At 44.8% G+C, this 71172-nt stretch overlaps 3 protein-coding genes and 1 long non-coding RNA gene across 11 annotated transcripts; 2 read left to right on the top strand and 2 right to left on the bottom strand.

Annotated features, from left to right (window-relative positions):
* The first annotated feature begins 4385 nt into the window (after positions 1–4385).
* On the top strand, positions 4386–10103 carry LOC119302234. Of its 5 annotated transcripts, none has more exons than XM_037579270.1 (7): positions 4386–4689; positions 5224–6696; positions 6798–7049; positions 7660–7740; positions 8670–8811; positions 8886–9316; positions 9918–10103. In XM_037579270.1, exons 2-7 carry the CDS (start codon positions 5461–5463, stop codon positions 9972–9974), a joined length of 2199 nt encoding a protein of 732 aa, XP_037435167.1. In that variant the 5' UTR covers positions 4386–4689; positions 5224–5460; the 3' UTR covers positions 9975–10103. The 5 variants fall into 5 exon arrangements, with proteins under 5 accessions (XP_037435167.1, XP_037435164.1, XP_037435165.1 ...); XM_037579267.1 differs by having other exon boundaries at positions 4386–4672; positions 5134–6696; XM_037579268.1 differs by having other exon boundaries at positions 4386–4672.
* Positions 10104–10251: 148 nt separating this feature from the next.
* Positions 10252–16582, bottom strand: LOC119302235 (acyltransferase-like protein At3g26840, chloroplastic). 4 transcript variants are annotated; one of them, XM_037579275.1, is made up of 14 exons: positions 16121–16582; positions 13547–13598; positions 13412–13467; positions 13125–13283; positions 12910–13014; positions 12749–12834; positions 12543–12664; positions 12268–12376; positions 11908–12038; positions 11460–11829; positions 11262–11375; positions 11102–11187; positions 10884–10993; positions 10252–10705 (listed from the first exon to the last, which is right to left on the bottom strand). In XM_037579275.1, the coding sequence occupies exons 1-14, from the start codon at positions 16425–16427 to the stop codon at positions 10515–10517; spliced, it is 1998 nt and encodes a 665-aa protein (XP_037435172.1). In that variant the 5' UTR covers positions 16428–16582; the 3' UTR covers positions 10252–10514. The 4 variants fall into 4 exon arrangements, with proteins under 4 accessions (XP_037435172.1, XP_037435171.1, XP_037435170.1 ...); XM_037579274.1 differs by having other exon boundaries at positions 11262–11829; XM_037579273.1 differs by having other exon boundaries at positions 12543–12834.
* Positions 16583–17096: 514 nt separating this feature from the next.
* LOC119302237 (acyltransferase-like protein At1g54570, chloroplastic) lies at positions 17097–23695 on the bottom strand. Its single transcript, XM_037579276.1, has 14 exons — positions 23221–23695; positions 22238–22289; positions 22099–22154; positions 19987–20145; positions 19775–19879; positions 19587–19672; positions 19377–19498; positions 19088–19196; positions 18756–18886; positions 18308–18677; positions 18109–18222; positions 17935–18023; positions 17723–17832; positions 17097–17558 (listed from the first exon to the last, which is right to left on the bottom strand). Exons 1-14 carry the CDS (start codon positions 23570–23572, stop codon positions 17368–17370), a joined length of 2046 nt encoding a protein of 681 aa, XP_037435173.1. The 5' UTR covers positions 23573–23695; the 3' UTR covers positions 17097–17367.
* A 38536-nt stretch (positions 23696–62231) lies between these two features.
* On the top strand, positions 62232–63117 carry LOC119297615. The gene is made up of 2 exons (XR_005145688.1): positions 62232–62586; positions 62668–63117. It is a non-coding gene; the product is annotated as an uncharacterized LOC119297615 (long non-coding RNA).
* The last annotated feature ends 8055 nt before the right edge of the window (positions 63118–71172 follow it).

Genomic DNA, 71172 nt, shown 5'->3' on the forward strand with positions numbered 1-71172 from the left:
CGGCACAAGTTTGCGCTCGAAATGGATCGGCCCGGACACAAAACGGACCAGATGGGTCCGGGCCGTCGCGCGCTGGGCTGCCCTGTTTGTTCGTTTTTTTTAAGGGTGCTTCACCTTTTTTTTAGACAATCCTTTTGTTTTTGTGAGCGGAGGAGCATGGCCTTGTTGGGCCTGGTAGAACTGGGCCCGTTTCGAACCCAAACCCAAGCCCAGGTCTCGTGGAGCGGGTCAACGGCCGCCACATAAACCCCTGCTTCTCCCCTGTCTCTCTCCCGACACTCTCCGCTCTCCTCTTCCCCTTGCCCCCCTCGTCTTCCGCCGGAACTAGGGTTTTAGCGGTCCTCGCCCGTCCGGCCGTCGCCCTCCGGAGCCATCAGCCATGGACGCCTCGGCCGAGCTGCAGCGGTTCATCGAGGTGAGAGCTCCCTCGGCGCAGCTTCCCCTCAATCGATTTCAAAATTTCTCGAGCCCCGCCCGAAGCACGCGCCGTCCCGGCCGCCGCTGGCCTTCGGATTTCCGAGCCCCGCGCGCTCCACTTCGCGGCGCACCTGCCCTGCCCTAGGCGTGGCCGCGGGCGGGGGGTCGCCCTTGCTCGTGCTCGTTCCAGGCGTCGCGTGGTAGTACATTTTCGTTTTCCATGAAGCGGGCCGGTTTCGGCTGTTGCGCGGATCCGTCTGTTGGTACAGGCTATGCTCGCTGGGTGCTAGAGGATGGGGGATTCTGGGGGTTTCATAGCGCTGATTGTGTGGGTGACTGGAACGGTTGAGTGGTCGCACGGTCCACACTGCCTGTTCTTACATGTTAGTGCCTGCTAACCTTGGTTTCAGAGGGCTTCATGTCTGCGTTTCCGTTGTGCGACTGGTGGTAGCAGCTCTGAGTGATTCCGTTCTTCAGCTTTAGCTGCCACCTTCTGTCTCTGTTGCGCAACCGGCGTAGCCTTGAGGATTCCCTTCATCGACTTAAGCTAGCAGGCTATTTTCCTTGCAAGCACTTGCCTTGTGATTCAGTTGCTGGCATTTCTTATTTCAAACCTGTGAGCGGCTACGGTTGTGATGTATAGCAGTTTCTAGATACCCATGCAAGCCTATGAGTTTTGGCCCAGCCGATGTTCTAGGTTCTCCAATTATAACTTTACTAAAGTAATAAATCTCGTTCTGTAGTTTTAGCTTGCAGGTAGTATTGGCCCTGGCCCATACCAACATAACGTGTAACGATTATTTAGTGGCATCTTTACGAGATGCAGTTAATGTTATCAATTCCTTTTTCTACTAGGTTTCACGGTTCAACAGATGCACATAAGTGTTGAACCACCTGCAGGATGGGTTCTACTATGATATATATGTAAACATGGGTGTGAGCGTCATCCTTCAGAATGCCATAATATTGTGCTCTGTTTGCAAGTGTCTGTCGGGTTAGTTTGGGCCTTTTGGTGTGGGGGGGAATGGATAGTCAGTTACGCACAAAGTTTGCTGTATGTATTTGTAGACAAAGTAGAGCCGTTATCATCGGTATCTTATGTTCTGGTGTCAGATTCGTACTATACTATCTTTCTTGAAAACTGAAAGGCATAACCTGCGTTTACCTTTTGCTACTTATTTGTTACCAGGGTGGCTCATATTTGAGTGTCGCCCCTGACCATTACCCATCTGTTACCAGGGTGATTCATTAGTTGACGCGGGCAACTTATCCATTACCCGATGGTGTGCCCCAACTTCCAAGTCTTAACCCAAATTCTGTATTTGTATACTCAGCAAGAGAAGGAGAAGATGATGGTGAGCGAGATGATCGGCAAGGTGACGAGCGAGTGCTGGGACAAGTGCATCACAGGCGCTCCCGGGAGCAAGTTGAGCTCCGGCGAGACGAGCTGCCTGAGCAACTGCGCGCAGAGGTTCATCGACATGAGCGAGATGATCGCCAAACGTTTTGGCGCGCACTAGAACAGGGCCACCACATGCAAGCGTGCAGTTGCTTCCTGGCCTTTTGAGTCATGTGTCTTTCGACGTGAGCGGATTTTGGTGTGGCGGTGAGAGATGCATATCAGTGGGGTTTTAACTGAATGAACACCGAAGTATGCCTGTCGTTGTCGCCATCCTTGTAATTCTCGCACTCTGGGTTGAACTTTTGACCGTGCTTCCAGGGGCAAGCAAGAAGTTTGGCCTGTTTGAACGCCAAGGATGGTGTGGTGTTTCCATTTCGTTTTGGTCCTCTGGCTATTTCGGTCCGTCTGCCCAACCTATTTATTTATTCAGAGAAGATTTGCTGGAGACCTGACCTGTTCATCTGATTTCTGGGCCAACATTTGTTGTTGGTCCGCAACAACCGCGCAATCATTCGTCGCGAATTCTGGGATCCATTGCATCTCCCGATTGATTGACCTCTCATGGCGGGTACGGATGGCTGGCTTGTGTTGTGAAGTTGGAGTAGTACGAAAGTCTCTTGGAGAGACGTAGGATATTTCAGAGGGTACTTACTATATGCGCACAAGCAATCACAAGTCTTCTTTAGCTTGGCTGTGAGTTAAGGGGTACATGTACGATCTCGATTCACATACCAACAACCAACCAGCCAGCCAGATTTGGCACCTTTTTATAAAGATAAAGAAAAAGAGAAAGGTGGTGTGGACCGACGATCTCGATCACGAGCAGCAGCGGGCAGGAAGCAAGGACGACGCTGGACCAGCAGCGGTGCGGTGCAGGACAGCAAACAGGAGTGTCGCCCACCACCAAAATGTAGGTGCTGGGAATGAATGAAATGGCACTCGTGGAAAAGTAAATCCCGCAGGCAGGGACAAGGAACGACGAGCTCATCTCCTCTACATTTTTCTTTCTTGTTATTAAAAAAAGACCTATATTACTCCAGTGATGAGTGTTCAACATGTTTAGCGCGTAATTAATACCATATCAAATATCAACGTCGGTGCTAATCACATACAATAATTAATGTTTAACTGATATTCTAGCACAACTACCTAATATAAACATGCAACTAAAATGTAATTAATATCCTAAGTGCAATTAATTTCCTCCCTAATATTAACATGCATTATGCGTAGGCATTTACTAGTTGATGCAAGTGTCACATAAGGAAATAAATTTACGGCGAGTGTCAAATAGATTATTTTTCGGGGCCAAATAAGAAAATCTCTCTAATTGTTTCTTTCTAGAGAAAACTCTCAAGCCGAGCTCGAGAAAAGGCTCGGGTCTAGCTCAACTCTGGATTGACAAAACCATCAACCGACGATGATTACAATGAACGATGCCTTACAAACAACAGAAAAATAAAAGGACAATAGAGATGCAACCCCATACGACGATACAAGGTGAAGAATAAAAACTACTGACTAAGAAATTGGAAGCACAAGCTACATAATCGAAGTCCCGACCATAGTGCATTCGGACTAGAGAGAGAGAGTGAGAGAGAGAGAGGGGTGAATCGCGGGGAAAATTAAGCCGCCAGATAACTGTCCAGTCACCGCTCGCACCCACTTGACGAGACAGCATCACAGAGCCATCCGCCTCCACCATCGAAGAAGGCCACTATCTTCGGACCGTAGACCAGAGGGCACCGCACTGTTAGCTAGGTGGAGGAGCTCCCCTAAGAGCACAAATGGACACACCACGATTTGCCGATAACACGCAACATCAAGCACAACCACCTTACCACAAAAGTGAACCCAAGAAGAATCGCCCATGCCCATAGTAAAAAGCACACAATGGGCGTAAACAATAGAGCGAGGTTGCCATGGAAGGCACCACAGAGCCATGCAGGAACCACGGAGCCACGCAGGAACTCACCAAGACCTTCGGCTCTCAACACCACCGACACATCGCAATCTCCACCCACATAGTTGAGCAATCCTTTCAAAAAGTAAAATATCTTTTCTAACCAAACCATATATTTTGAGCAGTTGAGCGACTTCTTCCACCATAACTACCTACATTGTCATCGATAGCACTCGTTGGCCCACCCCCAATTCCTTGCCTACACACTCCCTCCCCGCCACATGCTGGCCCCACAACACTATGGGGGGCGGGGGGATGGGGAGGGTAGGGCATGGACCCTGCAGGACTAACATATGCCTAATCTCGTAACAATGTTCGGAGAGCAAATCACAATGCCACATCCGACAATTCAGAATTAAGAACCGCCAAAGCGGGAAAACATCGAGCATTACTAATAACCTTTTCGCTCGTAATTTGATTTGGTGTTGCTACACTACTTTTTCCCCCTCTACAAATAGGATGTTGAAAAATAATGGTTTCCATACAGTTGAAATTGGAAAAGAAATATTATTTTCAATTTGGCGCAAACCGCAAAAAAAAAAGGTGAAAAGGAATGGGCCGCAGGGAGAAAATCCTCGGACGGTAGGAATCTATTTAAGCCATGGCGGAGATGGGAGAGAGAAGAACCCAATGCCCAAGCTAGCACATCACGAGGCGGACGCGGAGGCCGAGAGCAACCGCACAAGATAGCCCGGGGCCGGAGAAGGGGATCGCCCGGGCGAATGGCCCAATCCCTTCCTCGGTAAATCCGCTAGCAAGATCATCATCCTGCCTAAATTCCCCGTGCTTCCGATCGAATCGCCCCGGTTGCCGCAGGAAACCCAATCTGGTTTCCCCCTTTTCCTGAACCAAAGAAATCCCTTGATCGCTGCTCCGCGGCTGCTTTTCCGGTCAGTTTCTTGATCTGGTTCGTTCATGGGCTGATTGCCTGTCGCCCTGGATTTCTGCGGCACCCTTTTCTGCTTTGTATGTATGGATGGATTTTTGGTCCGTATGGTGGGGGATCTTGGATGCGTTCATGTGTGATTCTAGTTCTTGCGCTCTGGTCATCGATGTGGTGATCGCTTTCAGATCGTTCCTAGTTTCCTCGATCCGAGGCCATCTTAGATGCCTTCTGTTGCCCATAGATTTAGCTGCAAGATTAATTTTTAACACTGCTGATGTGCAATGGACGGTTTTTATTTGCTGATTTTGCTGCATTGCATCATATATTACGTAGTTGGTAGTTCGATGTTGTTTCTGATGTGTAGAGGCTCTGTAAATGGACAATGCCATACTGTTTCTGCAGAGATAAATGGCCATGGAACTCCAATTCGACAATGTGGTGACAGCCTTTGATTTGTTTATGCAGGACTGCGATCTGAACTGTTGGCATGGTTCATCCTAGGTTCCTTGTTGTTTGTTCAGGCTCTAAACTGTGCTTCATCTCCAATTGTTGCAGTAACTACAAGAGCATGATTGGCGGTTCGACGATGGCATCTTCACTGCTGATGGATTCGAATCAGAAACCTCAATGCAGTTGAAGCCTCCGTGCAGAGTCGGAGTTAGTTGTTACTAGAACAACTGCAACAGTTTTGGAGATTGAAAGTAATAGCTGAAGGGGTCATTGGAAGATCAAAATTAGCGCATTTTAGGAGCAACTTCAAGTTTGTTCTCCTTTTGTTGAAGGTACATTGTGATGGGTTTGCCTCAAGTTCCTGCAATTAAGGAGGAGGAGCCTCCTAAGCTAAGTACATGTGTAGTTAGTCCTCCTTGTTTTGGTGGTAGTGATAATAGTGATTTGGGCAGGCTTCCCACCGGAGGCTCAAGTAACAGGGCATTTCCATACCCATCCATCAGCGATCTGAAGAGAAAAGCTGCATTAGATTCTTTGATTGGATTTGATGGAAATTTTGGAGCCAGCCATGCTGTCGATGGGCCTGCTGGCTCCCAAGGCTTAAAACCTGATCCGAGGAATCCAAGTTTTAGATCATGCCCTAAGTTGCGACCTGTTCAGATGCCTGCGAGGAGGGTTATTGGGTTTGAATCAGGTTTTGCTGGTTTCAAGGGAGATTCTGATACAATGGTAGCTGACAAAATGAATTCATCTTTAGTCATCAACACTTGCCATTCATCTATTGAACAGCATGGGCCTCAAGCAAGGAAAAGGGTGTTATCGCCTTTAACTAATGAGCTCCATGGACACTTCAGCGGCGATGCGCTAAATATTGGTTCTGCTGATGCCAAAATGCAGCATTCTGATCAAGTTGGGCAACTTTGCACCTCTGGATTTCAAGATTGTAAAAAAGCCCACACTGCGTCTCTTGATTCATTTGAATCACCTACTTGGCCAGCCTTCAGACACTCCAGTTGGAGCAAAACACAGGTAGTTGATAAGTTTAGCAGTAATATATTCACCGACGGTCCTTTGCTTGAGGGCAGGGAGTCATATTCTTGTTCAGATCACCTAGAGGCCGAAAGGATTGTAAATCTCAAAAGGGTTGCGGTAGCTGTCCCACTACCAAAATTAGCACATTCCCCTCCACTCAGCTTGTCCCCTCTTGGCCCAAAATGGATGCAGAGAGGGAAGAATGTGGGGGCTCAGAGAGATTTAGCCAGAGAATTTGAAAATGATTTTCTTGACTCGAAGGAAACAGAAATATCAATACGTGAAGATGGTTCTGAACATGGCGATAGAATCAGGGCAAGGGATGCAGCAGGAAAAACTACTATCTTGCATGTTAACTTTGATGCGATGACCCCTAAGAGGTGTTCAGATAGAAGACTCCAAAATTGGGTCCCAGAATCTGTGCCTGTATCCCCACGCATTGGATGCCTTCGGGGTTTAAGCCTCTTTCCTGTAAGAAGGTCACTAGTTGGCTCCTTCGAGGAGTCCCTTTTATCTGGTCGCTATTCGTGTGGAAAAGATAAGCAGGTCCGCAGTGTGTTTTTTACTACTTTCCTCCTAACTGAGTTTTTCAGTTGGACACCGCACACATTTTTTGGTATTTATTCTGTTTTTTTCTTGAAATGCAGAATATTGATGGCTTTCTGGCTGTCCTGAATGTGACCGGCGGCAACTTCTCTCCCCCAACTCAGAAGCTTCCATTTGCAGTAACCAGCATTGATGAGGATAGCTCCCTGATGTACTATTCGTCGATTGATCTTGCTGGGAGGTTGCCTACTAACAACAGCAAAAGCCCAAAACTTAAAAGAAGCTCCAACAATAATGATTCAAGATCATCAAGAAGTCGCTTACACATCCCAATTAAAGGGCGCATTCAGCTGGTACTAAATTATTGGCCTTACTAAATACTGGATTGTTTCTGATGAATTGGTGCATTACCATGTACATGTTTGCACTGGGCATGAGTTCAACTTTCTCTGGGATGCCCGCCCTTGCTAGTATAGTAGTCTCTCACTCTTTTCCAAATATAACACTTGACTCATTTTGCCTGTGGGTGAAGCCCTGAAGTTTTAATACGCTAATCGAATGATGAAAATATTAGAATATACAATAGGTGGGGCATGGGTGCATGCCTGGGTTTTTGATTTGTACTGATAATTTCTTTTTCTTTCTCACCCTATTGCTAATCTTCACAAGTTCACACCACTGTGCTGAACTATCTAAACAAATAAAACATCCTCAATTCACTATAATGGATGCCTCAAGTATCCGTTTACTATCTTCTGCCACTTCGAAAATGGAATATGAAATTCAAAGTTTGCTCTTCGTGTGTGCATGTCAATATCTGACGCTAATTGTGAGGCTGATGTACTGTCTCCATCTCCACCACCCTCGAGTCGTTCTTTTCTTGGCTAATCTATTTAAAGTTCTATTTAACCGTCATACTTTGATGCACCTGTTTTACAAGAAGCAAACTGTTGCCCTCGACAGGTGGTCAGTAACCCAGAGAAGACACCGCTGCACACCTTCTTTTGCAACTATGATTTGAGTGGCATGCCTGCTGGAACCAAGGTATGTGAACTAGGGAGTTGTTGCAAGGCCTGTAACTTCTCACTATTTTCATTGTCATGTAGACCTAAATACTGAAGACAATCACAGATTTTCTTTACCGCCATGGCTTGGATTTCTTGTTTCCATATGGTTTACCAGCAGAATATTTATTGTGTAGACTTGCTCTGTTGAGATTCTCAATATTTTCGAGTTCCTATGGCATATTTGTCAACTTTGTTGAGTTACTGGGATCCCATATCTGCAAGTGTTTATAGCTGTTATATCAGAACTTGGAAATATATAGAATTTTATTATCGTGCTGATTACTCCATAGGAATTCTCAATTTAGTTGAGTTCCTATGATGGTGTATTTCTCAATTTTGTCAAGTTATTACGATGACATATATGCAACTGTTTCATAGGTGAAATGCCCCTCCTCCCTCCCTTTAAGTTCATACACGAAACATATATCTTAAATGTGGTTGTATGCCAATGCCATTCACAAACTTCTATTTTTGGTAGATATAACAAGCAAAAGGTTTGCACTCATATCAGTAGTCTTACTGTGAGATGATAGTAGAATTGTCCCAGGTTTGTTTTATAGTTAGCAACACTGGTTGCCGCTGTGGTGACTAGGCCAGTATACTGATCGTCTGGCTGTAACTGAAAATGTTACCATTTCATTGGATGTCCAGTAAATTTGACCTGCAATATACTGATACACTGGAAAAAGATAACTTGACGTGTGTCAAAAGGAGCCATTTTGAAGTATTTCGAGTAATGGTGTTTGCCTATTTAAAAGGGCTCATAATTATTCGCCTTTTGTCCCAAACTTGCATCAAGACGGGCTTTATTTGTTTTGAATAAGAAAGTGTGTCATGATTATTTGTCTTTTTTTTTAACTTCTTTTCTCGAGTTCATCTTATTTCTTTTATTTTAAAATGGGACAGACTTTCGTGCGGCAAAAGGTCACTCTATCATCTGTTCCTCCTTCTAATCCAGTGAAAGAAGGAAGCGATGCCAGTCACACAAAGGTCGAGTCAGTCCAATATGGAAGTGAACTTAGAGAATGCGGCACTCTGTTTTCTGAATGTAATGCCAATACCTTGATAGCTAAAGTGAAATTGTCGAGTTCAATTTGCTGATGAATTATTTTATTTTTGCAGGCTGTGAACAGGGGCAGAACTGCTACTTGACTGATGAATCAGAGAAGGGAGGTCACACCAACAGAACATGTTGCTCAATGGAATGTGACATTAGCGAATCAAATGAATCGAGTCCCATTGGGAGCTCAGAAAGTCGGACTAATGCCAATGGTGGTTGCTTCTGTCAAATAGACAGTGAAAAGAAGTCTTGCTGCAGACCTTCCAAAGTGAATGATAGTTCAGCTGGAGGCGTTCTTCGTTATGCTTTGCACCTGCGTTTTCTGAGCCCCTTTTCCAAGAAATCATCAAGATCGATGCAGCGGACCAAACCTGGCATGTCACCAGAACCACTCAATCGGAGTACTGTTATCGAGGAAGAGAGGCGATTTTATCTCTACAATGATATTAGAGTCGTCTTTCCTCAAAGGCACTCAGATTCAGACGAAGGCGAGGTATGTAGAAACTGAGATCACTCTAGGTTGTGTAGCTATCTCCTTTAACACAACTTTCTTTTTGTTCCTTTCTGCACTAGTGAAACCGAGTAATTTTGCCTATAGCACGTATAGTATTCTTCTTTTCCTCGAACATGCAGTAATATGTGACAAGGCCAAAAACTTGCAAGACCAAGAACCGTAACAAAACTAAAAGCCAAACAAACCGAACAAAATTGGAATTGGCAAAAACAACAAGCCTGCACAGCACTACAAAAAAGCGAAAAAGATCAGCAGAAAAGGGTTGGCGCATGCAAAGCTAGCGGAGAATCCAAGGGTGCAGTGGCAGCCTCCACAGGGCCTTGACACATGGATAGCATTCTAGATTTCCCAAAATTGCTGATTAGGATGATATAAAATACTGAGATTTTGCTGTTGCTCTTTTGACCTCTACATTCTGACAGATTACATTATAGGGCACATCAATTTGGCACATGCAGATATTAACATAAATGTTATTAAAAGTGCGGCGTTGCATATCTTATTAGTATATTTATTGCTTTAATTTTCCTGTCTTGAAGTTACATCTGTATCTCTAACTGAATTTTCTGTCTTGTTGCAGCTCCGGGTTGAGCATGACTTCCCAGCTGATCCCAAGTACTTCGACATAAGCAACTGATGCTTGAACACCTAACATGAAATGTGTACATATCATGCCATCACTAACTTGTCAGTTAGTCTCTTTGTGTTTATTACTATTACCATGTACAGAATTAATAATTGCAATGGAATATCCCATTTCCAATTTCGTGTTTTGTCTAGAACATGGTCAACACAATCTTTGTTATGGTGTGTTTTCTTTTATTTGGGAAATTGCCATTCTAGTGATGCGCAACCACTGTGCTTAGTTTCGTTTTGTTGTCCTTTAGCACAATATACTGGTAGATATACGAAAGAACATTTAGTGACTGGGAAAGCTTCTTGTCCTTCAGTCAGTCATCATTTGGAATCAGAGCCCCTGCCCAGCTTAGTAAATCCGCAAATGTACTTCACATAGAAATTTACAGTTCTGAACTTAGTTTTTTTAATATTTATTAACCCTTCTAATTTGAATAAACTGCAATTAAAAATAACTATGTATATAAAAGATTAACATGAACAATGTAAACAATTGGCTTGGATCCTAACTAACGGTAATCTGGAAGTGATCATCTCAGCCTCAGGGTTCAAATGTGGGTATTTCTACATCCGAACCATGAGCTGCCTGATATAGAAGCCTGGGCAGTATGCTCCTGTAGGGATCCTCCTCTCTCTTCTCCTTCAGATACTTGATGCAGCTCTCCACTTCAGATTTGACATGCAAATAGAGGTGCTGGGCCTTCTCTTTGTCTCTTAGCTCCTTCTCCCTCCCTATGCAAACAAGAAGCAAACCTAATCAGACATCGGGTCACAGCAATTTGTTTGCATGCATTCTGACTTGTTTTTCAATCATCAGAAAAGAATAACGGTGTAGTGTGTGTTGACTTGCCATGGGAACATTTAGAAAAATCTTTTCAGATTACTACTATTTGCTAGTGCAACTGGTTACCTTTTGTTTCAATAGGCCCCCCAAAGATGAAGTAAAACCTTCCTGGCATTTTTGGCGTCAGCACTACAGGATGCATATCTTGATTCTTTATCTCTCCCGTAGAATCAGTCCTTTGAAACAACAAGGTAAATCAAGACAATTGATTTCTTATGGGCAAAGCATTTGGGAGACTACAAAACTAAATAAAATTTTGCTTCTAAAATAAAATCAAAATATACCTTAGCTTTAGCCCCTCTTCATTTAGCTTCTTGTCAAGGATGTCGTAAAATGGGAGCTTCATAAGATCGTTGTAGTCTAACAACATCTGAGGTGAAAAACATTGTTTCTATACATTAGAAATAGCAGAGCAAGATAACATATTTTTGAGGTGGCACTTACATCACATATATCATCTTCTCCAACCACTCCAAATGGTACTATTTTTGCTCCAAACCTTGATGCCATCCGCACAAATTCAGACTGCTCAGGCCAAAATAGCTTGTATTCCTCGCCCTGTAAACAACTGTCACCTTCCAGAACAATCGATGTTTTTACTGTCTCCAAAGATATATTATGCTCTCTATACCAAATTCTTACCTTCCTATGAAGAGCTTCACGCGCGCCTCCTGGATACAGCAAAACAAATTGCTTCTCTGAAAGGAGCTTGTAAAAGTTCACTGCCGTAACAGGCACCGCACCCATGATCCGGTGGATGTCGTAGTTCGACGAATCCGGTATGAGCTGCTCTGAACTCTCGTTGAACATGAATGGATGCGCTAACCCGCGGATGTGGATTCCAGTACTCCTCAGAACTCCTGTTACCAGGGGTCCAAGCTCAAACCCCATGAGCATGTGGTACCCAACAAGCAAGACAGGGCCCTCCCTTGGCAGCCCTGCCAGTCCCCTCACTATCTTCCCATCAGGCAGTGTCGATAGCATCACTGGGTCAGTGGCAAAATTCAGGAGCCTGAAGTTTCGGTAAATTCAGCAGCAGTTTAATAGTCATGTCACAACCCATCAAATTTGAATCTTAGAGGAATGGTACCTGTCACGGTCGATCGCCTTTTCGAGTTCATCATCGGTCACCGGTAGATAGTCTAAAACATAGTCTGTCTGCCTGGAGCGGCGGTAGTATCCGGCTCCTTTAATGGTTGTTGCCAGATCAAATCCATCTTCCTGCCAGGTTTTTGTGCAGTTATAGGTTAGAATTTTGAAATGCTTGAATAACTGTAGTTTTTTCTTTCTCAAGAAAGCTTGAATGCTATGGTTGATGCAAATGGTGTTTTGTTCCATGGAAGAAATGGGGTTCCAAGTGCAAGCCAAGGATATGACTTCACACACATGGCTAAAATAAGAGGCTGTTTCTGAATGCCTTTTATCAGTGAGTATTATTTATCTGTATTACCAACAAGATTTTGTGGCCATTATCCCTGAAGTGACGGATTCTGCATTTCTTCAGTGTGCCATGTAGCCTTTCAGCCTCTTCACGGCTTGGCAGAAGTTCATCATTTCCATTGACAAAAAAGATTGCCAACTTCAGATATGTCTAAACAAGTGCAATATGCTCGAAAGGAGAATCATTGGAGTGTGGCAGTGAGTTGATGAAAGAATTTGCAAGGGAACATTCTCCTCAGATCTCAGCTGTACTTTAGGAGTGTGACTACTGCAGGTCATACATACCCAGCGACCACCAGGATCTGGGCTTTGACTGCATGTAAGCGAGAATTGACAAACGACGACGCTGTCCTCAACATTTTCATCTTCCAAACAATGGATTCCTTTGGGAAAATATCAGCCAAATACTGCAGAAAGAAGAAAAGCATCATTGAGACTGCGGCACACAGAGATTTATGGAGAATCAGTTTCCTCGATATTTTGCAACTCACCATGAGAGAAGGCAACAAACCACTGGTGGCCTCCAATAATGCCTTACCAGCTCCATCAAATCTCGACAACATCTTCATGAAGTTGCCTGAAAGAGTTACCGTGATCAGTAGGTGCACACATCAAGCCTGCTGAAATTTTCCTCATGGAGGTGGTGCTAAACCTCTGAGAAAATTTAGGAGTTGTGGAGTGCTCGAATGGAAGGGATCAGGGACCAAATCTAGGAGTGCCGAGAGAGACTGCAGCTGTGACCTGTGGAAAGATGTCCCTGTAAGTGAATTCCAAAATGCAGACTGGTCAATAACAAGTTACTGTCACCACAAGAAAGAACAGAACGAGGCAGAAACAGCCTGGGTGTAAGTGTGATGGAAGCAAGACCTGGGTTGACTAGGACCAGCACCAAATCGACGTCTCGGTTCCGCGCCGCCACCGCAAGAGCAATGCACGCTCCGACGGATTCTCCAACAAGATAGACTGGCCTGTCCGGTGCCCTTAAGCTCTCTGATTTCACTGTCCTCTCTACGTGCTCAACAAGTCCTGGCGTTCATCGGTGAGTTTTTTTTCAGTCAGGGCCTCAAAGTAGATATGCAAACTGGAATTCCAAGATGAGCATTTGAGGAATGAAGCATGAATTTTGTTCAGTTCAGTTCTGAAAGTCGACGCACCTTGGAAGGTGGTACGGTCTTGGACGGGTATATGCAAGCACCACATGTCGAACATCCTGCAGAGCAGAAACAGTCACTAGCTGCAGTGATGAATAAACAGAGAGGCGATTTTGGATCCTTGTGATTTGCTCGTACTTTGCTAATCTCTCGTGGTGCTGGATCAGCCCTAATCCAACTCCATCGATTCCTGCAAAACCACAATTACTGAAGACAGTTATTCCATTTCTTCTCTTTCAAGTGGCAAGGAACAACAAAGTGACTTGATCAATGAGAAAATGTTTGGAAGCTCCTCCAATCATCCAGCCATATGTAGTTGGTACCAGCCACACAAAAAGAGAGATTTGGCAACAAGTTCATAGGATCACTAGTAGGGGTAGGGCATTTTGGAGACCGAGCTCCATGGAGGCCTTTATTTAGAAAAAATTTAAAATTCAAAATTTTCAGTTTCAAAAAAATCTGAAAAATAATACACATGTATGCAAGGATGTAATGTGCATGTGTAAAATTTCAGGATGAAATACCTTGAAACGCGAGCTCCACAAAAAAAAACAAAATCATGGACTTTGAGGATGAATAATACATTTGCTAAAAAGCCCCAGATTTATCTTTTTTTGTGTAGATCTCATTTTAGCATATTTCAACCTGAAAATTTGCATTATGTATCTAGGACTAGGTATATGCGTATTTTTTTTTCAAAAAATAAATAAATTGAAATTGAAACTGAAGTTTGAATTTTGATGTTTTCAAATTAAGGCCTCCACGGGGCTCAGTCTCCGTTTGGCATTTCCACGCTAGTAGTAATATTTGTTTTTGGTACACATACACATCTGAATCTGGCAAAAGAATCAAGGCCCTGATTCGGTGTCTCCACAACTGAACCCAGGAATAGGACAGCATTATATTCATGTGGTATTATTGTACAAGTCACTGTCCATCTGATCCTGCTGCCCACCAACTGCTGAAGAAAGCCCAGTTTTCTCATGCTAATTATTGTGAGAAACTGAGCATCACGTGGCCCCGTGCACCGACGCATGTGTGTGGGATTTTCAAGCGTACGTACGTACTTTTTAAACTGTTGATTATGGTTTGGGCACGATCTGGCAGGTCAAGAAGATTGGCTGCTGCCATGAGCCCATGTGTGACACTGCAGGCCACCTACCAAATCTTGGATATCCATCCACTCCATTGTTTAAAGAGTACTACCTCCGTCCGGGTTTTTAGGTCCCCTCAATGCCGCACGCTCGTACCACATTTACAGGGCCGCTCCCTCGGGCGCCATGCAAAAAGTGAAGGCGCTGCGTCTTTCCAAAGCGCAATCAATTCAAAGCTGCTGGCGTATAGCTTGCATGCAGATGGGCTATTACTAATACTACTCCACCCCGCAATACTAGTACTCCACCCCGCAGAAGCACGAACAGATGCGAGCGCGACCAGCACGCCGCGGCAGTTCGGACGCCCATGGTATTTTTCCCCGGCCAACATGGCGTGATTTGTTCTTACAACATGGCTTCGCGCAGGGCATGGGTCCGGACCTTGGCGCGCTGCTGCACAAGGTGGAGGCTCTCATGAACGACGTTGATGCGCTCGTCGACGCGGTCGCGGCGTTCGTCGACCGGGTCGCGGGTATGAACGGCATGGAGGAGGAGGATGGCTTCGCTGCGTTGCTTGACGCGGTCGTGGAGTTCGTCGGCCGGGTCGCGCGTGTCCGTGCCATGAAGGAGCGCTTCGCTCGGCCAAGATCGACAGGGTCTGTGGGCAATGGCTTTCCTCGGCCAAGATGGATGTTGGCCTTGGATGAAGAAGAAGTGATAATAACACCTGAAATGCTAGGTTCGTGCACGCGCCCTGGTCTTGATGCAATGATGAACTATATGAAGAGGCGGCTGGAAGCAATTGAAAAGAAAAAACAAAAGGAAGAGATGTGAAACAGGATGGTAGCATGAGAGTTGACCTGTTTTAAGTTTGATGATTTTGCATGTAAGACTGAATATTTGCATGCATCTGCATGTTGGACTTTTCGCATGAATGATGGAAGCTTGGTTTGCCGTCCGAAGTATTTAAATTTAACTGTGTTTTAAGTTTAATGATGTTGCAAGTAAGAATGAACATCTGCGTGCAGTTGCATGTTTTAAACTCTTGCATGCCATAACATAAAATAGAGTTACATTAAACCAAAAGAGACGATTGCATTACACATTGCAATACATTCAAATCTGCTCGGAATTGACATACTCAAGCGCCATAGCTACAACCTCGGGCTCGCATGGTAGCCTACGCGTGCGGATCCCCCTCCTCTCAAAAGACCTCTTTTTTAGGTGAGGAAGATCATAGTCTATGGAGCCCTTGTGCGTTAGTATTTCCCGCATGACAGCCTGATGGGTAAGGAACACACGGTTGGACTTGTTTGCGCTCATCTTCGATTATCATGCCACTTATTTTAGTGCTGCTGCACTGCTGCTGATGTGCTTGGATAATAATAATATGTGGCCGAGGCTTCGATATATTTCTCTAACTTTATTAGGCTGCTGATGCAGCAGAGCAAGATTACTTGAGCAACAGTATTCAGATTCACAGTGCGTTTTGACCGTGTGCGGTAGAAATTTTCAACTCGGAGGTGTATATTTTGCAACGCGAGCGGTAGAAGAAATGCGCGCGTATACTACGCAAAAAGAAAGGACAAAGAAATGCGCCTGCGTATACATTACATACCGGGCAAGTAGAGCAGCGTCGGCGCGCCGGGGACGCGCTCGCCGCCGCCGCCGCCGCACTCGAGCGGCGCGAACCACCTGGGCGGCCCGCCGTCCGGCCGCCGCGCCATCTCCCGCGCCGCCTCCACGTACTCCCTCACCCCTGGCCTCCTCCCGGCCTTCGCCGTCGCGTCCATCGACGACGATGGCGCTCCGCTCCTGGTGGCGGACGCGGTCCACCGCGGTAGCTGCGCCGGCCTCCTGCCCGGCGCACGGCAGGAGAGGAGACGCGGGCGCGCCGGGGCGAAGGCCGACGGCGTGGCAGCCATGCGCGCGCTGTGCTCTCGATCGCTGCCTCGCTGGTGCGCGCGTGCTGCTGCCTGCGCTTGTGTGTCGTCGTGTTCGTGTGTTTGGACTCTGAGGGAGACGTGTCTGCCTTCGGGGTTGCCCAACAGAAGAATGGGGGCTTGTTTTTTCTTTAGTTTTTTAAACGGAGGCAAAAGCTTTGCCTCATCTCATTAATTAAGCAGAAGAGAGGGTCGAAGATTGCCATCCCAGCCAACCGAAAGTGGACCGCCTTCCTCAAATAGCCTGGCCGATCCTCACTCCAAATCCACCATTGATTCATCGTCTCAAAGTCGGCCTAAAAGAGGATCCAAGATTGCCATCCCAGCCAGCCAAAAATGGTGGCTTGTTGTTAACTACTCCTTCCGTTTCAAATTACTCGTCGCAGAAATGGATGTATCTAGAACTAAAATACATCTAGATACATCCATACCTATGACAAGTAATTTGGAACGGAGGGAATACTTAACTTCACTTCTGTAAACGAGCGTGTGTTCTCTTAATTTATAGGCACATGTGTTGCGGTGGAAGGCTTTCTGGTCCCGGGCGAAATGACCAAATTTCCAGATTTTTTTTCTTGTAACTGTTCTGGCAAGTGTCATCAAAACTGCATGGATTCTGAACTTTTCTGTTCGAATAAGGCCCCTAACCAACCAGGTTCACATAGAGCGAAACAAAATTTGCGGCTTACCCAGAGAAACCTAGAGCCTTTGCCGAACACACAAATACAGGGTATCCTCGATCCCTGGTGTCTTGAGTTTACACTCTGACAACTATAATTTCCCCGCAAAAAAAGGAATAGACTACAATTATTTTGAGGTAAATTAAGAACAAATAACTATGTATATAAAAGATTAACATGAGGAATATAAACAATTGGTTTGGATCCTAACTAATGGTGTTCTGGAAGTGCTCATCTCAGCCTCAGGGTTTAAATGTGGGTATTTCTGCATCAGAACCATGAGTTGCCTGATACAGAAGCCTGGGCAGTATGCTCCTGTAGGGATCCTCCTCTCTCTTCTCCTTCAGATACTCGATGCAGCTCTCCACTTCAGATTTGACATGCAAATACAGGTGCTGGGCCTTCTCTTTGTCTCTTAGCTCCTTCTCCCTCCCTGTGCAAACAAGTAAACCAGTCGAAAACACAAGAAGCAAACCTAATCAGACATCGGGTCTCCGAAATAAGGCTGCATGCATTCTGACTCTTTTTCCATTCTGTCACGAGGACATGGAAAATAAATTTGTTTTCAGATTAGTATTTGTTAGTGCAACTGTTTACCTCTTGTTTCAATGGGCTTCCCAAAGATGAAGTAAAACCTCCCTGGCACTTTTGGCGTAAGCACTACAGGATGCATATCTTGGTTTTTTATCTCCCCCGTAGAATCAGTCCTGTGAAACAACAAGGTAAATCAAGATCATTGATCTCTTACAGGCAAAGTATCTGGGAGACCAAAAAGAAACTTCTGATCCTAAAGTAAGATCAAAATATACCTTAGCTTTCTTAGGCCACCTTCATTTATCTTCTTGTCAATGGCGTCATAAAATGGGAGCTTCACAAGATAGTTGTAGTCTAACAACATCTGAGGTGAAAAACATTGCTTGTATACATTAGATAAATCAAGGAGATGGCAGACTAAGACAACATATTTTTGAGGTGGCACTTACATCACATATATCATCTTCTCCAACCACACCAAATGGTACTATTGTTGCTCCAAACCTTGATGCCATCCGCACGAACTCAGACTGCTCAGGCCAAAACAGCTTGTATTCCTCCCCCTGTAGACGACTATGTCATCTCCCAAAACAATCGATGTTTTCACTGCCCACAAGATATGTTTTGCTCTCCATACCAAATTCTTACCTTCCTATGAAGAGCTTCACGCGCGCCTCCCGGGAACAGCAGCACGAACTGCTTCTCTGAAAGGAGCTTGTAAAAGTTCACCCCGGTGACAGGCACCGCACCCATGATCCGGGGGAGATCGAAGTACGACGTATCCGGCAGGAGCTGCTCTGAACTCTCGTTGAACAAGAATGGATGCGCTAAGCCGCGGATGTGGATTCCAGTGCTTTTCAGCACTCCTGTGACCAAGGGTCCAAGCTCAAACCCCATGAGCATGTGGTACCCAACGAACAGGACAGGCCCCTCCCTTGGCAGCCCTGCTAGTCCCCTCACTATCCTCCCATCAGTCAGTGTTGATAGCATCACCGGGTCGGTGGCAAAATTCAGGAACCTGAAGTTTCAGGAAATTCAGCAGCAGTTTAGTAGTCACATAACAATCCATCAAGCTTTAATTTACCAGAAATGGTACCTGTCGTGATCAATCGCCTTTTCTAGCTCATCAGGAGTTGGCGGTAGATAGTCTGAAACAAAGTCTGGCTGCCTGGAGCGGCGATAGTATGTAGATCCTTTAATGCTTGTCGCTAGATCAAATCCATCTTCCTGCCACGGTTTTGGGCAGTAACAGGTTAGAATTTTGAAATGCTTGAATGCTATAGTTGATGCAAATGGTGATATTGGTAATTTGGTCCATGGAAGAAGTGGGTTTCAACTTTCAAGTGCAAACATGGACATAGTACATGGGTAAAGAACTAGGCTGTTTCTGTGTGTCTTCTAGGACTGAGGATTATTTATCTTCATTACCAACAAGATTTTGTGGCCATTGTCCCTGAAGTGACGGATTCTGCAGTTCTTTAGCGTGGCACGTAGCCTTTCAGCCTTGTCGCGGCTTGGCAGCAGTTCATCATTTCCACTGAAAAAAAGATCAGCAATTTCTGGTAAATGAGCATAATAGGCTCAAAAGGAAAATCAGTGGAATGTTGTAGAGGATTCATGTAAAGCATTTGGACACAGTACTCTTCTCATCATTTGTAAGGGAACATTTCCTTAGATCACAGATATATTTTTTCAGTGTGACTATTGCAGATCATACCTAGCAACCACCAGGGTCTGGGCTTTGACTGCATGTAAGCGAGAATTGACATATGATGCCCCCGTCGTCAACATTTTCATCTTCCACACAATGGATTCCTTCGGCAGAATATCAGCCAAGTACTGCAGAAAGAAGCACACAAAAGCATCATTAGGACCGTGGCAACTTTTTTTTACAGAGAAGCAATTTCCTCAATATTTTGCAGCTTACCATGAGAGAAGGAAGCAAAGCACTGGTGACCTCCGATAATGCCTGATCAGCTCCATCAATTCCTGATGACATCTTCATGAAGTTGCCTGAAAGAATTGAGCTGTGATCAGTAGATGCACGTCAAAGTCTGCTAGTGCTATTCATCTAACAGCAAGTCAGAAATTTTCCTCGCAGAGATGGTGCCAAACCTGTGAGGAAATTTAGGAACTGTGGAGTGCTTAAATGGAATGGATCAGGGACCAAATCTAGGAGTGCTAAGAGAGACTGCAGCTGTGACCTGTGGAAAGATGTCCCTGTAAAATGAAGATGCCAAAATACAGACTGGTTAGTAAGAAGTTACTGTCAACGAAAGAAAAAACAGAGCAATGCATGCAGAAGCCATGGATGATGGAAGCAAGACCTGGGTTGACTAGGACCAGTACCAAATCGACGTCTCGGTTCCGTGCCGCCACGGCGAGAGCAATGCATGCTCCAATGGATTCTCCAACCAGATAGATTGGTCTGTCCGGTGCCCGTGACCTCTCTGATCTCACTGTCCTCTCCACGTACTCAACAAGACCTGCATCCGTCGCCCAAGTTCCATCCAGATTGCTTAGAGCAACTCCAACAGGGCGACCCAAACGGACGCGCGCTTTGTCCGCTTTTTATCCGTTTGGGTCGGCCAGGCGGACGTCGGCGTCCGCATTTTAAAATGGGTCGGCTTAACCGTCCAACGGGGAGGCCGACCCAAATGTGGCGGCGTAAAAAAAAATAAGTTACACGAAATAAACATAATTAAACATAAAAATGGCCGGTCAAACGTCGGCCAAAGTCCACCTACATCTAATAAACATTAAATAAAAACATTAAAAAAGTCTGCGCCCGCCTGCTGCCGCCCCGCACGCTGCCCTAGACGTCGTCGGCCTTGCCCTTGCCCTCGACGTCGCCGTCGTCGGTGAGGTCGATGAAGATCAGAGCGGCCAGCCCACCCGAACGCCGCCTGGTACGCTGCCAGGGCAGCCTCCTCCGGCGTCTGCTGGGGCGGCGGCATTGCGGCAAGCCGCGCGCGCTCCTCCTCCTCCTTCTCGAGCCGGAGTGCCTCCGCGTCGCGTTGGAGCATGGCCTCGTAGCGCATCTGCTCCTCGCCGTTGCCCTCCTCCTGGCGGAGCCAGTGCTCCTTCCATCGCTCGAGGTGGGTCGCCTCTTCCTCCGGCGTCGCGGCGAAGTAGACGGGAGGCGCGCTCACCCACTCGCGGTACTGGCCCGTCCACGAGTAGGCCTCCTCCGGCCAAGTGGGTGGAGGTGGGGAGTGCTTACGCTCCGGCTCCGGCTCCGGCTCCGGCTTGGGCTGTACGGGCGGCGACGACGGAGGCAGCGACACGAAGAGCGGGGTGTGGACGGAGTCCCCCGCCGCCGACAGGGCAAGGGCTTGCTCCAGCCCATCCCAGTGCGCGTCCTCCTCGATGCGGCTAGCCTCCAGCGCGTGCTGCAGGGCCTCCTCGAGGGCGTCTTGCTACTCCGCCTCCGCCTCCATGTCCTCCGGCTCTTCCTGCGGGGGCGGCGGCGGGAACGGCGGCGGGACGACGTCGACACCCGAGCACTGTTGCTCCTCGTGTTCGAGGGCGAACCAAGCCTCCCAGTTAGGAGAGTCGGCGGCGTACTCGGGCAGCCGACGCTGCTCTGGTGTGAGCAGCGCGCGGCGCCGGTGCACCTCGTTGTCGTTCGCCAGCTGGGTCCGCGGAACCGCCGGCACCGGGATCCGGTTTGGATCCAAATGCCAATGGTGCGGCAGCGTCACGTCGGGGTAGGGGAGGGGCTGCCTGTACTCCCAGTGCCACCGTGCTTGGTGCACCGGGATGTGCAGGCGCCGGCGTCCAGGGCGGAAACGCGCCGGCGGTGGAGGGGGGGGGGAGCACGGGATGACGAGGCACCGGGGGTGCCCTTCCCCTTGCCATTGCTTTTGTCGAAGAGGCTCATGGCGCGCGCTAGGGTTTGCGGTCGCCGGCAAGGAAGCAAAGGAAGTGGTGGGGGCCAGATGTGGACGGGAGAAGTGGATGAGGCCGACCCCGCCGCACGCGTGGTTAAAAAAGGACGCGCGCACTGACTGACGCGTGAGCCCGCTATTGGTGGTCGTCATAAATAAGACGACCGGTGGCGGTTGGGTGGCCGCCAGGTGGGGACGCGGCGGACGGCGAGGAGACGCGCGGCGCGTCCGCGCCGACGCATTCCAGGCGCAATTTTGGGCCGGAAATAGGTCGGCGCGGACGCCGGGCGGACACGATTTGAATTTGGGTCGGCGCGGATGCTGGGCGGACACGATTTGAGTTTGGGCCGCCCCTTTTGTTCGCGCCGACCCAAACGGATACGGGCGGACGAAATGGATCGCCCCATTGAAGTTGCTCTTATCAGCAAGGCCCCAGAATATGTGGCAATAGTCATACTGGAATACTCCAAGATGGACATTTTCTTGAAGAATGAAGCATGACATTTGTGTGCTACTTCAGTTCAGAAAACCCACACGAGAAACACGCACCTTGGAAGGTCGTGCGGTCTTGGACGGGTATATGCAAGCACCACATGTCGAACATTCTGCAGAGCGGAAACAGTCATTAGCCGCGGTGGTGAGAAAACAGAGGGTGCTGATATCGGATTCCTTGTGAGAGCTTTTTTACTTTGCTAATCTGTCGTGGTGCCGGATGAGCCCTAACCCAACTCCATCGGTTCCTGCAAGGGCAACATCACTGAAGACTGTTACTTCATTTCTCTTGGAAATGGCAGGGAGCGAAGTGACTCGATCAATGAGAAAATGTCCCAGTGTTCCAATTATCCAGCCACAATACAAAAAGGACATGGCAACAGATTCATGTAAAAGGAGAACTATTTTTCTAGCACACATCGGAATCTGTCAAAAGAATCAAAGCCCTGATTCGGTGGCTCCACAACTGAACCCAGGAATTGGACAGTACAGAACAAGTCACTGTCCATCTGATCCTGCTGCCACTGCTGAAGAAAGCCAGGTTTTGCCATGCTAATTATAGTGAGGAATTGAGCAGCACGCGGTCCATGCACCGGAGCATGTGTGTGATTTTCATAGTGCTTTTTTCTATGGTTTCGGAAGGGTCTGAAAGTGGCCAAGCAGGTCAAGAGCATATATTTGGCTGCCATGAGTATTTTTTGTCGTTGTCATACTTGTCTATTTTGATTAGTATTGGATTTTCTGCATATTATTTATACTACTCCCTCTGTTCCTAAATATTTGTCTTTCTAGAGATTTTAACAAGTGATTACATACGGAGCAAAATGTGTGAATCTACACTTTAAAATATGTCTATATACATCCGTATGTGGTAGTCCATTAAAAATCTCTAAAAAGACAAATATTTATGAACGGAGGGAGTACATCAGAGGTGCATGCGCACATTGTAAACGAAAACGACAGTGCCACCACTTGAGAATAGTATTCAGATCCACTTTTCCTATTGACAAGAAGATCCAAGTTCCATGAATCCACAAGCATAATGCTCAACCTTGACCGCGTGTGGCAGAAAATTCAAACTTGGAGGAGGTGCATATTTCTTCAACGCCAAACGAGCGAATTCGCGCTGTAAAAAGATGCCACAAAGAAGCGCGCGTACATACATACATACATACATACCGGGCAAGTAGAGCAGCGTCGGCGCGCCGGGGACGCGCTCGCCGGCATCGCACCCGAGCGGCGCGAACCACCTCGGCGGCCCGCCGTCCGGCCGCCGCGCCATCTCCCGCGACGCCTCCACGTACTCCCTCACCCCTGATCTCCTCCCCGCCGCGGCCGTCGCGTCCAGCGACAACGACGCCGGCGACGCGGGCCGCGGCCTCGGCGCTCGGCTCTTGGATGTGGACGCGGACGCGGCCCACCGCGGCAGCGACGTTGCCTTTCTGCGTGAACCTGGCGACGCCCGACGTGGGAGGAGACGCGGGGCCGCCGGCGTGAAGGCTGACGGCGTGGCCGCGGTGGCGCCGGCCATTGTGGAACTGTGCAGAGCTTGATCGCTGGTGGGCGCGTGCCTGCTGGGACTTGGAGGGAGACGTGTCTTCGTAAGGGCTGCCCAGCTAGTGGTGGCTGGCTGGGCGTGGTGACTTTGCTTGTGTAATTGGCACTCTCCCGTGTGGTAGATTTGATTAATTTATAAGCACACTGTTCAGGCTAGAGGTTTCTTCATGCGTGTCAAACACGTGCTCAAAAGTCGTGCCTGCTCAAATGCATCCAGATTGAGAGCGTGCATATTTCCTGCTCAAAAGAAATGACATCCTGAAGATTGGCGCTCAGCATAGGGCACCAATTTTGTTTTACAGAGCACCACAAATGTCGTTTCTTCAATTCCATTCGCGCGCAAAACGCTTAACCATATGCATGTTACAGTAGTCGCCAAGAAATATTCAGTTTCCTTTTTTTTGGCGTTAAATGTTTAGATTTTATACTAGTGTATACACGGGAGTTCACGTGCACCCAGAAGGCAAAACTCCATGTCCAGAAAACCGCAGACATAGCTCGCAAAAAGAAAAGAAAAAACCGCAGACATGGCCGGCCGCATAGGAGATAGGACCAACCAAAAAAATAAAAATCAAAACACGCCATCAAGAAGAAAGGCCCCCGTAAAGCTAGATGTGCATGAGAAGGCGTACGTCATCCTCAACACTTTGACACACATGCTAGGTCAGGGTAACGTGTTCTTGTGTGTCGGCAGGCAGCTGCTTTGCCTGCACGAACGTGGCAAGAGCGACACCAGCCGGAGCGCGCGATGGAGCACGCACGTACGCCACCTCCCTCCCATCCTCTCCCGCGGGCACGAAGCGGTGAGATGAGAAGGTCCGGCAGGCTACCTGTCTGTCTGTCTGTCGTAGTATCTCGTATGTACTGCGAGTTTGCGTTGCGTTTAGCTAGCTCTGTCTTGGAACCTAGCTACAGGGACAGATTTGGCGTCCACCGCTGGGCGCACAAAGTCAGGCTCACCGCGCTCACGTAAGCGTGTTTAGGCCAACTCCACCGCACGACCCTATTTTGTTCGGCCCCGTCCGTTTGAGGTAAAAGGAACAAAAGAGCGCGCGGGAGCAAACGGATTTTTGTCCATTTTGTGTCTGCTTTCGACCCATCCGCGGCCTAAATTTACGCCGTTTTTAAGGTGAAACGGACACCACACGAACACACGGGTCGTCTGCGCGTGTCCTCCCCTGGCCCGTCCGTCGGTGGCACAAGGCACGCCTTTTTCTATCCACCCCCCTCCACTCTTCCCCACTCTTCCCCTCGCTGCCGCCGTCGCCGCTACCATTGCAGCGTGCAGTTCGGACGCGAGCTTGCCCAACCCCTTTCCCTCGGCGCCGCCGAGCTACCCAATCACGGCCACCTGGTTTGCGCACCCGCCGGCCGGTTTTGGGGCGGATCCGGTCGGTCTTGAGCTCGGCCGGCTGTGGGAGGCCGGGCCGCGCCATGGACTGGCCCGGCACCTCGCCGGAAGGCCCTGGAATGGCCGCAATGCCACATGCAGGCAGTGGCTCCTCCTCTAGCCGCTCGGATCTGCATCGTCGATGGTCCGCCGTCAGATACACGAATGGCGGTCGGCCGGGCTCGGTGCTTGCCCAAAAGCTCGCCGGCGCAGCGTTGCCACTCATTAAGTGCGACCACTGCCCAAGGATGGTCATGCGCCGCGTGTCTACAACGCCGAAACACCCCGGATGGGTGTTCATCAAGTGCTTAAACGATGGGGTATGCGTTTTTTTAGCTTCGGTTTGTGCTCTAGATTTGACTAGTTGTCCTAACTTCAAATTTTGCTGTGTAGAATGGATGCAAGTTTTGGTATTGGGAAGAAGAGTACATCGATATATTGATAGAGCGAAATTTAGTACATGTTCGTGCACTTTTAGCTAGCATAGAGGCTGTAAATGAGACAAGTGCACTTGTTGCTAGATTAAAGGCTAGACACGAGACTAGGTTTGAGGAAGCAACATCTACATCTGGCTTGAAGAAGAAAGGAGGATGCCAGATCGAGCCTCCTTCACAGATCAACAATGAGTGCATTGAGAAGGTCCTGACCCAACTCAAGGGGGCAGTTATGGAAGTTGGCTATCTTCTAAAATGTATTCTTATTGTTCTTATTTTCTTTGGCCTTGCTTTACTAGTCAAAATGTGATGATGTATTGTCATGTATCAAAAATGAATGATAAAAAAAGTTAAGGACTTGCAAAGAAAAATACGCTGACAGGATACGGCCGGGATGCGTCCGCGCGCTGGGCGCACACCCACCGCATCGCAGGACACGTCCGAACACGACCTCAAATCCCTAGCCAAACGAACAGAATCCGGACAAAATGAACGTTCGTTTAGGGTCGCGTGATGGAATTGGCCTTACATTCTCCTCTCAGTAATGCTGGCCGAGTAGGGGACTGCTGAGCAGACGCTGAACGACAAGCTTTTGTGTAACATCCGTTGCCTAATTCTACCTGATGTGCACGGTACCAGCAGAAGAAGGGAAAAAAATCCAGACCTGGTCAATTTGCTCACATGGCACGCGTACGTGGTTCAGTTCAGAGCTCCAATTCAAAAATAAAAACAAAATTGAGCACCGGGCATTTTCGTCTTCAGTCTTCACACCACCAACCATCATCGTTTATCGATGCCCACGGGCTTGGCCCATTCTCTACCTGATCTGCTTGGGCTGGCCCGAGCATGCCTAGTGCTGATTGTGTACCTGCGTATCGCGAGAGCAACTAGTTGACGAGCTCTTCTTCGGGATCCTCGTAACGATCATTTGCGGTGGCCTAAGAACGCGCGCTCTCAGCCGTCGCCACGTGTCATGTTTCCTCTGGATTTTGCTTTTTTATATTTTTGCACGCGTTTTTGACTTGTTAAATGTTTTTTTCCTCGAATTTTCATCTGTCTTTCTTAGCTTTTCGACCAAAAAACTTTAAAATTTTCTTTTGCACGAAAAATGCATTTTTTTGCTTCGTTAATGGAAAAAATGCGTTCTAATTATTTTTCCTTTGCGACAGGCACGACCGTGCCGTGCCTGTCAAAAATGGGAAAAATGTTTTTTCTTTTTTTCTTTGCCTTTGCGACAGGCACGGCCATGCCTCTCAGAAACGGGAAAAACACGTTTTCTCTTTTTTTTGCATGAGAGGCACGGTCGTGCCTCTCGGAAACAGCTTCCGGGAAGGGAAAAACGTGTTCTTAGTTCGGTTTTTTCGTCCGATTTTTCTCATGAAAAAACAAGTTCGTCAAAACCTATCAACATGGGACCTAGTTTTGACGACCCTGACGTGAGGAATCCAACGGTGAAAATGGTTTGAGATTTGGACGCACGGTTTAAGAGATAAAACATTTTGAATAAATGGATCTATGAAAAAAATAGAAAACTCTGAAGTTGCCACAAGTGTCGCACATGCAGAGTGGCATTTGTCCATATGCGTCCTCTATGGGCCGGCCCACTATGGCTTCTTTCCCTTTTTTCCCCTCTATTTTTGGGCAAATTCTAAACGGCGCTCTTTGCGCGGTGTTCGTGCAATCGGGTACACCCACCTCTGAACTAGGCCGGCCTATTTTAACTTTATTTTTTCTTTTTCTTAAATTTGTGAATTTTTTTCCCAAATTTTATGATTTTTTTTCAAATCGATGAACTCTTTCTTCAAAATTGATGAACTTTTTTCAAACTTGATGAACTTTTTTTCAAAATCAATGAAAAGGATGAACTTTTTTTCAAAATTGGTGAACCTTTTTTTAAATTGATGAACTTTTGTTCAAATTTGATGAACTTTTTGTTCAAAAATCAATGGACTTTTTCAAAAATCGATTTTTTTAAATTTGATGTACTTCTTTTGAAAGTCGATGTACTTTTTCCAAAGTCGATGAGCTTGTTTTCAAAATTGATGAACTTTTTAAAATTGATGAATTTTTGTTCAAATTTGATAACTTTTTGTTCAAAATCGATTTTTTTTGCAAATTTGATGAACTTATTTTCAAATTTGTTATTTTCCCCTAATTTTCATGATTTTTTTTTGAAATTCGTGAAGTTTTTCAAATTCACACACTTTTTTTAATTTGTATGAACCTTTTCAAATTTAGGATCTTTCTTCAAGTTCACTTTTTTCAATTCACCACAGTACCACGTGACCTTGAAGTAACTGAAATCGCTACAGTACCACGTGACCCTGAAATAACTGATATCGCTACAGTGCCTCGCGCCCTGCTATTGTACTGCGCAAACGCCCGGCCCAATCAGGGCAGCTCTATGCGCCTGGAAGGAAAACTGGTGCAACAGGCGCCGATTAGGAGCTCCCCTGGTTTTGGGAACCTTTTTGAATGGTTCCCCCCCTTTTGTTTTCTCACACGATTAAACTAATAATCATTTTTAGAATCTGTGAACTGTTTATTAATTCCAAAAAATGTTCATGAACTAAAAAAAATTAAAATATACTCCCTCCGTTCCTAAATACTTGTCTTTCTAGGCATTTCAACAAGTGACTACATACGAAGCAAAATGAGTGAATCTACACTCTAAAATATGTCTACATACATCCGTATGTAGTAGTCATTTGAAATGTCTAGAAAGACAAATATTTAGGAACGGAGGGAGTATTTTCGAATTTGAGTTAATTTAGAAAAATATTCATGAATCTGAAAAGTGTGTAAAAATTTCATGAATTAGAAATTATAAGCGAGTTTTAAAAAATATTCAGAAAATTGAAAAAATGTTCACAAACTTTTTAAAAAAGTTATGAATTTTAAAATTCACAAATTTAGAAAATGGTAATGAATGTTTTTTTAAAGGGCGCTAGTACTAGGCTGTTCTACTTCGGTTGCTCCCGCTGGTGAGCACAATGAGATGCCTAAAGAATGTATTTCTCGCAGAGCGCAAAACATGGCATCCGCGCTGGTTCCATTGCTCTATTTTCAGATGCTGCTATTTTTGCTGACCTAGGTAGGTCCAACACACTTTCTAAAAAAAAGGTAGGTCCAACACTGGCATTGTTGCTCTGGACCATGTATGCCAATGTGTGCTGGCTTGTTCTTAATCCCTCTCGGGCAGAAGCTCTTGATCCTGAGCTGGCAGAAGCTCTTGCACTTCGCCGTGCAGTTTACTTGGCACGTGAGGAAAATTTCGCCTGTGTTACGTTCGCCTCGGATTGCCAAGCCTCATGCCCGTGATCGCTCCTCTGTTGGTTCTTTGGTGGCGAACATAAAAAATGTGTCATCGAGCTTCTTATTTGTGTCCTTCAAACATGTTCGTCGGCGGTACAATGTTGTTGCTCATACCTTAGCAAAATCTTACATGGATTCTGCTCTATATCGTATCCGGAAGACTCTATGTAATCTTATTATTTATTTCCTTTGTAAACTAATATAAGATTGTTTAGATCATCAAAGTTAGATACAGAGGGAGTAAGTAATAAAGTGCCGACGTTCTCTAAAAGAAAACATTGCATTCGCGCCCCAACGCAGCTGAACAGGCTACCACACCACCGGCTTTGGACTGTGCCACACAGGGTCTCATGGATTGACTGATGTCTCTGTAAAAAAGGACAGAAAAAAAACATATGCTTCCAGAAAGAGATTCCAATGATTGCCCAGAAACGGCAAGTGCGGCCGACAAATTATCGTGGGCTTAATTATGCTACGAAAAATAAATTATAGTGCCTCCTAGACAAACTGTGAGGTCAGTGGTGACAACGAAGCTCCGTCTCATAGAGCAGGGCAAGCAATCTCTCCCCGGAACCCTGATCAATCCACACCAGTGGTCGAGTAGGTGCTTGTTTCCTTTCCTCAAAAAGAAAAAAAAACACAGCCAGTCAACATTTTGAAACGTTCATGTCAGAGGATGGCACCATAGTCCTGTAAACAGGCATACTTAAAGCACCTCTAGCAGACCCTTTAAAACTACAACCCGTATAAGTGTTTTACGGGTCGAGGAAAACACATTATAAGAGCCGATTTTAGCTGCGGCCGAATAGAGCCCGTATAATCAACCCGTGAAAAACAATATTTTTTAAATATATCATTTTCTTCCTCACGCCCTTCCCATCTCGATCTCCGTCCCCTCGACGTGTGCGCGTCATGCCTCCGCGACCGCCTCCTCGTGCTCGTCACCGAGCGCGACCGGGCTGGAGCCAGCAGCAATGCCGACTGCAGCAGCAGCCGCCGCGGCCAACTCGCATGAAGCCTAGCAATTCGAGCGGACGGAGAGCTAGCTAGCTAAATCGAGTTACCTAGCTAGCTTCATGCGACGACTGGGCATGGCGGCGGGCGGCCGGGGGGCGAGCGACGGTTGGGGTGGGCGACCGAGGGGTCGGGACGGGCGGGGCAACCGGGACGGCCGGCAAGTGCGGTAGTCGGGACGAGCGCGGCGGCCGGGAACGGGCGGACGTGAGCGATTCATGAAGGTTCCGATGACAGTTGGATTCTCATCAACGGTCTTTCGCATATACATGGCGCCCTTGGGTTGTCTCAAAAATCCTTATTTTCACGGGTTTGGCCGGGATGTTTTCCGCGCCTCTTAAAATCTTTTACGGGTGGGGGTCGTTTACGGGTTCTATTCCGGTTGCTTTTTTCGCCTAAAACTGTAAAACGACGATTATTTTACAGTTTCCTGTGTGTTAAGGGGTCTGCTAGACATGCTCTTATAGTCGTCGCTAGGTGATCTACAGAACTATATGTAAATTTTATTTCTAGTGTTCTTTGTACTACCTTGACAGTTGATAAAAATATTGAAAGTTTTCTCGCAAAGAAAAAAAATTGCCCCATTTTTTTGTTATTTGCCACTAGGAATATATGTATCCATAGAAGTTTCATTTAGAGCATCTACAAACGGATCCCTCAAACCCGTCTCAAATGCCCGGACATTGCCGCCCGGTCACAAAATTTGGACCCAAACGGGCCTCTCAAACCGCCCTCAAATTCTCGGGCTGACCGGCACCCCATATCTAGCCTAAATATAGGGCGTGAGGGTAATATGCCCTAGAGGCAATAATAAAGTTTTTATTTATATTTCCTTATATCATGATAAATGTTTATTATTCATGCTAGGATTGTATTAACCGGAAACTTAGTACATGTGTGAATACATAGACAAAACAGAGTGTCCCTAGTATGCCTCTACTTGACTAGCTCGTTGATCAGAGATGGTTAAAGTTTCCTAACCATAGACATGTGTTGTCATTTGATGAACGAGATCACATTATTAGAGAATGATGTGATGGACAAGACCCATCCGTTAGCTTAGCACAACGATCGTTTAGTTTTATTGCTATTGCTTTCTTCATGACTTATACATATTCCTTTGTCTATGAGATTATGCAACTCCAGGATACCGGAGGAACACTTTGTGTGCTATCAAACGTCACAACGTAACTGAGTGATTATAAAGATGCTCTACAGGTGTCTCCGATGGTGTTTGTTGAGTTGGCATAGATTAAGATTAGGATTTGTCACCCCATGTATCGGAGAGGTATCTCTGGGCCCTCTCGGTAATGCACATCACTATAAGCCTTGCAAGCAATGTGAAATGAGTTAGTTGCGGCACGATGCATTACGGAACGAGTAAAGAGACTTGCCAGTAACGAAATTGAACTAGGTATGATGATACCCGCGATCAAATCTCGAGCAAGTAACATACCGATGACAAAGGGAATAACGTATGTTGTTATGCGGTTTGACCGATAAAGATCTTCGTAGAATATGTATGAACCAATATGAGCATACATGTTCCGCTATTGGTTATTGACCGAAGATGTGTCTCGGTCATGTCTACATAGTTATCGAACCCGTAGGGTCCACACGCTTAATGTTCGATGACGATTTATATTATGAGTTATGTGATTTGATAACCGAAGTTTGTTCGGAGTCCCGGATGAGATCACGGACACGACGAGGAGTCTCGAAATGGTCGAGAGGTAAATATGCATATATTGGAAGGCTATATTCGGACATCGGAAAGGTTCCGAGTGATTCAGGTATTTTTCGAAGTATCGGGCAGTTACGGTAATTCACCGGGAGAAGTAATGGGCCATATTGGGCCATACGGGAAAAGAGGAGGCAGGCCAAGGGGGGTGGCGCGCCCCCCCATGGGTTCGAATTGGACTAGGGGAAGGGGGAGGCACCCCCCTTGCCTTTTCCTACTCCCTCTCTCTTTCCCTCTTTCCTTCTCTCCTACTTCGAAAAGGAAAGGGATTCCTACTAGGACTTGGAAGTCCTAATAGGACTCCATACTCTTGGCGCGCTCCTAGGGGGCTAGCCTCTCTCCCTCCCTCCTTTATATACGTGGGCAGGGGCACCCCAAAGACACACAAAGTCTTCTCTTAGCCGTGTGCGGTGCCCCCCTCCATAGTTACACACCTCGGTCATATCGTAGTAGTGCTTAGGCGAAGCCCTGCGCTGGTAACTTCATCATCACCGTTGCCACGCCATCGTGCTGACGGAACTCTCCCTCGTCCTCAGCTGGATCAAGATCTTGAGGGACGTCATCATGCTAAACGTGTGCTGAACACGGAGGTGCCATACGTTCGGTACTTGGATCGGTTGGATCGTGAAGATGTTTGACTACATCAACCACGTTACTAAACGCTTCCGCTTTCGGTCTATGAGGGTACATGGACACACTCTCCCGTCTCATTGCTATGCATCTCCTAGATAGATCTTGCGTGATCGTAGGAAATTTTTGAAATACTGCGTTCCCTGATACGTCTCCAACGTATGTACTTTTCCAAACACTTTTGCTCTTGTTTTGGACTCTAACTTGCATGATTTGAATGGAACTAACCCGGACTGACGCTGTTTTCAGCAGAATTGCCATGGTGTTATTTTTGTGCAGAAATAAAAGTTCTCAGAATGACCAGAAAATCAACGGAGAATTATTTTGGAATATATAAAAAATACTAGAAGAAAGATCCACGTCAGGGGCCCACCACCTGTCCACGAGGGTGGGGGGCGCGCCCCCTGCCTCATGGGCCCCCTGATGCTCCACCGACCTCAACCTTGACTCCATATATTCACTTTCGGGGAGAAAAAAAAATCAGAGAGAAGGGTTCATCACGTTTTATGATACGGAGCCGCCGCCAAGCCCTAAACTCTCTCGGGAGGGCTGATCTGGAGTCCGTTCGGGGCTCCAGAGAGTGGAATCCGTCGCCATCGTCATCATCAACCTTCCTCCATCACCAATTTCATGATGCTCACCGCCGTGCATGAGTAATTCCATCGTAGGCTTGCTAGACGGTGATGGGTTGGATGAGATTTATCATGTAATCGAGTTAGTTTTGTTAGGGTTTGATCCCTAGTATCCACTATGTTCTGAGTTGATGTTGCTATGACTTTGCTATGCTTAATGCTTGTCACTAGGGTCCGAGTGCCATGATTTCAGATCTGAACCGATTATCTTTTCATCAATATATGAGAGTTCTTGATCCTATCTTGCAAGTCTATAGTCACCTATTATGTGTTATGATCCGTTAACCCCAAAGTGACAATAATCGGGATACTTACCGGTGATGACCGTAGTTTGAGGAGTTCATGTATTCACTATGTGTTAATGCTTTGGTCCGGTACTCTATTAAAAGGAGGCCTTAATATCCCTTAGTTTCCAATAGGACCCCGCTGCCATGGGAGGGTATGACAAAAGATGGCATGCAAGTTCTTTTCCATAAGCACGTATGACTATATTCAGAATACATGCCTACATTACATTGAGGAATTGGAGCTAGTTCTGTGTCACTCTAGGTTATGACTGTTACATGATCGATCGCATCCGGCATAATTCTCCATCACCGATCCAATGCCTACGAGCTTTCCTATATTGTTCTTCTCTTATTTACTTTTCCGTTGCTACTATTACAATCACTACAAAACCCCAAAATATAACTTTTTGCTACCGTTACCACTACTATCATATTACTTTGCTACTAAACACTTTGCTGCAAATATTAAGTTTCTAGGTGTGGTTCAATTGACAACTCAGCTGCTAATACTTGAGAATATTCTTTGGCTCCCCTTGTGTCTAATCAATAAATTTGGGTTGAATACTCTATCCTCGAAAACTGTTGCGATCCCCTATACTTGTGGGTTATCAAGAACATTTTCTGGCGACGTTGCCGGGGAGCATAGCTCTATTCTTTTAGTCACTTGGGATTTATATCTGCTTATCATTATGAAGAACTTGAAAGATCAGAGAACCAAGATTTTCCCCTCAACTACGAGGGGAGGTAAGGAACTGCCATCTAGCTCTGCACTTGATTCACCTTCTGTTTTGAGTAAGCTTGCGACACCTAAACCTGCTTCTGCTATTAATTCTGATATGTCACATGGATGATGCCACTTCTGTTATGCATGATACTTATGATGAAACTACTTCTATGCTTGATACTAATATGCCACTTGGTGAATTTCTTGATGAACAACTTGCTAGGGCTAGAGAGAATGAAATTATTGAAACTGATAACATTGATGAAAGTGATGATGAATATTCTCCCGCTAAATATGAATTACCTGTTGTTCCTGAGGGTTATGTTATGGATGAAGAAACTGCTAGAGACTTTCTTGCGTGCAATGATAGAAGTGATCTTAAGAAACTATTAGCTAAGCTGAAAGAAAAATCTCTGAATGCTATAATGAAATATGATCCTGCTTATACTACTTCATCTATCTTTGTTACTGATAAGGATTATGATCTCTCAGTTGATCCTGAATTAATTACTTTGGTTGAATCTGATCCTTTCTATGGCTATGAATCTGAAACTGTTGTGGCACATCTTACTAAATTAAATGATATAGCTACCCTGTTCACTAATGATGAGAAAACTCGCTACTGTCATATCCTTAAATTATTTACGTTCTCATTAAAGGGTGATGCTAAGATATGGTTTAATTCTTTTAATCCTGGTTGTGTGCGTAGTCCCGAGGATATGATTTACTACTTCTCTGCTAAATATTTCCCCGCTCATAAGAAACAAGCCGCTTTAAGGGAAATATATAATTTTGTGCAAATTGAAGAAGAGAGTCTCCCACAAGATTGGGGGAGGCTTCTCCAATTACTTAATGCTTTGCCTGATCATCCTCTCAAGAAAAATGAAATACTTGATATCTTTTATAATGGACTAACCGATGCTTCCAGAGATTACCTGGATAGTTGTGCTGGTTGTGTTTTCAGGGAAAGAAAAGTTGATCAAGCTGAAATTCTATTGAATAATATGTTGACTAATGAAAATAATTGGACTCTTCCTGAACCAACTCCTAGTCCTGAAGATATGCAAGAGGCAAAGAAATCTATGAAAGAAAAAAGGTATTAAAGCTGAAGATGTTAAGAATTTACCTCCTGTTGAAGAAATACATGGTCTTAATTCATTACCTATTCAAGAAATATACGATCTTGATAACCCGACATAGGTAGTAAAGGTAAATTCTCTCTATAGATATGATAAAGCTGAAATCCCTCCTACTAAGTTTGCTAGCCAATGTTTGGATGAATTTGATAACTTTATGGTTAAGCAAGAAGATTTTAATGCTTATGTTGGTAGACAATTGAAACATAATGCTTATATGATAGAACACTTGAGTGATTATATCGCTAGTGTTAAAGATGAACTTAAACTTATTAGTAAACATGCTTCTATGGTTACCACTCAAGTAGAACAAGTACTTAAAGCTCATAATGATTTGCTCAATGAATTGAATAGTAAGAATAATGACTATGATGTTAGAGTTGCAACTAGAGGAGGTAAAGTGACTCAAGAACCTTTGTATCCTGAGGGTCACCCTAAGATAATTGAGCAGGATTCTCAGAGAACTAATGTTGATGCACCTAGTCATTCTAAAAGGAAGAAAAAGAAAAATGATAGGACTTTGCCTGCTTCTAGTGAACCTGTTATTGACACACCTGAGAATCCCAATAATATTTCTATTTTTGATGCTAAAACACAATCTGGTAATGAACATGAACCTAGTGATAATGTTAATGATGATGTTCATGTTGATGCTCAACCTAGTAATGACAATGATATAGAGATTGAACCTGCTGTTGATCTTGATAACCCACAATCAAAGAATCAATGTTATGATAAGAGAGACTTTGTTGCTAGGAAGCACGGTAAAGAAAGAGAACCATGGGTTCAGAAACCCATGCCTTTTCCTCCCAAACCATCCAAGAAAAAGGATGATGAGGATTTTGAGCGCTTTGCTGAAATGATTATACCTATCTTTTTGCGTATGCGCTTGACCGATATGCTTAAAATGAATCCTTATGCTAAGTACTTGAAGGAAATTGTTAAAAATAAAAGAAAGATACCGGAAGCTGAAATTTCCACCATGCTTGCTAATTATACTTTTAAAGGTGGAATACCAAAGAAACTAGGAGATCCAAGAGTACCAACTATACCATGCTCCATTAAAAGAAACTATGTTAAAACTGCTTTATGTGATCTTAGAGCCGGTGTTAGTGTTATGCCTCTCTCTTTATATCGTAGACTTGATTTGAATAAGTTGACACCTACTGAAATATCTTTGCAAATGGCTGATAAATCGACTGCTATACCTGTCGGTATTTGTGAGGATGTGCCTGTTGTGGTTGCAAATGTTACTATTTTAACGGACTTTGTTATTCTTGATATTCCCGAGGACGATAGTATGTCTATTATTCTTGGAAGACCCTTTTTGAATACTGCAGGGGCTGTTATTGGTTGCACTAAAGGAAATGTCACTTTTCATGTTAATGGTAATGAGCATACGGTACACTTTTCGAGGAAACAACCTCAAGTCCATAGTATCAATTCTATTGGAAAAATTTCAACAATCACTATTGGAGGTTTTGAATTTCCTCTTCCTACTGTCAAGAAGAAATATGATATTCTTATTGTTAGGAACATGCATATCCCCGTTGAGGTAACCTAGTGTTATTCAAAAATTCTCCGGTTTCATGTTATTCGAAATGAGTTTGTTAACAAGACCTGATCAACCTTGTTAGTGGATTCCTTTTGATGAGCATGAGATGGATGAATTTAGAAAACGCAACTCTCTGTACCCTCTTTTTACTTTCTGTTACTTATATTAAATAAAGCAAAAATAGTATTTTTTCTGTCTGTTTTCTGAATTATCCATGCAATAAAAAATACCCAGAAAATAAAAGTTCTCCAAATGCCCTGAAAATTAAATATGATTTTTTCGAGAATATTTGAGAATATCTGGCATTGAGAACACAACAGGGGGAGCAAGCACCTGGCCACGAGGGTCCAGGGCGCGCCCACCCCCTGGGCGGGCCCCCTGCCTCATGGGCCCATGGTGGCTCCCCTCCACTTATTCCAGCTACCACACACTCCTTCTTCCTTCCAAAAACATCACTAGCCAGCTCAAACCCGAGTCCAAGCGCATCTTGCTACCATTTTTGATCTCCTAGCTCAATGCTCGATTCACAAAACTGCTTTGGGGGATTGTTCTTTGATATGTGACTCCTCCAATGGTCCAATTAGTTTTAGTTTTAGTGCTTTATTCATTGCAAATTTTTGCTGCTTAGGTGACCCTGTTCTTGAGCTTGCATGTCAAATTTATAGGGTCAAAAGTAGTTTTAATGCATGATATTGCCTCTAGGCACTGGTAGGAGTAGTTGCTATCAATTTTGTTGAGTTTGGTTCATTTTTATTTTGAGTTACTAAAAATTTCAGAAAAAGATGAAGAGATTTTGAGGGGCTCATCGAGCCGAAGCTCGAAGGATAAACAAAGTGAAGAGAACAAGAAGCCTAAGTATAATCTCCCTCGCACTGCGGAGGTCCGGCTGTGTGAGTGGCCTTGTGATGATTTCTTGAGAGCAGCCGGGATTTATGATGATTTCTATGAATTGGTTGAGAATGCAGGCCTCACCACCTTCCTCCACGACCGACGCGAACAGTATCTCTTACTCACCAATATCTTTGTGCAAAACTTTCATTTCCATGCTAGGAGCTCACCACCTTCGGTGGAATTTTATTTATATGATGAGCATAAGGAAATGTCACTTCGTGATTTCTGTCTGATTTGTTTGATCCCTTTTGAGGGCAGTGTAGAGAAACCACATCATGACGATGTGGAAGGGTTTATTGATACAATTGCTGTAGGGGAAACGAGGAAGGTTTCCGATGCAAGAATTACTAGCATACACTTTCCTGTTTTACGTTACTCTGAAATATTTGCTAGTAGATGCTTAATTGGTCACAGAAACTGTGGCAACCTTAGTGCCCCTGATATTGTTATTTTGTGCCATGCCTTGTTCCTTGATAACACATTTAGTATGGGTGCTATTGTTGCAAAGCGGTTAAATCTTAACCGTACTAAGGGCCCCATCTTGGGAGGTATCTTTGCCTCGCGCCTCGCTGCACATTTTAATATACCTATTAGGCATTATGAGAAGGAAGAGAAGTTGCTGCCTCCTGTTTTTCTAGACTATAGGAGTATGGTAGCACATGATTTTATCGTTAAGAACAAGGAAAATATGCTTAAGTACAAGCTGATATTTGATAAAAATCACCCTGAGACTATTACTTTGCCTGCTCCTTCCTTGTTTGACTTATCTGCAGGCAAGTACCTTGTTCCACCGAAGGCCATTCTGAAAGTGCAACTATCCCTGGGTGGTTTTGGTAATTCCTAACAACATATAACTCATTGAGCTAATGCTACTTAAAGATAAACATTTCAGGAAAGCTCAATGATTGGCATGGCATGGATGAGAAAAGTGGATCCCTCAAAATTCTAAGGACAAAGAATTGGCTCAAGCTCAAAGCTCAGGACTCTACATCTTTTCATTTTAAGTGATCCAAGATCACATTGAGTCCATAGATAAAGCCAATACTATTAAGAGGGGATGAGGTGTTGCCTAATGGATTGCTTGCTCAAAGTGCTTAGTGATATGATCCAAAGTCCTCAACTACTTTCTCACATCCACATATGTCCCAAACCAAAAGTCAAACTCAGCCCCACTGAAACTTTCCATCCGGCGCCACTGAGTTCAGTTGACATAGCCACTGCCAGAAACCCTAGTCTTTTCGGTCCACTGATAGGGATCTCGGTCTCACGGAGATGGGATTGTAATCTCTCTGTTTCCCTTCGTAAAATTTCGGTCAAACCGAGATGAGCGATCGGTCCCACCGAGATTGCAATGCAAACCCTCTGTTTCCCTTTTGTAACGTTTTGGTCCAACCAAGATGAGCGAATCAGTCCCACCGAGTTTGCCTGACCAACTCTCTGTTAGTCCATTACCAAAATCGGTCTCACCGAGTTTGTGTAATCGGTCTCACCGAGATTACGTTATGCCTTAACCCTAACAAAATCAGTCCCACCGAGTTGACATGTCGGTCCCACCGAAAATCCTAACGTTCACATTTTGAACTAAATCGGTCTGACCGAGTTTCGTGATTCGGTCCCACCGAGTTTGGTGATTTGTGTGTAACAGTTAGATTTTGTGTGGAGGCTATTTATACCCCTCCACCCACTCTTCATTCGGAGAGAGAGCCATCAGAACATGCCTACACTTCCAACATACATTTTCTGAGAGAGAACCACCTACACTTGTGTTGAGGTCAAGATATTCTACTCCAACCACATAAATCTTGATCTCTAGCCTTCCCCAAGTTGCTTTCCACTCAAATCATCTTTCCACCAAATCCAAATCCTGTGAGGGAGAGTTGAGTGTTGGGGAGACTATCATTTGACGCACAAGAGCAATGAGTTCATCATCAACACACCATTTGTTACCTCTTGGAGAGTGGTGTCTCCTAGATTGGTTAGGTGTTACTTGGGAGCCTCCGTCAAGATTGTGGAGTTGAACCAAGGAGTTTGTAAGGGCAAGGAGATCGCCTACTTCGTGAAGATCTACCCGAGTGAGGCAAGTCCTTTGTGGGCGCCGACCATGGTGGGATAGACAAGGTTGCTTCTTCGTGGACCCTTCGTGGGTGGAGCCCTCCGTGGACTCGCGCAACCGTTACCCTTCATGGGTTGAAGTCTCCATCAACATGGGTGTACGATAGCACCACCTATCGGAACCACGCCAAAAATCTCTGTGTCTCCAATTGCGTTTGCACACTCCAAACTCCTCCCTTTACCTTCATATGCAATTGTTTTACTTTCCGCCGCTATACTCTTAGAATTGCATGTGTTGGTTGATTGCTTGACTTGTGCTAAGTTGCTAAAATCTGCCTAGAACTAAAATTGGGAAAAGGCTAGATTTTTATTTGGTCAAGTAGTCTAATCACCCCCTCTAGACATACTTTCGATCCTACACGTGGTATCAGAGCTTTGGTCTCCATTTGCTTTGATTGCATAGCTTTTGGTGGTCATAGCCTTGGGTTCACAACCTAGGAGAGTATGGCGTCTAGCGAGGGAAATTACCACCGTAGAGGTCCTTACTTTGATGGTACAAATTTTGCTAGTTGGAAGCATAAGATGAAAATGCATATTCTTAGACATAACCCCACCGTTTGGGCTATTGTGTGTACTGGCTTGCAAGGTGAATTCTTCGATGGGAGAGAACCAAACCGTGAAGCTACTGCGGAAGAGTTGAAGATGCTACAATACAATGCTCAAGCTTGTGATATTCTCTTCAACAGATTATGCCCCAAAGAATTCAACAAAATCAGCCGTCTTGAGAATGCAAAGGAAATTTGGGATACTTTGATTGATATGCACGAAGGTACCGAATCTGTCAAGGAATCCAAATTGGATGTGCTTCAAAGTCAGCTTGACAAGTTCAAAATGAAGGATGGTGAAGGCGTCGCTAAAATGTACTCTAGGCTTGCTCTCATCACAAATGAGATTGCCGGCTTAGGAAGTGAAGAGATGACCGACAGATTCATCATCAAGAAGATCCTAAGAGCCTTGGATGGAAAATATGACACCGTGTGCACATTGATCCAAATGATGCCCAATTACAAAGATCTCAAGCCAACGGAAGTTATTGGAAGAATTATTGCTCATGAGATGTCACTCAAGGATAAGGAAGAGCTTCACAACAAGTCAAGTGGTGCTTACAAAGCCTCGTGTGATGCTCCCACATCACCAAGTGAGAAGCAAACCTTCAATGAAGAATTGAGTCTAATGGTGAAGAACTTCAACAGGTTCTACAAGAGTAGAAGCAAGGAAAGAAGTTCCAAGTCAAGGTCCTACAATGACAAAAGATCTTCTAGTCGTGAGCGTAATTGCTACAATTGTGGAAGACCCGGACACTACTCCAATGAATGTACGCCCCCCTACAAAAGAAGAGGAGATTCTCCCAAGAGAAGGAGTAGAGATGATCGTTATGAACGAAGACCCTATCGGAGAAGCAAGGACTCAGAAAGGAAGGACAAGTCATCAAGGAGCTACACAAAAAGAAGACATCAAGCTCATGTTGGTGAATGGGTATCCGGTTCTGACTCCGACAATCACTCCAAAAAACGTTATCACTCCGACTCCGAATATACTCAAGATGAAGGTGTTGCCGGACTAGCACTTGTGACAACCAACTCCTACGACATATTTGACTCACCAAATGAAGGAATTGGGAGATGCTTCATGGCTAAAGGTCCAAAGGTAACACACCCCGAGTATGTTGATTTCAATAGTGATGAAGATGATTTGCTAGGAGATGATGATTTACTTGTTGACAACTCTAGTTATGAAAACTATGATGAGCTTGCTATTAATCATGATAATCAACATAAAACGAATGATGATGATAAGAAGGAGATTGAGCGTCTAACTAAAGAACTAAACACTCTTAAGTTAGCTCATGAAACTACCTTGGAAGATCATCAAGAACTTTTAAAGACTCATGATAAGCTACGCTTTGAAAAGCTCAACCTTGAGCAAGAACATGAGTTTTTAAAGGCAATCAATGATGATCTTCACAAGAAAAGTTCTTATATTGCCAAGCGTTTACTCTTGTCTACTTACATGCCACAAGTTAAATCTAGCAACAAGAACAAGAAAGATTCTTCATCTAGTAGTAACAACAATCATGCTAAATCCAATGTTGTTTCTTCTAGTAGCTCTCTTGATTCCACTAATGATTCTCTTAGCCAAGTTACACTTGAGCAAGAAAATAGCTTATTGAGGGGAATTATAGATAAAGGTGTTTACAAGAGCCTTGCCGGAAGTAAGCAATTTGAGGAAATTGTACGCAAGCAAGGAAGACACTGGAAGAATCAAGGTGTTGGTTTGAACAAAAGTTCAATGCCAATGGAGTTGAGTGGGAAGAAGATCAATACCCCAAGACGAAGTTTGTTCCTCAACAAGAGAAGTATGATCCTACTTCTTTCAAAGGAACACAAGTTCAAGATGATCTTCCACCACAAGACCACAAGCAAAAAGGCAAGGACAAGCTTCAAGAGGAGATTGATGCATTTGAGGAAGCACCCAAGACCTTGGTGAAATGGATTCCCAAGACTACATCAAGTTCTACTTCAAGTACGACTACAACCCCAAGGATTCCCATCAAGATGGTGTGGATCTCGAAGAACAAGAACTAGAGAGTTGTTGAGGGTGACTCCGTCAACCTACTTCACTCTTATCATTTTGGCAAGGACAAGTGCAAACAACTTTCGTATCTTGCACTAGTTCAAGGAGTCACAAACCCTCTTGTTGGTAAGGCAAGGGACAAGGTAACCTAATGCTTCCATGGACATCATCTTGTGTATACATCACTCTATGTCTATGGATATCCTTGTTTGTTCCTTGTGGGACTAACCCATGTAGGTATTGAAAGTGCAACTCACTCCAAAGGATTGCTCCGAATGATCTACATCAACATTGAGCATCCACATCTTCAACACCTACATGAATTCATCATCGACAAAACCCAAGGTTAGTTGATCCCTCTTAGGGGGGATATCACATCTAGGAGGAGCTTTACTCTAATCAATTGAGTTAAAGCAACTCTAATGGTGTGAGTACAACAATGCTCTATCTAAAAGTGGTAACCCCACTTGTGCTTAAACGATGAGTATGACCTATGATCAAATGTTCTCATTTGACTCCTAAGTCAATATACTCATATCTAGATGACCTAGTCATCACCAATTGCTTGATAGATGCTAGAGTGTCTGTGCATGCTTCGTCACATATTTCATTTGTCATTTTAATTGTGTGAGCATGTTGAATGCATATTTTTCTCATTCGAGGAAATCCATTTGTTGCTTTGATTGGTTTTTTTTTTCTATTTTGCCAAATGGATGGACAAGAATGCCTAAGAACTCCCTCTAGCTATCTATGCTTTTCTCGTCTCAAACTCTATTCATGCTACATCACAAAGTTTGATCAAGTCAGATTCGAACCACTCTATGTGAGGAGCACTCGGAGTTCCCGATTCGTCATAGACTTAAACTTCCAAAACCTCTTTGTGCATTTCGGTCTGACCGATTCATCCTTTCTGGTCCTACCGAGATCACTTAGTTGATCTAGGTTTTCAGTCTCGGTGCAACCGATTAGAACCTTTCGGTCACACCGAGTTGCAGTAACTGCCTGCAATTTTGCATCTCGGTGCCACTGAGTTGTTCCACTCGGTCACACCGACAGGGTCAGGTTATATATACTGACGGGCCAAATTTTGGAAAATTTTCCGAAACCCTTCGCCCGCGCATAACCTACTCTGCCTCTTCGGGTCTCTGGATCATCTTCTCGCCGCCAGCGACCTCCCACCGCTGGTCTCCGCCACCGTCAACGGCAATCTGCTCCGCCGTTGCCGCTGAACACTCGCCGCATTAGGGTAAGTGTTCAATCCCTTGTGCTGTCTTTTTCACTCCGATTCCTAGAACAAGGACAATGCCATGTTTCTTGCCACGATTGAGATTCATCCATCCAGCTAAAACTTCCTTAGGTCTAGATTGATTCGAAAATTTTAGGGTTAGCTCTCCGTAGAACTCATCTCGGACCGACCGAACTGTAGAAATCGGTCTCACTGATTTGGCCTTGGCCATTGCACATGCGCTCTTCGGTCTGACCGAAACATGCAAATCGGTGTGACTGAGTTCAAGATTCTGTGAAACCCTAGCAATCTCGGTGCCACCGAACTGTGACTCGGCCCTACTGAGTTCACTAGTTTAGGTTCCAAGTGTTGCTACGGTATCACCGAGTTTGTCAATTTGGTAGCTCCGAGATCACTTCTGTAGAGAACTAAAACTAAACTTTTTGACTCAATTGTTTTGCAAAACTCCTGTACTTTGTGATGCTCATCTTCTCTACCTCATCCATAATCTATTCACAGGGTCTGCTGACAGTTTGCCTGCATGATGTCTGACCAAAGTGACAGCCAGAACAAGTCTGAACAGCAGGTGCAGATGAGTGAGGGTTCTGATCCCTCTAGCAGCTATGATGAGGGCAGCAGGAGCACACCAAGTAACTTGCCAAAGGCAGCTATCAGGACAAGGAAGAAGAAAACTTCTGATTCAGAGGATGAAGATTATGTGGCTGTTGAGGATGAGGCCACTTCAAGGAAAAAGGTGCTGAAGGAGTATGGCACAACTGCTACAACAAAGCGAAGAATGAAAACAAAGGCTCCAGCAAGAAGAGTTCCTATGTCTAAGGCCAGAGTATCCACTGCTGAAACCTCCAAGCCAACTGAAGAGGCAGTTGGAGAAGGGAAGAAAATGAAGGAAAGGGTCAAGAAGATCACTGCCAGAGTGCTTGGCAGATCATCAATAATGAGAGGTTCAGATGAAGAGTAAGAGGATGCTGCACGAGCACCCAAAGCACAAAAGTTCATGGGAGATGCAATCAGATCAGGGGCTACTCCATCTAAACCCATAGCTGCTCCCAAGGCTACTGCTCTAGCTCAGAATCCTAAACCCAAGAGAAGCACTAGAAACATTCCTGCCGAGAAGAAAAACAAGGCCCTAGTGCCTGAAGCTGCTGATGAAGAAGAAGAAAATGACTCAGTTGTGTTGAGGAAGCTGAAGCCCAAGATCCCTGACCACAATGATACACACCCTGTGGCAGAAAACATGAAAATCAGGAAGGATGCAGGACTGAGGTTATGGAGACAGTCTGATCCATATGCTGTCAGGAGGAGGACTGCTGTGGACTACAGGTTTCACACCAAGGAACAACAAGACTTTTATGAGACAATCCTGCTTGACAAGAAGCCCATTGTGTGTGACATGAGATGGGTTGACTAGGAGTACATCAAGGAGAATGAAGATCACTATCCAGGTGTATATGACAACTTCAAGGCATGTGGAGTTGATACCTTTGTGGCCCAGAAGCTCACCAAGTGGAACGATAAGCTGATCATGCAGTTTTACTCCACTGCCCACTTCTACCCAGATGGAAAGATCATTTGGATGTCCGAAGGTACAAGGTACCAATCTTCTATTGAAGAATGGGCTCAGTTGATCAATGCCCCACAAGAAAATGAGGATGACTAGGATATTTATGCTGAGAAGAAGAAAGACCACAACACAATGGCCAACATGTACAAAGAGATCCCAGATGCTGCTTTGGATACTCACAAGTTTGGATCTTTCCACTTCTTGTTGTCTGGTCTATCTACTATAAATTGGATCCTCATACACACATTGCTTCCCAAGTCAGGTGATCACAAGATGATCAGAGGACATGCCATCAACTTGCTACATTTGTTTGATGTGCCTCAAAAATTCAAAGTCATGAGTCTGATTGTGAGACAATCAAAAGGACATTAGCTGATCAGAAGAGGAGTTGTGGGTATGCCCCACAAATTCAGGAGCTCATCAACTCAAAGATGGGCACATGCAAATATCTTTTGGATAAGGAGCACCTGTCCATCTACCCTGAATTTGAAGACAACACTGTTGTCATGGATGAAAATGAACCATCTTCATCTCAAGCACATGAGAAGAGATCAAAAGCAAGGGCAGAGAAAGCTGCAAAGATGCCAAGTGTTGAGGAGGCATCTCAGGTTTTCCTGAAGAGCAAGCAAGATCAGCTTGGATATCTGATCCAATCCACCTTGATGATTGAGAAGGGCTTGGCCACCCTGTCTCAAAACCAGGAGAGCTTGGAGAGGATTATAGAGACCAAATTCTATGATCTTGATCTGAAGGTAATGGAGATCCAATCTGCAGTTGAGCAGCTTCAGGAGGAAGCAGAGGAGAAGAAGGGCAAGTCCACTACAGATGCTTTTTCTAGAGTACCCAAAGGACAAAGATCTGCTGCAGTGCCCCCGACAGATACTCGAGCTTCAGTGTCAGCACCAGCAGCCACAACTCCAGTGCCACCTCCAGCAGCCACTCCATCAGCTCCAACTACTTCATCGGAAGCCTTCGTCCTTGGAGTTCTTTCTACACCACCTCCCGAAGATCAAGCCTGAGAGTCGTTTAGCACTATGCATTTTTGAACTTTTTTGTAACTTGTTGCCAAAGGGGGAGAAAAATGTATAGATCATAGGCTTCGAGAGAGAGTGTTGTTCTTTTTATCTCTCTTGCTATTTTGGTTGAACTTATTTATTGAGTGCTTGTGTGAGATACTTTATGTCCTTATGAGATACTTGTTGATCATGTGTTTGATCATATGCTACCCTTAATGCTTGTTGGATGATATCATCTCTTATATCCTTATATGACCATTCACTTGCTTGGTGATGAGTGCATGCTTTTATTCTCTATCATTTTGAGCGCTCCACCAAGATGTATGTGACATGGAAGAGTAACCCATGATCCTAATTGATTGTGCATTTGCATTCAAAAGCAAATTTTAAATAATGCACAAATTTAGGGGAGCTCTTGCTTATCACATACTTCACAAATCTTCGATATTTTTTTTTCAATCTTATTTATCATTTGTCGAAGATTTGATCTATATGTTGTCATCAATTAACAAAAAGGGGAAGATTGAAAGTGCAACTATCCCTGGGTGGTTTTGGTAATTCGTAAGAACATATAACTCATTGAGCTAATGCTACTTAAAGATAAACATTTCAGGAAAGCTCAATGATTGGCATGGCATGGATGAGAAAAGTGGATCCCTCAAAATTCTAAGGACAAAGAATTGGCTCAAGCTCAAAGCTCAGGACTCTACATCTTTTCATTTTAAGTCATCCAAGATCACATTGAGTCCATAGGAAAAGCCAATACTATTAAGAGGGGATGAGGTGTTGCCTAATGGCTTGCTTGCTCAAAGTGCTTAGTGATATGCTCCAAAGTCCTCAACTACTTTCTCACATCCACATATGTCCCAAACCAAAAGTCAAGCTCGGCCCCACTAAAACTTTCTATCCGGCGCCACCAAGTTCAGTTGACATAGCCACTGCCAGAAACCCTAGTCTTTTCGGTCCACTGATAGGGATCTCGGTCTCACGGAGATGGGATTGTAATCTCTCTGTTTCCCTTCGTAACGTTTCGGTCAAACCGAGATGAGCGATCGGTCCCACCGAGATTGCAATGCAAACCCTCTGTTTCCCTTTTGTAACGTTTTGGTCCAACCGAGATGAGCGAATCGGTCCCACCGAGTTTTCCTGACCAACTCTCTGCTAGTCCATTACCAAAATCGGTCTCACCGAGTTTGTGTAATCGGTCTCACGGAGATTACGTTATGCCCTAACCCTAAAAATGGTCCCATGGTCCCACCGAAAATCCTTACGTTCACATTTTGAACTAAATCGGTGTTACCGAGTTTCATGATTCGGTCCCACTGAGTTTGGTGATTTGTGTGTAATAGTTAGATTTTGTGTGGAGGCTATTTATACCCTCCACCCACTCTTCATTCGGAGAGAGAGCCATCAGAACATGCCTACACTTCCAACATACATTTTCTGAGAGAGAACCACCTACACTTGTGTTGAGGTCAAGATATTCCACTCCAACCACATAAATCTTGATCTCTAGCCTTCCCCAAGTTGCTTTCCACTCAAATCATCTTTCTACCAAATCCAAATCCTGTGAGGCAGAGTTGAGTGTTGGGGAGACTATCATTTGACGCACAAGAGCAAGGAGTTCATCATCAACACACCATTTGTTACCTCTTGGAGAGTGGTGTCTCCTAGATTGGTTAGGTGTTACTTGGGAGCCTCCGTCAAGATTGTGGAGTTGAACCAAGGAGTTTGTAAGGGCAAGGAGATCGCCTACTTCGTGAAGATCTACCCGAGTGAGGCAAGTCCTTCATGGGCGACGACCATGGTAGGATAGACAAGGTTGCTTCTTCGTGGACCCTTCGTGGGTGGAGCCCTCCGTGGACTCGTGCAACCGTTGCCCTTCGTGGGTTGAAGTCTCCATCAACGTGGGTGTACGATAGCACCACCTATCGGAACCACACCAAACATATCTGTGTCTCCAATTGCGTTTGCACACTCCAAACTCCTCCCTTTACCTTCATATGCAATTGTTTTACTTTCCGCTGCTATACTCTTAGAATTGCATGTGTAGGTTGATTGCTTGACTTTTGCTAAGTTGCTAAAATCTGCCTAGAACTAAAATTGGGAAAAGGCTAGATTTTTATTTGGTCAAGTAGTCTAATCACCCCCTCTAGACATACTTTCGATCCTACACTTGGTATCAGAGCTTTGGTCTCCATTTGCTTTGATTCCATAGCTTTTGGTGGTCATAGCCTTGGTTTCACAACCTAGGAGAGTATGGCGTCTAGCGAGGGAAATTACCACCGTAGAGGTCCTTACTTTGATGGTACAAATTTTGCTAGTTGGAAGCATAAGATGAAAATGCATATTCTTGGACATAACCCCGCCATTTGGGCTATTGTGTGTATTGGCTTGCAAGGTGAATTCTTCGATGGGAGAGAACCAAAGCGCGAAGCTACCGCGGAAGAGTTGAAGATGCTACAATACAATGCTCAAGCTTGTGATATTCTCTTCAACGGATTATGCCCCGAAGAATTCAACAAAATCAGCCGTCTTGAGAATGCAAAGGAAATTTGGGATACTTTGATTGATATGCACGAAGGTACCGAATCTATCAAGGAATCCAAATTGGATGTGCTTCAAATCAGCTTGACAAGTTCAAAATGAAGGATGGTGAAGGCATCCCTAAAATGTACTCTAGGCTTGCTCTCATCACAAATGAGATTGCCGGCTTAGGAAGTGAAGAGATGACCGATAGATTCATCATCAAGAAGATCCTAAGAGCCTTGGATGGAAAATATGATACCGTGTGCACATTGATCCAAATGATGCCCAATTACAAAGATCTCAAGCCAACGGAAGTTATTGGAAGAATTATTGCTCATGAGATGTCACTCAAGGATAAGGAAGAGCTTCACAACAAGTCAAGTGGTGCTTACAAAGCCTCGTGTGATGCTCCCACATCACCATGTGAGAAGCAAACCTTCAATGAATAATTGAGTCTAATGGTGAAGAACTTCAACAGGTTCTACAAGAGTAGAAGCAAGGAAAGAAGTTCCAAGTCAAGGTCCTACAATGACAAAAGATCTTCTAGTCGTGAGTGTAATTGCTACAATTGTGGAAGACCCGGACAATACTCCAATGAATGTACGCCCCCTACAAAAGAAGAGGAGATTCTCCCAAGAGAAGGAGTAGAGATGATTGTTATGAACGAAAACCCTCTCGGAGAAGCAAGGACTCGGAAAGGAAGGACAAGTCATCAAGGAGCTACACAAAAAGAAGACATCAAGCTCATGTTGGTGAATGGGTATCCAGTTCCGACTCCGACAATCACTCCAAAAAACGTTATCACCCCGACTCCGAATATACTCAAGATGAAGGTGTTGCCGGACTAGCACTTGTGACAACCAACTCCTACGACATATTTGACTCACCAAATGAAGGAATTGGGAGATGCTTCATGGCTAAAGGTCCAAAGGTAACACACCCCGAGTATGTTGATTTCAATAGTGATGAAGATGATTTGCTAGGAGATGATGATTTACTTGTTGACAACTCTAGTTATGAAAACTATGATGAGCTTGCTATTAATCATGATAATCAACATAAAACGAATGACGATGATAAGAAGGAGATTGAGCGTCTAACTAAAGAACTAAACACTCTTAAGTTAGCTCATGAAACTACCTTGGAAGATCATCGAGAACTTTTAAAGACTCATGATAAGCTACGCTTTGAAAATCTCAACCTTGAGCAAGAACATGAGTTTTTAAAGGCAATCAATGATGATCTTCACAAGAAAAGTTCTTATATTGCCAAGCGTTTACTCTTGTCTACTTACATGCCACAAGTTAAATCTAGCAACAAGAACAAGAAAGATTCTTCATCTAGTAGTAACAACAATCATGCTAAATCCAATGTTGTTTCTTCTAATAGCTCTCTTGATTCCACTAATGATTCTCTTAGCCAAGTTACACTTGAGCAAGAAAATAGCTTATTGAAGGGAATTATAGATAAAGGTGTTTACAAGAGCCTTGCCGGAAGTAAGCAATTTGAGGAAATTGTACGCAAGCAAGGGAGACACTGGAAGAATCAAGGTGTTGGTTTGAACGAAAGTTCAATGCCAATGGAGTTGAGTGGGAAGAAGATCAATATCCCAAGACGAAGTTTGTTCCTCAACAAGAGAAGTATGATCCTACTTCTTTCAAAGGAACACAAGTTCAAGATGATCTTCCACCATAAGACCACAAGCAAAAAGGCAAGGACAAGCTTCAAGAGGAGATTGATGCATTTGAGGAAGCACCCAAGGACAAGTGCAAACAACTTTCGTATCTTGCACTAGTTCAAGGAGTCACAAACCCTCTTGTTGGTAAGACAAGGGACAAGGTAACCTAATGCTTCCATGGACATCATCTTGTGTACACATCACTCTATGTCTATGGATATCCTTGTTTGTTCCTTGTGGGACTAACCCATGTAGGTATTGAAAGTGCAACTCACTCCAAAGGATTGCTCCGAATGATCTACATCAACATTGAGCATCCACATCTTCAACACCTACATGAAGTCATCATCGACAAAACCCAAGGTTAGTTGATCCCTCTTAGGGGGGATATCACATCTAGGGGGAGCTTTACTCTAATCAATTGAGTTAAAGAAACTCTAATGGTGTGAGTACAACAATGCTCTATGTAAAAGTGGTAACCCCACTTGTGCTTAAACGATGAGTATGACCTATGATCAAATGTTCTCATTTGACTCCTAAGTCAATATACTCATATATAGATGACCTAGTCATCGCCAATTGCTTGATAGATGCTAGAGTGTCTGTGCATGCTTCATCACATATTTCATTTGTCATTTTAATTGTGTGAGCATGTTGAATGCATATTTTTCTCATTCGAGGAAATCCATTTGTTGCTTTGATTGGTTTTTTTCTCTTTTGCCAAATGGATGGACAAGAATGCCTAAGAACTCCCTCTAGCTATCTATGCTTTTGTTGTCTCAAACTCTATTCATGCTACATCACAAAGTTTGATCAAGTCAGATTCGAACCACTCTGTGTGAGGAGCACTCGGAGTTCCCGATTCGTCATAGACTTAAACTTCCAAAACCTCTTTGTGCATTTCGGTCTGACCGATTCATCCTTTCCGGTCCTACCGATATCACTTAGTTGATCTAGGTTTTCAATCTCGGTGCAACCGATTAGAACCTTTCTGTCACACAGAGTTGCAGTAACTGCCTGCAGTTTTGCATCTCGGTGCCACCGAGTTGTTCCACTCGGTCGAACCGACAGGGTCAGGTTATATATACCGACGGGCCAAATTTTGGAAATTTTTCCGAAACCCTTCGCCCGCGCATAACCTACTCTGCCTCTTTGGGTCTCCGGATCATCTTCTCGCCGCCAGTGACCTCCCACCGCTGGTCTCCGCCGCCGTCAACGGCAATCTGCTCCGCCGTTGCCGCTGAACACTCGCCGCATTAGGGTAAGTGTTCAATCCCTTGTGCTGTCTTTTTCACTCCGATTCCTAGCACAAGGACAATGCCATGTTTCTTGCCACGATTGAGATTCATCCATCCAGCTAAAACTTCCTTAGGTCTAGATTGATTCGAAAATTTTAGGGTTAGCTCTCCGCAGAACTCATCTCGGACCGACCGAACTGTAGAAATCGGTCTCACCGATTTGGCCTTGGCCATTGCACATGCGCTCTTCGGTCTGACCGAAACACGCAAATCGGTGTGACTGAGTTCAAGATTATGTGAAACCCTAGCAATTTCGGTGCCACCGAACTGTGACTCGGCCTTACTGAGTTCACTATTTTAGGTTCCAAGTGTTGCTTCGGTATCACTGAGTTTGTCAATTCGGTAGCTCCGAGATCACTTCTGTAGAGAACTAAAACTAAACTTTTTAACTCAATTGTTTTGCAAAACTCCTATACTTTGTGATTCTCATCTTCTCCACCTCATCTATAATCTATTCATAGGGTCTGCTGATAGTTTGCCTGCATGATGTCTGACCAAAGTGACAGCCAGAACAAGTCTGAACAGCAGGTGCAGATGAGTGAGGGTTCTGATCCCTCTAGCAGCTATGATGAGGGCAGCAGGAGCACACCAAGTAACTTGCCAAAGGCAGCTACCAGCACAAGGAAGAAGAAAACTTCTGATTCAGAGGATGAAGATTATGTGACTGTTGAGGATGAGGCCACTTCAAGGAAAAAGGTGCTGAAGAAGGAGTATGGCACAACTGCTACAACAAAGCCAAGAATGAAAACAAAGGCTCCAGCAAGAAGAGTTCCTATGTCTAAGGCCAGAGTATCCACTGCTGAAACCTCCAAGCCAACTGAAGAGGCAGTTGGAGAAGGGAAGAAAATGAAGGAAAGGGTCAATAAGACCACTGCTAGAGTGCTTGGTAGATCATCAATAATGAGAGGTTCAGATGAAGGGGAAGAGGATGCTGCACCAGCACCCAAAGCACAAAAGCTCATGGGAGATGCAATCAAATCAGGGGCTACTCCATCTAAACCCATAGCTGCTCCCAAGGCTACTACTCTAGCTCAAAATCCTAAACCCAAGAGAAGCACTAGAAACATTCCCGCTGAGGAGAAAAACAAGGCCCCAGTGCCTGAAGCTGCTAAAGAAGAAGAAAATGACTCAGTTGTGTTGAGGAAGCTGAAGCCCAAGATCCTTGACCACAATGATACACACCCTGTGGCAGAAAACATGAAAATCAGGAAGGATGCAGGACTGAGGTTATGGAGACAGTCTAATCCATATGCTGTCAGGAGGAGGACTGCTATGGACTACAAGTTTCACACCAAGGAACAACAAGACTTTTATGAGACAATCCTGTTTGCCAAGAAGCCCATTGTGTGTGACATGAGATGGGTTGACTAGGAGTACATCAATGAGAATGAATATCACTATCCAGGTGTATATGACAGCTTCAAGGCATGTGGAGTTGATACCTTTGTGGCCTAGAAGCTCACCAAGTGGAACGATGAGCTGATCATGCAGTTTTACCCCACTGCCCACTTCTACCCAGATGGAAAGATCATTTGGATGTCCGAAGGTACAAGGTACCAATTTTCTATTAAAGAATGGGCTCAGTTGATCAATGCCCCAGAAGAAAATGAGGATGACTTGGATATTTATGCTGAGAAGAAGAAAGACCACAACACAATGGCCAACATGTACAAAGAGATCCCAGATGCTGCTTTGGATACTCACAAGTTTGGATCTGTCCACTTCTTGTTGTCTGGCCTGTCTACTATAAATTGGATCCTCAGACACGCATTGCTACCCAAGTCAGGTGATCACAAGATGATCAGAGGACATGCCATCAACTTGCTACATTTGTTTGATGTGCCTCAAAAATTCAAAGTCATGAGTCTGATTATGGAGACAATCAAAAGGACAACAACTGATCAGAAGAGGAGTTGTGGGTATGCCCCACAAATTCAGGAGCTCATCAACTCAAAGATGGGCACACACAAATATCTTTTGGATAAGGAGCACCTGCCCATCTACCCTGAATTTGAAGACAACACTGTTGTCATGGATGAAAATGAACCATCTTCATCTCAAGCACATGAGAAGAGATCAAAAGCAAGGGCAGAGAAAGCTGCAAAGATGCCAAGTGTTGAGGAGGCATCTCAGGTTTTCCTGAAGAGCAAGCAAGATCAGCTTGGATATCTGATCCAATCCACCTTGATGATTGAGAAGGGCTTGGCCACCCTGTCTCAAAACCAGGAGAGCTTGGAGAGGATTATAGAGACCAAATTCTATGATCTTGATCTGAAGGTAACGGAGATCCAATCTGCAGTTGAGCAGCTTCAGGAGGAAGCAAAGGAGAAGAAGGGCAAGTCCACTACAGATGCTTTTTCTAGAGTACCCAGAGGACAAAGATCTGCTGCAGTGCCCGCGACAGATACTCGAGCTTCAGTGTCAGCACCAGCAGCCACAACTCCAGTGCCACCTCCAACAGCCACTCCATCAGCTCCCACTACTTAATAGGAAGCCTTCGTCCTTGGAGTTCTCTCTACACCACCTCCCGAAGATCAAGCCTGAGAGTCGTTTAGCACTATGCTTTTTTGAACTTTTTTGTAACTTGTTGCCAAAGGGGGAGAAAAATGTATAGATCATAGGCTTCGAGAGAGAGTGTTGTTCTTTTTATCTCTCTTGCTATTTTGGTTGAACTTCTTTATTGAGTGCTTGTGTGAGATACTTTATGTCCTTATGAGATACTTGTTGATCATGTGTTTGATCATATGCTATCCTTAATGCTTGTTGGATGATATCATCTCTTATATCCTTATATGACCATTCACTTGCTTGGTGATGAGTGCATGCTTTTATTCTCTATCATTTTGAGCGCTCCACCAAGATGTATGTGACATGGAAGAGTAACCCATGATCCTAATTGATTGTGCATTTGCATTCAAAAGCAAATTTTAAATAATGCACAAATTTAGGGGGAGCTCTTGCTTATCACATACTTCTCAAAGCGTCGATGTTTTTTTCAACCTTATTTATCATTTGTCGAAGCTTTGATCTATATGTTGTCATCAATTAGCAAAAAGGGGGAGATTGAAAGTGCAACTATCCCTAGGTGGTTTTGGTAATTCCTAACAACATATAACTCATTGAGCTAATGCTACTTAAAGATAAACATTTCAGGAAAGCTCAGTGATTGGCAGGGCATGGATGAGAAAAGTGGATCCCTCAAAATTCTAAGGACAAAGAATTGGCTCAAGCTCAAAGCTCAGGACTCTACATCTTTTCATTTTAAGTGATCCAAGATCACATTGAGTCCATAGGAAAAGCCAATACTATTAAGAGGGGATGAGGTGTTGCCTAATGGCTTGCTTGCTCAAAGTGCTTAGTGATATGCTCCAAAGTCCTCAACTACTTTCTCACATCCACATATGTCCCAAACCAAAAGTCAAACTCGGCTCCACCAAAACATTCTATCCGGCGCCACCGAGTTCAGTTACATAGCCATTGCCAGAAATCCTAGTCTTTTCGGACTCACCGATAGGGATCTTGGTCTCATCGAGATGGGATTGTAATCTCACTGTTTCCCTTTGTAACGTTTCGGTCAAACCGAGATGAGCGATCGATGCCACCAAGATTGCAATGCAAACTCTTTGTTTCCCTTTTGTAACGTTTCGGTCCAACCAAGATGAGCGAATCGGTCCCATCGAGTTTGCCTGATCAACTCTCTGTTAGTCCATTACCAAAATCGATCTCACCGAGTTTGTGTAATCGGTCTCACCGAGATTACATTATGCCCTAACCCTAAAAAAATCGGTCCCACCGGGTTGACATGTCGGTCCCACCGAAAATCCTAACGTTCACATTTTGAACTAAATCGGTCTGACCGAGTTTCATGATTCGGTCCCACCGAGTTTGGTGATTTGTGTGTAACGGTTAGATTTTGTGTGGAGGCTATTTATACCCCTCCACCCACTCTTCATTCGGAGAGAGAGCCATCAGAACATGCCTACACTTCCAACATACATTTTCTGAGAGAGAACCACCTACACTTGTGTTGAGGTCAAGATATTCCACTCCAACCACATAAATCTTGATCTCTAGCCTTCCCCAAGTTGCTTTCCACTCAAATCATCTTTCCACCCAATCCAAATCCTGTGAGAGAGAGTTGAGTGTTGGGGAGACTATCATTTGAAGCACAAGAGCAAGGAGTTCATCATCAACACACCATTTGTTACCTCTTGGAGAGTGGTGTCTCCTAGATTGGTTAGGTGTTACTTGGGAGCCTCCGTCAAGATTGTGGAGTTGAACCAGGGAGTTTGTAAGGGCAAGGAGATCACGTACTTCGTGAAGGTCTACTCGAGTGAGGCAAGTCCTTCGTGGGCTACGGCCATGGTGGGATAGACAAGGTTGCTTCTTCGCGGACCCTTCATGGGTGGAGGCCTCCGTGGACTCGCGCAACCGTTACCCTTCGTGGGTTGAAGTCTCCATCAACGTGGATGTATGATAGCACCACCTATCGGAACCACGCCAAAAATCTCCGTGTCTCCAATTGCGTTTGCACACTCCAAACTCCTCCCTTTACCTTCATATGCAATTGTTTTACTTTCCGCTGCTATACTCTCAGAATTGCATGTGTAGTTTGATTGCTTGACTTGTGCTAAGTTGCTATAATCTGACTAGAACTAAAATTAGGAAAAGGCTAGATTTTTATTTGGTCAAGTAGTCTAATCACCCCCTCTAGACATACTTTCGATCCTACACATTCACGCCTACTGGAACCCCACATCAGTTACAGAGCCAGAGCCGGAACCACAATTTGATCCTCACCGTCTGTCTGTTTATCAGTGGAATCCGGAAGAGATCGCCAACTAGTGGCACCAGGGGGATCCTTCTCAGTACGACCCCAGATATAACTTTGGATATCTACCAGGCCAGCCGTGGCCATGGACCAACTTAGGCCAAAAGCCTTAGCTTGGGGGAGTACGTATTTCTCACCAACATTACATTCATGTTCACACACTCATGCTAGTTGTCGGTGCTAATACTTTTTCATTGTATCATCCATGCTAGTTTATTTCCTTTTTATGCCTTCTTCTTGTGTGTTGGACAAACCTTAAGAAAAACAAAAAAAATAGTTGTAGCTTTTAGTTAGTTTACTTTCCATGCCTATAGTAGTAACAATTAAAAAGAAAACCCCAAAAGATTTATTGTTCTTCTTTTGCTTATTGGGAGCTTTCCCGTGTAAATAGTTTTATTTCTTCTCTTGTTCTTTGGGGGTCGAGAGTAGAAGACCATAATGAAAATGTTGAGTGGCTCTCATATGCATTATTGTTGATCTAACAAAGAGCCCATATTACCTTGTCTTCTCTCTTGAATTGAATGCTTGCAGATTCCAGCTTAGTCCAATGCACGTGCACTATTATTATTTTCCACACTATTCGGTCGTGCAAGTGAAAGGCAATAATGATGATTATATGATGAACTTATTGAGATGAGAAAAGCTGGTATGAACTCGACCTCTCTTGTTTTTGTAAATATGATTAGTTCATCGTTCCTGATTCAGCCTATTATGAAAGAAACATGTTTGCAATGACAATTAGAGATTATAGTTGCTTATGCCATGCTTAATTAGCTAGGAGCTTATAATGGTTTACCTTGCGTGCCAACATGCTATTAAAATGGTTGTGATGTGGTATGATAGGGTGGTATCCTCTTTTGAACGATTCGAGTGTCTTGACTTGGCACATGTTCACGCATGTAGTTGAAACAAAATCAACATAGCCTCTACGATATTTATGTTCATGGTGCATTATATCCTACTCATGCTTGCATTCGGTGTTGATTAATTTTAATGCATGTTCATGACTGTTGTCGCTCTCTAGCTGGTCACTTCCCAGTCTTTTCTAGCCTTCACTTGTACTAAGCGGGAATACTGCTTGTGCATCCAATTCCATAAACCCCAAAGTTATTCCATATGAGTCCACCATACCTACCTATATATGGTATCTACCTGCCGTTCCAAGTAAATTTGTATGTGCCAAACTCTAAACCTTCAAATAAACATTCTGTTTTGTATGCTCGAATAGCTCATGTATCGACTAGGGCTGTCTGTATCTTCCATGCTAGGCGGGTTATTCTCAAGAGGAGTGGACTCCGCTCCTCACTCACGAGAAAATGGCTGGTCATCGGGATGCCCAGTCCCATGCTTTATGCAAATAAAATCAAAATAACTGCAAACAAAACTCCCCCGGGACTCTTGTTAGTTGGAGGCACTCGTTGTTTCGAGCAAGCCATGGATTGATGCTTGTTGGTGGAGGGGGAGTATAAACTTTACCATTCTGTTTGGGAACCGCCTATAATGTGTGTAGTATGGAAGATATCGAAATCTCTCGGTTGTTATGTTGGCAATGAAAGTATACCGCCTAAAAACATCCAGGAGAGCCACAAAACCACTTTTCCACCGCCGCAACCTTCTGTACCTGTGAGATCCCATCTGGGGCCTTTTCTGGCGATCTGTCAGAGGGGGATTCAATCACGAAGGGCTTCTACATCAACACCATAGTCTCTCCGATGATGTGTGAGTAGTTTACCACAGACCTTCGGGTCCATAGTTATTAGCTAGATGGCTTCTTCTCTCTATTTGATCTTCAATACAAAGCTCTCCTCGATGTTCTTGGAGATCTATTCGATGTAATACTTTTTGTGGTGTGTTTGCCGAGATCCGATGAATTGTGGGTTTATGATCAAGTTTATCTATGAACAATATTTGGTTCTTCTCTGAATTCTTATATGCATGATTTGATATCTTTGCAAGTCTCTTTGAATTATCGGTTTAGTTTGGCCTACTAGATTAATCTTTCTTGCAATGGGAGAAGTGCTTAGCTTTGGGTTCAATCTTGCGGTGTCCTTTCCCAGTGACAGCAGGGGCAGCAAGGCACGTATTGTATTGTTGTCATCGAGGATAAAAAGATGGGGTTTATATCATATTGCTTGAGTTTATCTCTCTACATCATGTCATCTTGCCTAATGCATTACTCTTTTCTTATGAACTTAATACTCTAGATGCATGCTGGATATCGGTCGATGTGTGGAGTAATAGTAGTAGATGCAGAATCGTTTCGTTCTACTTGACACGGACGCGCTGCCTATATTTATGATCATTGCCTTAGATATCATCATAACTATGCGCTTTTCTATCAATTGCTCGGCAGTAATTTGTTGACCCACCGTAATACATGCTATCATGAGAGAAGCCAATAGTGAAACCTATGGCCCCCGGGTCTACTTTACATCATATAAGTTTCCGATCTATAATTCTTGTTTACTATTTATTTTACAATCTTTACTTTTCAATCTATACAACAAAACTACCAACAATATTTATCTTATTATCTTTATCAGATCTCACTTTTGCAAGTGGCCGTGAAGGGATTAACAACCCCTTTATCGCGTTGGTTGCAAGGTTCTTGATTGTTTGTGCAGGCACTAGGCGACTTGGGTGTAGTCTCCTACTGGATTGATACCTTGGTTCTCAAAAACTGAGGGAAATACTTAGCTACTTTGCTGCACCACCCTTTCCTCTTCAAGGGAAAAACCAACGCATGCTCAAGAGGTAGCAATGACATATTGGTGATTGGAAATAATACATAATTTCTGGATAGCTCTGTAAGTATGTTGTTATGCGGTTTGATCGATAAAGATCTTTGAAGAATATGTAGGAAACAATATGAGCATCCAGCTTCTCCTATTGGTTATTTATCGGAGATGTGTCTCCGTCATGTCTACATAGTGCTCGAACCCGTAGGGTCCGCACGCTTAACATTCAATTATGATTTGTATTATGAGTTATGTGATTTGATGACGAAGTTTGTTCGGAGTCCCGGATGAGATCACGGACATGACGAGGAGTCTCGAAATGGTTGAGAGGTAAATATGCATATATTGGAAGGCTATATTCGGACATCGAAAATGTTCCGAGTGATTCAGATATTTTTCGAAGTACCGTAGAGTTACGGGAATTCACCGGGAGAAGTAATGGGCCTTATTGGGCCATACGGGAAAAGAGGAGGCAGACCAAGGGGAGGTGGCGCCCCCCATGGGTCCGAATTGGACTAGGTGAAGGGGGCGGCGCCCCCCTTTCCTTTTCCTACTCCCTCTCTCTTTCCCTCTTTCCTTCTCTCCTACTTCGAAAAGAAAAGGGATTCCTACTAGGACTTGGAGGTCCTAATAGGACTCCATACTCTTGACACGCCCTTAGGGGGGCCGGCCTCCCTCCCTCCTTTATATACGTGGGAAGGGGGCACCCCAAAGACACACCAAGTCTTCTCTTAGCCGTGTGCGGTGTCCCCCTCCACAGTTACACACCTCGGTCATATCGTTGTAGTGCTTAGGCAAAGCCCTACGCCGGTAACTTCATCATCACCGTCGCCAAGCCATCGTGCTGACGGAACTCTCCCTCGTCCTCAACTGGATCAAGAGCTCGAGGGACGTCATCATGCTGAACATGTGCTGAACACGGAGGTGCCGTACGTTCGATACTTGGATCGGTTGGATCGTGAAGACATTCGACTACATCAACCGCGTTACTAAACGCTTCCGCTTTTGGTCTACGAGGGTACGTGGACACACTCTCCCGTCTCATTGCTATGCATCTCTTAGATAGATCTTGCGTGATCGTAGGAAATTTTTAAAATACTACGTTCCCCAACAAGGCGGATATGGGCCGTCCGGGTGCGCCCGCCATGTCGACTTGGCCAGCCTGGCGCACGGCTTGCCCACAAATATCGCTGTTCGAAAAACCCTAGACCGCAGTCAATCCGAACTCCACTTCACTCCCCTCTCCATCCACTCCACTTCCGATCCCCTCCGAATGCATATGATGGTTGGCGACCAAAGTAGCACCGCCTCCGGCTCCGACGATGACTGGTCTAGCCTGCTGCACGAAGCGGGCCCTGACGATGTGGAGGAGGTCGCCCTACGCATCGCATTGAGGCGTTCGGTTGTCGACCAAGGCGGATCCGGCGGCGGCGGTCCACTTCGTCAGCGCCCAGCGCCCGTCGACGCAGCTCCGGCCACTCCGCTCCGCTCCTCCAGGTGAGCCTCCCACCACCAGCACCCTCTGCTCTGGAGGTGGTGCTCGGCCACCGCTGGCTCCTCGTGCCCGCGGCGGGGCTGGCGCGCACTCAGACGCCCGAGTAGGAGGCACGAGCAGCCCGGTGCGAGCGGCACCGGGCGAGGGAGAGGGCAGCGGCGTCCGAGTCGATGTCCGCGTGCCATCCGCACTCGAGCACCGGTCGATCTTGAGGCAACGCTCCTCGCTTCCGTCCTCCGCTGCTCGCTCACGACGGCAGTGATGGATGCGCAGCGTCTCTGCCGCAAGAATGTCGAGGCGCTCTGACTCGCCATCGAGTTGTTTGAGCGCGATGCAACAAAGGAGGCGGCGGCGAAGGCAAAGGCGACCCACCATGCGAAGGAGCAGAACTGCTTGCTCCACAGGTTGTTGGGCATGAGGTGCAGCTCCAACTCGGATATGACAGACGGTTCCACCTCCAGCTCCGATGATGACGCGTCTCCGCATGCCGACGCCTACACGGAGGAGGGGCACAGCCGTGCCGACAGCCGGAAGGGGAAGGGGCCGGCGAGGAAATGGTGATTTCCTCCGCCCTTCCTCGTTCTGTTTATATTTTTTCTATGTTTGTAGTATGGATTTGCACTGTCCGCCATTGAATTCCGATGAATCATGTTCCTTTTGTTCGGCTAATCCGATGAACCGCGCTATGATCATATGTTTTACGTAGCTTTGCATGAATTGCATGGTTTTGAGGTTTAGAATATATGGGACGCGAGTGTGGAAGTTGAAATATGAGGCATGCCCGGTCAGTGCCTGTGGACGCGCCGCCCGCGGGTGTTTGAGGGGTCGGATTTGCCCAATGCGGTTGTAGATGCTCTTAGCCAGACTCCTCAAATTGACCGGGCAGGCACAGAGACCACTGACCGGACAGGAGAGAGAAGCAAAAAGTTGACTTAAACTGACCCCTAAAAGCCTCCTTAAATGCCCGGACTGTCCGGCAGCCCTCATATTCATTTCATATATGAGATAAGTATGAGGAGTGCCCGGGCATATGCCCGGTCACTAGAGCATCTTTTTTCTTTTTTTTCATTTTCTCTCCCTTTCTCCACCAATCACATGCTTATGACTGAACATGTAAGGAAAAACTGAGGGACATGGCTGCGTGAACAAAATATAGGGTGTCAAAGCGGACATGCCCGGACGCGTCCGCGAGCGTTTGAGAGACCAAATTTATACATTGTGGCTGCAGATGCTCTTACCCTTGATGTGAACGAAATTACTCCCTCCATTCTACTCCCTCCGTTCCTAAATATTTGTCTTTTTAAACATTTCAACAAGTGACTACATACGAAGCAAAATGAGTGAATTTACACTCAAAAATATGTCTACATACATCCGTATATTGTAACATTTGAAATGTTTAAAAAGACAAATATTTAGGAACGAAGAGAGTATAATATAAGAGAGTTTTTGACACTAGAAACACTCTTATATTATGAAACAGAGAGAGTAATAAACAGATGGCAAGCAGTAATTTGATGGGGTGCGTACTGAATTATCCGATGTTATATTCTCATCAAGGTTCCAATCAAAGTTCCATTTTCCAGACCGAGCCATCTACGCTTTTGCGATTGAGTCAACTTGCAGATTAGATAGATAGATAGATACATTATCCGTGCAGCATGGGCCGCACGAATCGCTGCGGCCGGATTCTCGGAATTTTTCCAAATGAGGGAAAGATCTAGATTTGGTCTGATCCGGCCAGCCTGTATCGGCATGGGCTGCTTTTATTTGGTCGTTAGCTTTTGAATGGCAATTTTTTTAGCTATGAGATGCTTAGAATGGCACCTTTGAGGTACGATAAATAGGAGAAGACATTGAAGGTGGCAATGCCATAACAGCAACCAACCCAGATTAGGGAAGTCTTCTATGTAGAAGGGAGGGGAGAGAGAGAGAGAGAGAGAGAGAGAGAGAGAGAGAGAGAGAGAGAGAGAGAGAGAGAGAGGGGCGTTGCATGGTGGTAATGGCTTCTTCTGGTAGCCAAGGATGACTTGCCTGTGGCTGTGAATGGGATCTCTTTCTCTCTGGTGGATCGGTCTCTCACTACTATGCACATCAGGCAGTCTCCTTGGCTAGCCCGAGTGGCTCTTACCCTTCATGCCAGCCTCTCATCTCTTCTCAAGTCTTCACTTCAACTGGACTTCTTCCCTGCCTCTCCTTTGGTGAACTCTTATTTGATCTGTTAATTTTTTGCATGCAGCAGGAGCCGTTCGATCAAGAGAGGCCTTCCACATGCGGGACAACGAATCGCCATCGGTTCATCACTCCCTGCATCGGCGCCTCGTGTACAGAGGACGAACAGATTGCTCTGCTGGTATCCGTAGCTCTGCTCAGTGAGAGACGCCATGCTTAGGTTCAGGAGATGACTCGCTGAACCAGGATTCATGTGCTTCGGTTCATTTAGCTGTACAGTGCATCCACACTTTTTTCATGGGCAAGAATACTTGGACTGACACAATCCTTGGTTTTATTTTTTATACAGTAGTATGTATAGTAATTAAAATGGGGAACAGGCTAGGTCAGTCGACTAGGGATAGTTGCCAGACACCTGACGAGGTCTTACTATCAATATTCATGTCATGTGCCGTACTGGCCGCCACTGCCATTGTGCATGGTTTGAGTCAAAGCGATCTCCGATCTGGCCAAGTTCCTAGATCAACATTCTAATTTTTTTTGCGCGGTAGAAAATTTAGTGTGTGAGGTCCGCTATGATTTTTAAATCATTTAAACATCTGAGCAATTCTTGGTAAAAAGACAAATTAGATCAGGATAATGTATGGACAGTAAACTTTTTTTAGGGACCCCAAATTTGTCTTCTTTACCGACAGCTACTCGGATGTTCAAATAATCTTAAAATTAGAGCGGACATCACGTATCAAATTATCTACCATGTAATTTTTTTGGAATTTTTCTAGTATTTGTTTTGATTTTTTTTGCCAGCGAGGGTGTAGATGAGCCTATGGACTCAGAAGCTGATTTTCGTCTTTTGAACGCCTATACGCGGGACGCGACCCCACCCATTTTGGAACTATGATCCCGATAAAGGCATCTCCAATGACAACTAGCAAATTTCTTTCCACATCCATCCGCGAACAGGGGGGCCAGTCCGCAGACACGGATGCGGGAGGCAGCCATCCAATCGTAGTTGCATACATTTTCACAACAACTCAAACTAACCCGACAAAATTCGATCAAACACGACCGGATTTCATATAAACATAAAGGATTTCATCTAAATATGACGGATTTCATTACATTTACATCAACTAAATGGAGCTCGTCCGGCTAGGTATAATTAATCTAAATGGTCGTCGGCACCCGTTCCCCGTATCTGGCCATGAACCAAGAGAACTGAAGCTTTAGTGTTTCCAGATCTGCCTTGGTGCTCTCCAGCTCTGCCTCCATGACCTCCTTCTCCAGAGGCCCGGGAAGTGAAGCTGTCCGCCTCCTCATTGCCGCCAAGCGACTAATCGACCGAAGATGGTGATCCCACCAAGCTTGGCGTCGACGGGAGGGGAGGAGCGGTGGCCTTCCTGGGACACAAGTAACGGCGACCTACCGTGCACTACTCTTTCAAGCTGTCCGCGGCGCCCGCGGACATGCCGGCTTCTTCGTGGTCGTGGTGCCCTATGAGTACTTGGTGAATTGCTATGATTGGCTTAATTTGTTTGTGGTTATGTTGACGTCCTTTGGTGCCCATCATATGAGCGCACGTGTGGATCACACCATATGGTTAGTTGTATGTTGATAGGACTATGCATTGAAGGGCAAGAGTGACATAAGTTTCTTCCTACCATAGAAATTGATTCATACGGGATTAAAGGGGGACCAATATATCTTAATGCTACGGTTGGGTTTTACCTTAATGAAGGTTACTGGTTACAGATGCTTGGTAATAGTTCCAATCATAATGTAGCGCCCAAGACGTGATTCTATGCCAATCACGTGATGAACTCATGATTGGGGCACAACCGCATTTTGAGCGCCTACCAAGGCGGATATCATTACAACATACCATGTACTGAATAGATGAGAATACAAGATAAAGGCTTACACTCGTCACAAGCTACAACATGAATACACCAGTACATCAATACATATCAATCATCATACAGAAGAGCAGGATCCGACTACGGATGAAATCCCACGAAAAAGAAGACGACATCCACCCTACTAATCCCAGGTTCCCGACCCGGAACCTATCCCTTGAATGAGGAAGAAGAAGCAGAAGAACTCCAAAACAAGCAAGCATCGCTCTCGCGTCAGATCATTGCATTACCTGTACCTGCAACTGTGGCTGTAGTAATCTGTGAGCCACGAGAACTCAGCAATCCCATTACCACGGGTATCAAGACTAGCAAAGCTTAATGGGTATGGAATGGATAAGTGGCGAGGTTGCAGCAGGCACTAAGCATTTGTATGGTGGCTAACTTACGAGTACAAGAATAAGAAGAGAAAGTACACATAACAATCGCAAACTATTAATGATCAAGAAGTGATCCTGAACTGCTTACGAGTCAAACATATCCCCACCGTGTTCTCTTCTCGAACTCACTAGAAAAGAGACGGTCACGGTTACGCACACGGTTGGTGTATTTTAATTCGGATCTGGTGTCAAGTTCTCTACAACCGGATATTAAAAAACTCTCATCTTCCACATAACCCTGCAGGGGTGTCCCAACTTAGTCCATCACAAACTCTCACGATCAGTGGAGGAAAGTCCTCCATCCCGAAACAACCCGATCAAGCTCGAAATCCCGGTTCATAAGACATTTCTGTTGGGGAACGTAGTAATTTCAAAAAATTTCCTACGCACACGCAAGATCATGGTGATGCATAGGAACGAGAGGGGAGAGTGTGATCTACGTACCCTTGTAGACCGACAGCGGAAGCGTTAGCACAACGCGGTTGATGTAGTCGTACGTCTTCACGGCCCAACCGATCAAGCACCGAAACTACGGCACCTCCGAGTTCTAGCACACATTCAGCTCGATGACGATCCCCGGACTCCGATCTTGCAAAGTGTCGGGGAAGACTTCCGTCAGCACGACGGCGTGGTGACGGTCTTGATATACTACCGTCGCAGGGCTTCGCCTAAGCACCGCTACAATATTATCGAGGATTATGGTGGAAGGGGGCACCGCACACGACTAAAAATATGATCACGTGGATCAACTTGTGTCTCTAGGGGTGCCCCTGCCCCTTATATAAAGGATCAAGGGGAGGAGGCCGGCCGGCCCCTATTGGCACGCTAGGAGGAGTCCTCCTCCTAGTAGGAGTAGGACTCCTACTAGGAGGGGGAAAGAAGGGGGGAGGAAGAAGGAAAGGGTGGCGCCGCCCCCCTCTCCTAGTCCAATTCGGACCAGGGGGGGAGGAGGCGCGCGGCCCACCTTTGGCTGCCCCTCTCTCTCTCTCCACTAAGGCCCATATGGCCCATTACTTCTCCCGGGGGGTTCCGGTAACCCTCTGGCTCTCCGGTTTTCTCCGAAATCACCCGAAACACTTCCGGTGTCCGAATATAGCCGTCCAATATATCAATCTTTATGTCTCGACCATTTCGAGACTCCTCGTCATGTCCGTGATCACATCCGGGACTCCGAACAAACTTCGGTACATCAAAAAGCATATACTCATAATATAACTGTCATCGAAACCTTAAGCGTGCGGACCCTACGGGTTCGAGAACAATGTAGACATGACCGAGACACGTCTCTGGTCAATAACCAATAGCGGAACCTGGATGCTCATATTGGCTCCTACATATTCTACGAAGATCTTTATCGGTCAGACCGCATAACAACATACTTTGTTCCCTTTGTCATCGGTATGTTACTTGCCTGAGATTCGATCGTCGGTATCTCAATACCTAGTTCAATCTCGTTACCGGCAAGTCTCTTTACTCATTTCGTAATACATCATCTCGCAACTAACTCATTAGTTGCAATGCTTGCAAGGCTTATGTGATGTGCATTACCGAGAGGGCCCAGAGATACCTCTCCGACAATCGGAGTGACAAATCCTAATCTCGAAATACGCCAACCCAACATTTACCTTTGGAGACACCTGTAGAGCTCTTTTATAATCACCCAGTTACGTTGTGACGTTTGGTAGCACACAAAGTGTTCCTCCGGTAAATGGGAGTTGCATAATCTCATAGTCATAGGAACATGTATAAGTCATGAAGAAAGCAATAGCAACATACTAAACGATCGGGTGCTAAGCTAATGGAATGGGTCATGTCAATCACATCATTCTCCTAATGATGTGATCCCATTAATCAAATGACAACACATGTCTATGGCTAGGAAACATAACCATCTTTGATCAACGAGCTAGTTAAGTAGAGGCATACTAGTGACGTTTGGTTTGTCTATGTATTCACACAAGCATTATGTTTCCGGATAATACAATTCTAGCAAGAATAATAAACATTTATAATGATATAAGGAAATAACATTATTATTGCCTCTAGGGCATATTTCCTTCAGTCTCCCACTTGCACTAGAGTCAATAATCTAGATTACACACTAATGATTCTAACACCCATGGAGCTTTGGTGCTTATCATGTTTTGCTTGTGGAAGAGGCTTAGTCAACGGGTCTGCTATATTCAGATCCGTATGTATCTTGCAAATCTCTATGTCTCCCACCTGGACTAGATCCTGGATGGAATTGAAGCGTCTCTTGATGTGCTTGGTTCTCTTGTGAAATCTGGATTCCTTTGCCAAGGCAATTGCACCAGTATTGTCACAAAAGATTTTCATTGGACCCGATGCACTAGGTATGACACCTAGATCGGATATGAACTCCTTCATCCAGACTCCTTCGTTTGCTGCTTCCGAAGCAGCTATGTACTCCGCTTCACATGTAGATCCCGCCACAACGCTTTGTTTAGAACTACACCAACTGACAGCTCCACCGTTTAATGTAAACACGTATCCGGTTTGCGATTTAGAATCGTTCGGATCAGTGTCAAAGCTTGCATCAACATAACCTTTTACGATTAGCTCTTTGTCACCTCCATATATGAGAAACATATCCTTAGTCCTTTTCAGGTATTTCAGGATGTTCTTGACCGCTGTCCAGTGATCCACTCCTGGATTACTTTGGTACCTCCCTGCTAGACTTATAGCAAGACACACATCAGGTCTGGTACACAGCATTGCATACATGATAGAGCCTATGGCTGAAGCATAGGGAACATCTTTCATTTTCTCTCTATCTTCTGCATTGGTCGGGGATTGAGTCTTACTAAATTTCACACCTTGTAACACAGGCAAGAATCCTTTCTTTGCTTGATCCATTTTGAACTTCTTCAAAACTTTGTCAAGGTATGTGCTTTGTGAAAGTCCAATTAAGCGTCTTGATCTATCTCTATAGATCTTAATGCCCAATATGTAAGCAGCTTCACCGAGGTCTTTCATTGAAAAACTCTTATTCAAGTATCCTTTTATGCTATCCAGAAACTCTATATCATTTCCGATTAGCGATATGTCATCTACATATAATATCAGAAATGCTACAGAGCTCCCACTCACTTTCTTGTAAATACAGGCTTCTCCAAAAGTCTGTAAAAAACCAAATGCTTTGATCACACTATCAAAGCGTTTATTCCAACTCCGAGAGGCTTGCACCAGTCCATAAATGGATTGCTGGAGCTTGCACACTTTGTTAGCTCCCTTTGGATCGACAAAACCTTCCGGCTGCATCATATACAACTCTTCTTGCAGAAATCCATTCAAGAATGCAGTTTTGACATCCATTTGCCAAATTTCATAATCATAAAATGCGGCAATTGCTAACATGATTTGGACAGACTTAAGCATCGCTACGGGTGAGAAGGTCTCATCGTAGTCAATCCCTTGAACTTGCCGAAAACCTTTTGCGACAAGTCGAGCTTTGTAGACAGTAACATTACCGTCAGCGTCAGTCTTCTTCTTGAAGATACATTTATTCTCAATTGCTTGCCGATCATTGGGCAAGTCAACCAAAGTCCATACTTTGTTCTCATACATGGATCCCATCTTAGATTTCATGGCTTCAAGCCATTTTGCGGAATCTGGGCTCACCATCGCTTCTTCATAGTTCGTAGGTTCATCATGATCTAGTAGCATGACTTCCAGAACAGGATTACCGTACCACTCTAGCGCGGATCTTACTCTGGTTGATCTACGAGGTTCAGTAGTATCTTGATCATTATTATTAGCTTCCTCACTAATTGGTGTAGGTGTCACAGAAACAGGTTTCTGTGATGTACTACTTTCCAATAAGGGAGCAGGTACAGTTACCTCGTAAAGTTCTACTTTCCTCCCACTCACTTCTTTCGAGAGAAACTCCTTCTCCAGAAAGTTTCCGAATTTAGCAACAAAAGTCTTGCCTTCGGATCTATGATAGAAGGTGTATCCAATGGTTTCCTTTGGATATCCTATGAAGACACATTTCTCCGATTTGGGTTCGAGCTTATCAGGTTGAATCTTTTTCACATAAGCATCGCAGCCCCAAACTTTCAGAAATGACAACTTTGGTTTCTTGCCAAACCACAGTTCATAAGGCGTCGTCTCAACGGATTTTGATGGTGCCCTATTTAACGTGAATGCGGCCGTCTCTAGAGCATATCCCCAAAACGATAGCGGTAAATCAGTAAGAGACATCATAGATCGCACCATATCTAGTAAAGTATGATTACGACGTTCGGACACACCATTACGCTGTGGTGTTCCGGGTGGCGTGAGTTGCGAAACTATTCCACATTGTTTCAAATGTACACCAAACTCGTAACTCAAATATTCTCCTCCACGATCAGATCGTAGGAATTTTCTTGTTACGATGATTTTCAACTTCACTCTAAAATTCTTTGAACTTTTCAAACGTTTCAGACTTATGTTTCATTAACTAGATATACCCATATCTACTTAAGTCATCTGTGAAGGTGAGAAAATAACGATATCCGCCACGAGCCTCAACATTCATCGGACCACATACATCTGTATGTATGATTTCCAATAAATCTGTTGCTCTCTCCATAGTACCGGAGAACGGTGTTTTTTGTCATATTACCCATAAGGCACGGTTCGCAAGTACCAAGTGATTCATAATCAAGTGGTTCCAAAAGCCCATCAGTATGGAGTTTCTTCATGCGCTTTATACCGATATGACCTAAACGACAGTGCCACAAATAAGTTGCACTATCATTATCAACTCTGCATCTTTTGGCTTCAGCACTATGAATATGTGTGTCACTACTATCGAGATTTAATAAGAATAGACCACTCTTTAAGGGTGCATGACCATAAAAGATATTACTCATATAAATAGAACAACCATTATTCTCAGATTTAAATGAATAACCGCCTCGCATCAAATAAGATCCAGATATAATGTTCATGCTTAACGCTGGCACCGAATAACAATTATTTAGGTCTAATACTAATCCCAAAGGTAGATGTAGAGGCAGCGTGCCGACTGCGATCACATCGACTTTGGAACCATTTCCCACGCGCATCGTCACCTCGTCCTTAGCCAATCTTCGCTTAATCCGTAGTCCCTGTTTCGAGTTGCAAATATTAGCAACAGAACCAGTATCAAATACCCAGGTGCTCCTGCGAGCATTAGTAAGGTACACATCAATAACATGTATATCACATATACCTTTGTTCACCTTGCCATCCTTCTTATCCGCCAAATACTTGGGGCAGTTCCGCTTCCAGTGACCAGTCTGCTTGCAGTAGAAGCACTTAGTTTCAGGCTTAGGTCCAGGTTTGGGTTTCTTCTCTTGAGTAGCAACTTGCTTGTTGTTCTTTTTGAAGTTCCCCTTCTTCTTCCCTTTGCCCTTTTTCTTGAAACTAGTGGTCTTGTTGACCATCAACACTTGATGCTCCTTCTTGATTTCTACCTCCGCAGCTTTCAGCATTGCGAAGAGCTCGGGAATAGTCTTATTCATCCCTTGCATATTATAGTTCATCACGAAGCTCTTGTAGCTTGGTGGCAGTGATTGGAGAATTCTGTCAATGACGCAATCATATGGAAGATTAACTCCCAATTGAATCAAGTGATTATTATACCCAGACATTTTGAGTATATGCTCACTGACAGAACTGTTCTCCTCCATCTTGCAGCTATAGAACTTATTGGAGGCTTCATATCTCTCAATCCGGGCATTTGCTTGAAATATTAACTTCAACTCCTGGAACATCTCATATGCTCCATGACGTTCGTCGTTGAAGTCCCGATTCTAAGCCGTAAAGCATGGCACACCGAACTATCGAGTAGTCATCAGCTTTGCTCTGCCAGACGTTCATAACATCTGGTGTTGCTCCAGCAGCAGGCCTGACACCCAGCGGTGCTTCCAGGACGTAATTCTTCTGTGCAGCAATGAGGATAATCCTCAAGTTACGGACCCAGTCCGTGTAATTGCTACCATCATCTTTCAACTTTGCTTTCTCAAGGAACGCACTAAAATTCAACGGAACAACAGCACGGGCCATCTATCTACAATCAAGCATAAACAAGCAAGATACTATCAGGTACTAAGTTTCATGATAAATTTAGGTTCAATTAATCATATTACTTAAAGAACTCCCACTTAGATAGACACCCCTCTAATCCTCTAAGTGATTACGTGATCCAAATCAACTAAACCATGTCCGATCATCACGTGAGATGGAGTAGTTTCATTGGTGAACATCACTATGTTGATCATATCTACTATA

This window comes from Triticum dicoccoides, chromosome 5A (genome assembly GCF_002162155.2).
Source record: "Triticum dicoccoides isolate Atlit2015 ecotype Zavitan chromosome 5A, WEW_v2.0, whole genome shotgun sequence".
In the NCBI taxonomy this organism is placed as follows: Eukaryota; Viridiplantae; Streptophyta; class Magnoliopsida; order Poales; family Poaceae; genus Triticum; species Triticum dicoccoides.

Excerpts from the sequence above, each read along its gene's own strand:
- LOC119302234 (XM_037579270.1), top strand. The coding sequence starts at position 5,461 with ATGGGTTTGCCTCAAGTTCCTGCAATTAAGGAGGAGGAGCCTCCTAAG. Across the intron at positions 6,697-6,797 it reads CGTGTGGAAAAGATAAGCAG|AATATTGATGGCTTTCTGGC; the intron begins GTCCGCAGTGTG and ends CTTGAAATGCAG. Across the intron at positions 9,317-9,917 it reads CAGATTCAGACGAAGGCGAG|CTCCGGGTTGAGCATGACTT; the intron begins GTATGTAGAAAC and ends GTCTTGTTGCAG.
- LOC119302235 (XM_037579272.1), bottom strand. The coding sequence starts at position 16,427 with ATGGCTGCCACGCCGTCGGCCTTCGCCCCGGCGCGCCCGCGTCTCCTC. Across the intron at positions 13,599-16,120 it reads GACGCTGCTCTACTTGCCCG|GAATCGATGGAGTTGGATTA; the intron begins GTATGTAATGTA and ends GTGGTTTTGCAG. Across the intron at positions 12,039-12,267 it reads ATGGCCACAAAATCTTGTTG|GAAGATGGATTTGATCTGGC; the intron begins GTAATACAGATA and ends AAAACCTGGCAG.
- LOC119302237 (XM_037579276.1), bottom strand. The coding sequence starts at position 23,572 with ATGGCCGGCGCCACCGCGGCCACGCCGTCAGCCTTCACGCCGGCGGCC. Across the intron at positions 20,146-22,098 it reads AGACCGCACGACCTTCCAAG|GTCTTGTTGAGTACGTGGAG; the intron begins GTGCGTGTTTCT and ends CGACGGATGCAG. Across the intron at positions 19,673-19,774 it reads GTTCCTAAATTTCCTCACAG|GCAACTTCATGAAGATGTCA; the intron begins GTTTGGCACCAT and ends CAATTCTTTCAG.